The sequence below is a fragment of the Megalobrama amblycephala genome, linkage group LG24 (genome assembly GCF_018812025.1).
Source record: "Megalobrama amblycephala isolate DHTTF-2021 linkage group LG24, ASM1881202v1, whole genome shotgun sequence".
Taxonomy (NCBI): Eukaryota; Metazoa; Chordata; class Actinopteri; order Cypriniformes; family Xenocyprididae; genus Megalobrama; species Megalobrama amblycephala.
This window is the reverse complement of record NC_063067.1, coordinates 35,093,901-35,158,983: the sequence shown is the minus strand read 5'-3', so window position 1 is coordinate 35,158,983 and position 65,083 is coordinate 35,093,901. Positions and strand designations below refer to the sequence as shown.

The window sequence follows — 65,083 nt, the reverse complement described above, 5'->3', positions numbered from 1 at the left end:
AAAAGTATTTTAGATTACCAAAGTGATTACTTAGAATTTTAATGTCATTTAAACATTAATGTAAACTGTGGCAGGCAATTAATGTAAACAGAAATTGGTGATTCTCCGACTCTGACAGTCTGCAAAAGCATCCTAAGCTATAGTTCTGCTTAAAAGTTTCTTACCCCTTGCAGAATATGTAACATTTTAATCATTTTAACAAAATAAGAAGGATCATAAAAATTTCATACACAATGGTAATTCAAAGTGCTTTACATAAAGAAGAAGAATAAAAATAGAACATAAGGAATAGAAATAACAGTAAAAACAGAGAATTTTGCTATCTGGATGGATGAGCTAGGAAGTCTTAGGGAGTATTTTTTGTTGTTGTTGTTGTTGTTGTCCTTCAGAGTGGATCTAAATGGATCAATCCATCAGAGCAGATCTGAATGGATCTTCCTCACACGACAGGACTGCTACCTGTTAAGGCACTTCAAACTGATAAACAAAGTTTCAATCTCCCCTTTTGCCAAGACACCTCAAACTGCACCACACAGCCCTAATCCCCCTTCCGGAGATATCTTATCTATGCAACGCAGTTCACATTTCCCCTTTAGAAATTTCCCCCCTTGGAAAGTGTCCTGACTGTAATCCAGAGATATCTTAACCACTACAGCTCAAATTTCCCCATGGTTTGTCCCCTTATTCAAATTTACCAAATTTTAACCTAATCACAAATGCTTTCTTCCTAATTCTCCCAGCTCTTTCAACCAGACAGCAATATTTAAAATGCATTAAAAGTCAGAATAACAAGATGATACATAAAAGATATAAAATACATTAAAAATGAAATTAAAACAGGAAAAGGAATTAAAAGAATAAAAAGATAATAAGTATAAAATAAAATGCAAACAGTTCGGATAGCACAGTGCTCAATCAGCAAATGCATAGATAAAAAGATGTGTTTTGAGTCTGGATTTGAATGTGGCTACTGTTGGAGCACACCTGATCTCTTCTGGAAGCTGGTTCCAGCTGCGGCTGGCATAACAGCTAAAAGCAGACTCTCCTTGCTTTGAGTGAACCCTTGGTATTTCTAAATGACTTGATCCTGATGATCTGAGTGATCTGTTAGGCTTATATTCTATGAGCATATCTGCAATGTATTGAGGTCCTAGGCCATTGAGTGATTTATAAACAAGTATGAGTACTTTAAAATCAATTCTAAATGCAACTGGAAGCCAGTGCAAGGACCTGAGGACTGGTGTGATGTGTTCATGTTGTCTGGTTCTGCTCTAAGATCTAATTCTTGCAATATTTTTGAGATGACAATATGCTGATTTAGTTACTGTCTTTACATGGCTACTGAAACTCAGGTCTGACTCCAAAATCACACCAAGATTCCTGACTTGATTTTTAGTTGTTTGACCCCTAGAGTGAAGGTACATGTTCACTTTGAGAACTTCATCTTTGTTTCCAAACGCAATGACTTCAGTTTTGTCTTTGTTTAACTGAAGGAAGTTTTGGCACATCCAGTTTTTAATTTCATCAATGCACTGGCACAGGGAGTCAATGGGGCTGTAGTCGTTAGGTGATAGGGCGAGGTAAATCTGTGTGTCATCTGCATAGCTGTGATATGCAATTTGGTTCTTTCTCATTATTTGGCTCAGTGGCAGCATATATAGGTTGAACAGGAGGGGTGCAAGTATTGAACCTTGAGGGACTCCGCATGTCATGGATGTCCACTCAGACTTATGGTCACTGATACTCACATAATAACCTCTCCCTTCTAAGTATGACCTGAACCATTTAAGGACCATCCCAGAAAGCCCAACCCAGTTTTCCAGCCTGTCAAGAAGTATGTTGTGATCGACAGTGTCAAATGCAGCACTGAGATCGAGAAGAACCAGTACTGATAATTTGCCAGTATCTGTGTTTAGGCTAATATCATTTATTATCTTTATGAGCGCTGTCTCTGTGCTGTGATGCGGTCGGCAACCAGATTGAAAGTTGTCAAAATATCCATTCAAGCTTAAGAACTTGTTCAGCTGATTGAAAACAACTTTTCAATGATCTTGCCTATGAAAGGAAGATTTGAGATTGGTCTGTAGTTGCTCAATATGGCGTTATCCAGATTGCTCTTTTTCAGGAGGGGCTTAACAACTGCAGTTTTCAGGGATTTTGGAAAAGTCCCAGAGAGAAGTGAGGAGTTTACCACTTCTAGGAGATCTGCTTCTAAACAGTTAAACACGCGTTTGAAAAAAGATGTTGGAAGTGTGTCAAGGGCGCAGGTTGATGTTTTAAGGTGCTGTGCTGTTTCTTCCAAAATGTTACCATCAATTGCTTCGAAAACAGACATAATAGCTGCTTTCTGATGTTGTGATCTGATCTGTTTTACAACAGTGCAGCTCAAGGATGTGCTGATCGCCTTTCTGATATTATTAATTTTCTCAGAGAAGAAGGAAGCAAACTCACAGCATTTGCTGTCTGAGAGCATTTCACTGGGAATCTGACTGTGGGGTTTGTTAGTCTCTCTACAGTAGCAAAAAGAGTGTTGTTTAAATTGCTGTTTATGATTTTTGAGAAGGAGGTCTGTCTAGCTTTGCCTAGTTCCACATTAAAAGCATGAAGGATATCTTTATAGATGTTATAGTGGATTACAAGTTTTGTCTTTCGCAACATGCGCTCAGCTTTTCTGCATTGTCTTTTCATATTTTGCACTGCTGTTGAGTTTCTCCGTGGTGCTTTTTGTCTGCCACTCTTCTTCCTGACTTTCACAGGAGCAATGTTATCAATAACGTTCTGTACTTTTGAGTTAAAAGAATCAAGGAGAAAATCAACAGAGTCTGCAGATATGCTTGGTGTTAAAGATATAGCCTTCATAAACAGTGCACTAGTATTCTCATTTAAGCATCGCTTTTTGACCTAGATAGATCTAACTTCAACAGTCGGAGAGATCAATATATCAAAGAAAATACAGAAATGATCAGATAGCGCTACATCCTTAATGACAATGGATGAAATGTTTAGACCCTTACAGATAATTAAATCTAGAGTGTGTCCACAATTGTGTGTAGGTCCATGTACGTATTCAAAACTGTTAGGATTTCTTTTGCCATATTGGATTCTGCATTTTCTATGTGGATGTTAAAGTCCCCAGTAATAGCAAAACAGTCAAACTCAGAGGAAATTGCTGATAACAGTTCTGTAAAGTCCTCCACAAAGGCTGGAGAGTATTTTGGAGGCCTGTAAATAACTATAAGTAGAATGCGAGGAGCACCTTTTAACACAATACCCAGGTACTCAAAAGACAAGTAATCCCCAAATGACACTTGCTTGCATTGATAGACATCTTTAAATAGAGCAGCAACACCTCCACCTCTCCTAACAGCTCTGCAGACACTCATAAAAGTAAGGTTAGGAGGGCAAAAAGTTAGCACTGCAGCTGTCTTCAAGCCATGTTTCATTTAGAAGCATAAAATCTAGGTTGTTTGTGGTTATTAAGTCATTGACTAGAAGTGATTTGTTTTTAAGTGAGCGGATGTTTAAAAGTGCTAACTTAACAGTCTTACTTTCTGTCTCTACAGTAATCTTAGTATGACATGCAATAGCAGCAGATTAAATGGAGGAGACAACCACACTACACATGAACGTTACCAGACAACACTGGATTGAAAACACAGGGCTTATATACATTGACAAACGAGGTGGGTGATTGAACACAGCTGGAGGTGATAATGAGGTGATCAGTAACTATGGGAACAAACTAGTGGCGGGAAATGGCACAACACAAGTCCAAAACAGAGTGCACATGTAACAATTTCCCCTAACATATGTTTACATACACTCCACAAGACAAAATATCTGAATTTATAAAAATTGCCACATTCAAAAATTTACATACTCTTGAACTGTAACTGTCCTGTCATTACTGGATGACCCACGACTGTTTTCTAGTGATGGGCAGATCGAGGCTTCATGAAACACTGAAGCAGTTGAATCAAATGTGCCGTAATGATTCGAGGCTTCGAAACAATCTGACACTCGTCTCCACGGTGACCCCTAGTGGTCAGAACAGTGCAAATGCAACAAAACTCAGGCCAAACATGCATTAAAAATACCCTTTAACAAATGTATTGCAAAAGTTATATTTAAAGTAAAATCAATTAAATGGAATTAACTAATCATCTAATAAGATTAAATATAGAGTGTCTGTATAATATGTGTTCTTTTATCAATTTTCAATGCGTGTTTCTCTGTTCCATGGCTCAAGCTAAACAGGCCAAAACGAGATTACTAACTACCATTATTAATTTTAATTATTCTAATGTATAATTAAAGCATCTACAAATGTATAAAACTGATCGGAGATCAGGTAAATCCATAGGGTAAAGCCCTAGACACTTGTTCAACAGTTCTCAGTGAATCTGCATGATTCATGGGTTCACTTTATCATCGCCCTCTACTGGTGAACCATTGAAATTTCAAACTGTTTTGAAATGTTTCGAAACAGTAATGACGTAATGAAGCCTCGTTTACTAAAATCACATGACTTTAGCACTTTGATACACGCTCCGAATCACTGATTTGAAACAAAAGATTCATGAAACTTCGGAGCTTCATGAAGCAGTGTTTCGAAATCGGCCATCACTACTGTTTTCATGTTTTGCAGTAGTAGTTTGTGAGTCCCTTGTAATTGTAAAAAAGGTAATTGTGACTTTTTATCTCACAATTCTGACTTTTTTTCTCAAAATTGTGAGATAAACTCACAACTGCAAGTTATAAAGTCAGAATTGCATGATTTAAAACTTGCAATTCCTACTTATTTCTCACAATTGTGAGTTTAAATCTCATAATTATGACTTCTTTTCTTGCAATTCAGACATTTTTCTGAAAAATTACGAGTTTACCTCACAATTATGACTTTCTCAAAATTGATTTTATATATCAGAATTCTGACTTTTCTCAATATTGTGAGTTTATATCTCACAATTCTGACTTTACAGCTCGCGATTGCAACTTTATAACACACAATTCTGAGAAAAAAGTCAGAATTGTGAGATAAAAATTTTTATGTTACTTATTTATTAGTATTCCAAAGTATTCTAAAGTATTTAGATTAAGTTACAAATCTTGGGTAATCTAACGAAATACGTTACAAATTACTTTTTAAAGCATGTATTTTGTAATCTGTAGTGAAATAAATTTTACAAGTAACCTACCCAGCCCTGCTTATGAGCAATATAGCACTGTATTATAATTAGATTATAAATACCTACCTTACATCCAGTGTCCATATTTGGTGTCATTTCATTAAATTCATGCATCACATTAGTTGCCCATATAAACTCATTAAAGCATTTCAAGTCGAATTTGCATGCTTACTGCAAATCTCTCTGGCCGCTTCCTCTGAGATGCTCATTTCCACTTTCCCTTCATGAAGCTGGAAGAGTCACAAGCTCATTGCCCTTACAGAATGTGTAATTAAGCACATGTGCATATAAAGATATGATGATGTCTTTCTGTTTGGGCAGAGTTGGGAAATGCCGGGGGGTGTGAATTATTGGCTACTCGCGCCTCTTAATTTGCACTGGCCCGCGTTCCCGATAGCAATGAATCTTAGCTGTTAAGAGCTTCTCTACGTGGTGCAATCATTCATAACCTTTTTTTTATGACATTTTAATGAACCAATATGTACAATATATATTTCCAGTTTTCATGCATGGCAGCTAGTCATTGACATGTTTTTATCAGCATTCACATTTCCCCCTCAAATATAACATCTACACTTCCTCTTTTCCTCTTCCTCTTAATTTCTGTCATTAATTACTCTCTCTCTCATTACTTGTCTTCTTCTACACCTGTAAGACCTTATTTCATCTTCACAACACAAATTAGGATATTTTTGATGAAATCCAGTACTAAAGACATTTTTAAAACCGTCATGTGACTACAGTGGTTCAACCTTAATTTTACAAAGTGGCGAGAATACTTTTTGTGTGCAAAAACAAAACAAAAATCCCTGCAGTCACATGACTGCTTTAATGATGTCTTTAGTACCTTTCTGGACCTTGAAAGTGTTGATTATATTGCTGTCTATGGACGAGTCATATACCTCTCGGATTTCATCAAAAATATCTTAATTTGTGTTCTGAAGATTATGACTGAATTTTCATTTTTGGGTGAACTAACCTTTTAATATGTCTACTTGTTCATTTATTTATTCATAGATGTATTGTAATATTACAGTCATTATTAAGTTTAGATGTAATTTTGCAGTTGTCATGTAGTGTGTATCTGTCTCCTTGCAATGCATAATGAAAGTTGTTTGAAGATTATAAAATTGCATTTTATAATGACCTCAGTATTTTATAATATAATATAATATAATATAATATAATATAATATAATATAATATAATATAATATAATATAATTGCTATCAAGGGTAATAACATGCAGTATGTTTGCGGTCAGTTTGACACTCCCTTGGGACCGCCGTGGTCTCAGGATGCTTCACTGTTGGCATGACACTCATCATGGTAGCTTTCACCTTTTATTTCCCTGGACTATTCATTTTCCAGATGTCTCAAACAGTCGGATGGGGGCTTCATCAGTAAAAAAAAACTTCTTTCAGTCTTCTGTTGTCCAATCCTTGCTGTACTTGCAGAATTCTAGTCTGTCCTTGATGTTTTTCTTGGAGAAAAGTGGCTTCTTTGCTGCCCTTCTTCACCAAGCCACTGTCCAAAAGTCTTGACCTCACTGTGCCTACAGATGCACACCTGCTGCCAATATTGAGCTCTGCACATGGTTCAGGATTGACTCTTCAGGATGTGACCGTCCTGCCGCTTGCTGGACACTCTGGGATGTTCTGAAGGCTTCTTCATTGCAGTTGAATTTCTCAACTTGAAGTTCTTGATGATCCAGTAAATGGTTCTTTCAGATGCTTTGCATCAAAATGGCCTCACATGCAAAGAAATTGCTGCAAAGCGATGATGGGTACATGTCTTTCTTTAGAGGTAACCATTGAAGACGCAAGAACACAATGACTGGAAGCACTTTTTCCTCCTGACTAGAACTTGTTTGCACTTTCCCATGTGCTGATGTGATTAGTGAAATTATGCTGGCTGGTCACCTTTTACCAGGACCTCAAACAGGTCCTTTTTGTTTGTTTGTTTGTTTGTTTGTTTGTTTTTGCCAATGAAGCGTTTTGCAAATACTGTATGTAAAATGCATCTGCTCAACACCACAACTGAAGCAACAAACTTTTAACTAGCAGTTAATCTAATGAGGGTTTCTGAGACTACAACCCACTGCAGAGAACCACCAAACCTTTACCTTATCATTCAAGTGGGGTGGGCAGGGACATTATAAATTGCTGTTTTTGAAAGGTAATGTACCTCTTTGTGGTTGAGAGACAACAGAAGAGAAAACACTAAGAATCTCATTCTGAGCAGAATGTCTCAAAATTAGGATTCTCCTCATCTATGTTTTCATGAGAATTATAACGACCCCCCACCAGTTTTCTTGTTTTTATTAATTATGTAGTTGCAGGGAGTATCATTACAGTGGTGAAATTGTCTGTAAATGTGCCAGTGTAAACTATGAACAATAATAAGGTTTCATGGGATGCAAATGTCAGAGAAAAAGTTTGATGTGTCTTTGAATGGGAGAAATGTTTTCCCTGGCTCAGTCTGTGCCCTAGGCAGCATAAACAAAGAAAAATACACTTAAAACAACTATTTTTATTTCATACAATTTTAACTAAAACAGTTTTACTTGTCCAAGGTAAAAGATTAATAGATGCTTTGAACGTGTTTCGATACCTATGCATTAACTAATGTTAACAAATTAAAACTAATTGTAAAGTTTTTTCCACAAAACCTTGTGAAACAACAATGATGATTGAAGTATCTTTCACATGTGAAAAATAGGATAAAAACTAATGAACTGGTCTTAGAGCATCCTTGAATTCTCCTGATTGTGATTGTCAATTTGAACAGTTTAGAAAGTCAGAGGTTTATTTTTATCATGTTGTGAGGGATCTCAGAAGTGATTGAACAGCCCAATTATGTTTTACTGCTTCTCAGTGTTGCTCCAGACTTTGGGATCCAATCACCTCAACAATCACATCCATCACAGAGCTTAGACAGCCTCCAGACTGGGCAGCGCCTGAGGACAGTCTGATAAGGTCAAACACATTAGCCATTTGTTTGCGTGTTTGTGTGATTTGGGATAGACACCAGTGAATTGCAAAGTGTCGGCATGTCTCATGTTTTGCGTATCTGTAATGCCTCTGTAATTTATTTTAAAATGATTATTTTTTACCCAGAAATGTATCATGAATAATACACTGAGATTTATTACTTGTTTTAATGAAATTGAATCACAAGAGAAGCAAAATTCCATTTTTATTCAATTATTTGCACAACAAACTCATTATATTTTAGTGGATTGCCAGAAATCCATTATTAAACATTACAAGCTTGATAAACAATTAAAGTGTGATGCAGAAGAAAAGCCTTTTGGACAATTTATTATTTAGAATTGTTCTCCCAAATGAATAAAAATGTGACATTCAGTCTTGATTTAGGAAATAATAACAAGACAAATCAACATCAATACATATACACTATTCAAACCCAGAATTAACTGCAGTACTAGCATATTTAATTTCCCCCCACAGAATGTCACGTATACCACAAACAGAGTAAACATCAACTGTGGAATTTAGATTGTATTGATTCAGATGAGTTTTGAATGCATTGATTGATGACACTATGAGCATGAAGGCACAGTCTAAACTGTGATTGGATTACTACTGATCTAAAACACTGTAAAGTCAGTTTAGCGCCATAAAAATTTGTTATAGCGTAGCCTTGTTTCAGGCTCACATATAGAGAAAGATATCGATTTGAAGGCAACAATAATAAAATTACAATAGAAAAGTCATAACAACAAATGTCTAGATCATCTAAAACAAAACTAGTTAGACATACCAGACCACATGGCTGTTATTTCTCAGGATACCCCAGAGAGCCATCAAGTAAACATTTTAACCTTTCTTACTGAGTTGGCCTTGTTTTCTCAACAGCCTCAGCAGGTGGTCTGTCATGACGTTCACTTTCTCCTTTTATTCTTTATATGTTGCTCGCTCTGCCCTTACAGCCCTGGCCATCATACCCACATGTTATGCACTTTTTTTGCATTCAACATACAGGTCTACAACTCCGCTCAAGTGCTCAGCTTCTTCCCTGCTGTGAATATCCACCCTGTTCTCTAGAATTCGCTCACGGTGGTTTATATAGATGAATTTCAACCAGACTGTACCAAGATGTGGTCCATATATATTCACATCAAGAATCCAGTAATATAAGGAGCCTAACAAAAGTTTTATTTTACATGGACACCTGTGTTGAGATCACATGACCAGCTGAATATGACTTATTTTATCTTGGAAACAGCCCTGTTATTGGACACTTTCACTTGTGAAATAAATGAACAGTGACTGCAAATAGGCTAACGGCATCAGCAACTGAAAATGACTACTTTTGCTATAAGTTCAGCACAATGTTGGCCATTCACAAGCTAGAAACATGAAACAAATGGTCTACCCTTCCTCATTTCCACCTTCATATTTATATTATAATCTTCTTTTTTGTGTGTGATTGTTGTATCTACATCAGTTTATGGAAAATCAGCTACCTACGCTGCACCATGAACTAGAGAGCTCCCTCATCTTACTCATCCTCACTTCTAAGGCACAAGAAAAAAAGCAGTGCAGACTATCGCATTTTCATTTTTTTCCCCCTCTGGCTTTCCTTTAGCTTTATCACACTCCATTATCCACATCGTCACAGGCCTTCTATCTACTATTCTAGCCCACTCATCTCTCTCTAAATGGTTCCCTGTGACTGATGGGTGTGTTTGATGTAAAGCTCAGCTGTACACTGTCCACAAGTTTCTGGCCAAAGTTTTTAAGAGATGAGCTCTAATACTTCTACTTCTCTTTCTTTCAGCAGCCATATTCTCAACCCAGGCTTATTGGAAAAACATGGTACCCACTGCAAAGCCAAATGGGTGGAGCTTGATCTAGTCCAATTAACCTAATTAAGTTTAGGGATAGAGTTAATGTTACATGGTCTAAGGTCCAGATAGGGGCAGCTGGATGACAAGCTCCACCATTGGCTCTGCAGTGGGCAACCTCTCACATTTCTGTAAAATGATATTATGTTGCTTCTCATTTTGTGGCCCTTTCCAAGTGAAATGTCCAGTGAGTGGCACTAAAATCATGTACAGTTTTCTTAGATACAGATGAACATGAATGTGGCAGCATTTTATTACATTGATTATTGTATGAATTGTGGCAGTTTAATTATTTTCAACTGGAAACATCAAATGTCCTATTAGTGGTGCTGAAAGGTTCTCTCTCTTTTGAAAATAATGTACTACCTAATCCAGGTACTTCGGTACCAAGTCGATACTTCAACTTTAAAAAGTAATGATACCAGGCTTTCTGCAGGGACAATTCGGTACCCGCTTGTTGACAGCTACTTTCAACCACTCCCGTGCGTATTTATGTGAGCACTCAAAGGTTTCTATTTACAACATGTTTTTGCACTGTTGAGCACTGTAGCCAAACAGAAATGTTAGTTGCGATAATGAACACAATGGCCAATCAGAGGCATAAATAAGAGATTCATTGTGCAGTATAGGCAGCATTTTTGATTATAACGGTTTCACTCAGACAGTGAGCTTATGCTGTTGCTGAACTGAAATGAAACCAGCTTCAATGATTATAAAGGGAGCGCAGCCCAAAAGTTTTATTTTTTAATGCTGCTGCACACTGCAAAGTTTCAGGAGTAACAGCTGTAAAAGCGGAACTGAATTTGAAATTTCAGTGTTTGACACTGTGATAACCATAGCAATGGACGATACAAAAAAAAAATCTGATGTCAAACTAGATCTGTGCATTAAGTCTTGCAGTGCAAGTGCAATAGACCTGCCACTTGTTCTGTTACCTACAATGTGTTTCTTTGTTTTTCATTTTATTACTAACTTTTCATTTGATTTTTAATGCAATGTTTACTCAACTGAACAATATTTGGAAGCTGTCAAATAATTTATAATTGACTTATTTCATTTATTTAATCTTTTTATTTTTAAATAGTAAAAGATAAAACCTACCTGTGGGAACGTTTTCGCGAGTCGCAAAATACATACCAATACATATGTATCACTGCAGTTTCAATGTGAAATGTCCAATGAGTGGCGTTAATTTTTTTTTTTGTTTTTTTGCCGGAACAGATAAACATGAATATGGTACATTTTTATGACATTAGTTTTTATACCAATCACCGCAGTTCTGATTTGAAATTTGCACTCCATTGTGTTTTAAAATAACGTCCCACCAACACTACACCTAAACCTACCCGATAGTGTTAACAAAAGCAAATATGACATAAGCATCTGTTATCGTACTGTGTCAGCTTGTTTAGATCTCTCTTTGAGCTCTTTTATCGTGACTCGCCTTTCACGGGATTCGTACCCAGAGATTCCTCTTCTTAAAGGGTTAATTCACCCAAAAACAACCACGGCGAAGTAAAAGTGCATTACCAACGCCGACAGATGAAAGGATTCAATGGAATCAATTCAATGGAAAGGATTCCAGAAGAGAAGACAATGCTGAATAAAGTCGTATTTTTTGTTATTTTTGGACCAAAATGTGTTTTCAATGCTTCAAAAACTTCTAACTAACCCACTGATGTCACATGGACTACTTTGATAATGTTTTTATTACCTTTCTGGACATGGACAGTATACCGTACAAACATTTTCAATGGAGGGACAGAAAGCTCTCAGACTAAAGCTAAAATATCTTAAACTGTGTTCTGAAGATGAACTGAGGTCTTACGGGTGTGTAATGACATGAGGGTGAGTAATTAATGACATCATTTTCATTTTTGGGTGAACTAACCCTTTAAGTACAACTCTGTATCAGCTGAGCTACCGAACAAGCTTGTTATGTCAGAAAAGCGAAAAACATATGGAGCTGGTTAAGCGATGCAAAGTCCAAAATATATTAGTTTACAAATCGTGCACTTTAGTCAAAAAGCGTTTTGAAGTCATAACATAATATTGTGCAAGGAGACGTAAAAACGAGTCTTTATTAATCCATAATCTGACCCTGTAATCGCAGCTGTATGAAAACGATCAAAAGCGCTTGCCGTTTTACTGCCTCTAGTGTTCGTTTCTGTTGGAAACTGCAGTGATACGTACGCATTGGTACATATTTTGGTTACTTGCGGAAATTTTCCCACAGGTACATCTTTCCTATGAGACCGGGTTGGTTTTTGCTATGGTACCGAAACTGGTATCAAAAACCATGAAATTTTTCTGTCATTTGTACCGACTACTGAAATTTGGGTACCAAGACAACACAACACTGAACTTAACAAAAGCAAATATGAGACAAAAAATGATTTTGCTGAAACATACATGCCATTTTAGTTTGCTTTTTCGAGACTTTGAGCTCTTTTATCATGACTTGTGGTCACATTGCAAGTGCAGTGCTGTACCAGGTGAGCTACAGGGCAATTTTGCTATGGCAGAAAAGCCATACATATATTATGTGATGAAATGTAAAGATGTATTAGTTTTTTGAGGTTATAACATAGTATTGTGCAAGGAACTAAACATAAAGTCTTTATTAATTGACAATCTGGCCTTGTAACAATAATTTGTGTAAAAAGGAATAAAGGTTATTGGTGTTTTACTGCTACCAGTGTTCATTTCTGCTGGAAACTGCAGTGAATTGTATGTATAGGTACGCTTTAACACGTTTTTCCAATTAGCCCATGTTGCATATTCTGTCATTGAAGACTCTCCTCTCTCTCTCTCTCTCTCTCTCTCTCTCTTTGCAAACTGCAGATCAAGGCAGTGAAGCTACTTTAGAATGAGAGAATCAATTATACCCGTCATCCTGTGGTATAGAGCATTCTTCTTCGGTTTTCACACAAGAGCACTGCTTTCTTTGTACGTAGACTGTTGCTAAGGCTACGGGATGGTGACAATGTCTCGGTGTGTTGCGAGCAAGAGTCACTTCTTTGACAATGTAGCAGCCTCCACTTTGAATATCCCTGTTGAGTGCCAGTGAATAAAATAAAATTCAAAGTGGTGTATGTCCTTGTGTTCAGTTATTCCAGTGTTGGTAAATTACATCAGATGGATATAAAGACTCTGTGTACACAACAGCAACTGTCTGCAGTCTGTTCCCTTCATAATATTTTTTTTCTCTTTTCACTCATTTAGCTGCACAACATCGTTATATTTCATATTTTGAATATATTATATATATATAATATATATATAATGTGTGTGTGTGTATGTATGTGTGTGCATGTGTGTGTGTGCATTTGTATTTACACTGTTTTGGCTCATTATTCATCGTTTTTGGTGTATATTTTGTGCTACATTTCCTCCCATAAACAGTAAGTGTCTCTGGTGCCAGTTCTGCAATGCACAAAAGCTCCATATGGCAATTCAGTAGCACGAATATAATAAATTCTTGTAATAATAACTCAATATGAAAACATGCTTCGCTTCAGTGGTTTCTCCTTGGCTGGGTGAAATAGAGGAATGGAATGACTGAATCTTGACAGTGTTCAGTAAATGGTTTCTTTGATGACATTGGTGGAGAAGGTCTGGTTGCTGCAGATGCTGATAGAGTGTCTGGTAAGAACGCGCTTCTGCTTATTATGGCGGCACGGCAGGATTAGGTAGCGAAGCGTGGAAAAAAAAATTTGGCGGTAGTTTGCAGAGACGAGGTTGTAGAGAATGGGGTTGATGGCCGAGCTGACGTAGAAGAGCACGTTGGTGACCATGTAGAAGTAGTGGTAGAAATCGAAGAGAGCACTGTGGAAGAGAAAAAATATATACTGAGAGAGATGTTGGGGCAGCATATAAAACATTTTAATCTGAACCAGAATCAGAATTTCATGAATAAAAATGTTACCAAATAAATATATTATTGCAACCTATTTTAAAGGATTGGTTCATTTTCAAATAAAATTTTCCTGATAATTTACTCACCCCCATGTCATCCAAGATGTTCATGTCTTTCTTTCAACTTACGGAACGAATGCGGTGCCAGTTCAGTTTTTTCCGTAAGTAGAATAGGGAAGGTGTAGGACATACAGCGTAAGCTTTTTGGAGAATACGAAAGTGCGGATTTGACGGAAGGCGATCATTTGTTTATATAAAGCATATACATTTACATGTTTTTTTTTTTTTAAAATGACCGATGGTTTCTCTAGATTAGACTCTTATTCCTCGTCTGGGATCATGTAGAGCTCTTTGAAGCTGCACTGAAACTGACATTTGGACCTTCAACCCGTTGAACCCCAGTGAAGTCCACTATATGGAGAAAAATCCTGGAATGATTTCATCAAAAACCTTCATTTCTTTTCGGCTGAAGAAAGAAAGACATGAACATCTAGGATGACATGAGGGTGAGTAAATTATCAGGAATTTTTTTTTTGAAAGTGAACTAATCCTTTAAGGTGATAGTTTACCAAATAATGATAATTCTGTTACCATTTCAGTTTGTACTCTTTTTGAAGCCTGAAAGCTCCAGTCCCCATTCATAACAACTACATGGGGAAAAAAAGTGCATTTTATGTATCTATGTAGTCTGATTACTGATAAATATAGGGTCTTTTTACATCACTGATGGTGATGAAGATGATCTTTATTCAACCAATCTTTTGGACCTTTATATAAAGTAACACACATCATGCTATATGGTGTGTATGAGTAATTGCAAATTATTTGTAGATTCAGTTTGCTGCTCAGACCTCAAAAAGAAATCAAAGTACTAAGCTTTACATCTCCATACATTACTGCAAAGCTTTGATTAAACTGGAAGCACTTTATAGATGGCTCCACATGTTTAATTCATGTTTAATTCATATCTATTTTAGCTTTCCTTCAAAAACATGCTTTTTCTTTCTTTTTCAATTTCCCCACACCATCAGAAATCTATATTTACAGTAATGTATTTTTAAAGAAATTAATACTCTTCTGAATAAATACTTTTATTCAGCAAGGATGCATTAAATTGATCAAAAGTTACAGCAAAGAAATTTATAATGTTACAAAAGATTTCTATTTCAAATAAATGCTGTTCTTTTGAACTTTTTATTCCTAAAAAAAAAAACAATGTCACAGTTAACACAAAATATTAAGCAACTATTTTCAGCATTGATAATAATAATAATAATAATAATAATAAATGTTTTTTTGAGCATCAAATCATCATATCAGAATGATTTCTGAAGGATCATGTGACACTGAAAAATATATTAAAATGCAAAACAGTTATTTTAAATTGTAATAATATTTATGTGTTTTTGATCAAATAAATGCAGCCTTTATGAGCATGTGTGGACATTTAGAGAGAATGAGCATGTTTATAACATAAATACATAACATCAATTTTTATGTATTTGCCATATGGCTGATTTAATTTTAAATCTGCTGGACTTTGATGCACTATATTCAATGATTTGTTGTTCTGAAAGAGAGAGCATTTTTGTATGAGAGAGAAAGAGGGACAGTTTTGCATAGTGATTTGAGTGGGTGTAATATTAATGTCAAATGCTTCAAATGAAGGCGGTGTTTGACCCACCCCGGTGCAATCTCATGAATAATTGTATATCCCTTGGGTTCATGTCTCGTCATCACATAAAAAAAAAAAAAGGAAATTGGGTTTTGACTACACTGGGCAGACGTCATATTCATAATCCATTATCCCTGTGATATTTGATCACATCAGGATTATATCCACAGAAGGCAGAACCAATATGAATCTATCAGCTCAGCAAGAGTATTGGCATTCAATGCAACAATCCTTGCAAACTATTTACAAACTATACAAACTATACAAACTATTTCTTCATTGGAAGTGCTCATTGTTGCAGCCTGGGAACTTGTAAACAAAACTGTCCCTGGAAATTTATTAAAAACCTGTGCTCCCGGAAATTGTGCCAAGTCAGCCAATCAGATTAGAGCTTGCTGTTTTCAAAAAGCTCTTACAATTTTTGTGTGCAGTATACATCAGGTATATAATAACTGTCTGTGGATTTTCTTTTTGAGCCTGTAACAATGCCTTATGCATATTGGTAGCATACCATAAACTTGAATGCCTTAACATCTGCCTATTCATATGCAAACAAAATGCACAACTTATATTTCTGAAACCTGCAGAGGAAAGAAAAAAATACACCAAACACCCATCTGCTTATCTGAGACAAATGGACTAAACCATCAGCAAAAATACTTAAGCGACTGTTGCCCCACTGCCCTGTAGCTCTCTAAACACACATTTTGCACCTTTATTTAAAATGTAATGCTTTTGATGACAATTTCAGTCCTCATGCTACACTGCTCAACTGTATTTAAAATCCATTTAATCTTTCAGCTTGAATACCTTTAAAGTATGAATAATTCATATGCAATGTATCTTTAAAGAAGTTAATTTTGGTCATCTGGGTGAAGCTTCTAATGTTCTCCCTAAGGCAACACTGTTTATGAGCCCTGCATGATAAAAAGCTAAACAGCACTGAGAAGAATCATTAATCTGAAAGACAGATTCCTTTCTTTCCTTTTCACTATTTTAATGAATGATGAATGAATTCAGTGGCTGTATAGGCATTTGAGGATATTATACAGCAACCAGGGCATTTATGCAGCAGTTTAATCAATCATATTTAAATGTATACATGCAAGAATCACTTGTCCTGAGTCTCCTCTCAGATTAAATGAAAAGACCTTCAATCGATAAAAGTAAAATGTCAGACTGGCATTACGAGTCTGGTATTAATCCATATTGTCCATATTTGTATTTTGACAATGATCATGTTGATTCACTTGATAACTACTCAATCGTAAAGTCCTTTTTTTGTCACCATATAGCTTCTTCATCAAAACCTTAATGCTGCCTTTCCATAATATCTGCCTTTCATATGTTCACTCCTCATCTTTTGATTCTTTCTGCTTTACTAAAACATCAAACATACTACAACATCAAGTACTGCCTCAGCTCACCGGCACATATTAAAGGACTTGCACTAAAAAAACAACAACCTTGCACCTAAAATGTACAGATACATGTCATGCCTAACCACTTGGAAACACAATATCAACCACATAACAACAAGCTAAAAACCACCCTGAACATCCTGGCAACTGCATAACAACACACAACTACCCCTCAGAACAACATTGCAACCGCATATCAACACACTAAAAACAACAAAGAACACCACAGCAAAAGACACAAATCCACTTAGAACACCACACAACAACACATTAAAACCACATCACCCTAACTGATGCGTAGCAACACAAAACACCATAGAAATTGCATAAAAACACACTAAAAACTGCCCTGAAAACTCAACTGACAATGACCACTCCGAAGACCATCACAACTATAGATATGTGTACGTAGATTCCACATTCCGCACCAGACACGTCGAAGCATCCACCATCTCGAAATCACTAACACTAACAAATCAACTAATTTTCATAGAAAATATCACAGCATTGAGCAGCCTATGACTGTAAAGACCACAAGCTATAAATTCCAGACAAAATGGAATAACCTTTAAGAGTTGAGAATGTGCTGCTTTGAGTTTTACAGTTTTTCACAATTGGATTCAATTTCTTGAAACCTTCACCCATTTTTTCACAACATTAAACACAAAACCAAATCTTCAAACTACATTTGCAAAACCCCTGACTCTACTGGCAAAATCAGCCTGTGATCGCAACCACATATCAAGACAACAACCACTTAGCAACTGCATAGCAACACACTGTAGCTTTTATGGGCAAGTACCACTCATATTTCTAAATCTAATTGTAATTACTGTCAAAACAAATGCCTTTTTGAGCAAGGATTCAAACGTTAGGCTTTTCTGGATATTGGGGTGATCTGTGCATCGAATCATAAAAATGTCCCATCACTCATCAGCATATGGTTGAGGAAGTTCACGCAAGCTATGCATGACAACCACAACATAAATCTGTGTGCAGTCAGCCACTGATAAAAATCACATGTACAAGCTCACCTGTTCAGAATAGTTTGCACCGTGTATGTGCTGCTCTGTATGAATTATAAGCTGAGTTCAAGAGTATATGGCATAGATTTATCGATCCACCCCCTAAATCATAGAAGAAAACTCCCAGAAATCACCACCACCAGATGCATCATGATTTATGTGCAGTGCTGTTGGTGGGCGCTGCCCAGAACAAAGAATTGATTTATGGAGCTATAGTGTGCGGTGAGCTAGCTACAGGCTATAACGCTTCATTTTTTGTGCCTTTCTATGTCATTTATAAGCTTCTTTGTATGTTATTAATAAGCAGCTTGTGGACTTCAGCAACAAAAAACAGAGGAATTTGATATTAGTCGGGAATTACAGTTACACTTTTTGTGCATCTATAGAGTGCAACAGTTGGGTTCCAGAAGTTAAAACTCTGTTCATTTTCTCCATAGGGAAATGGTAACTTATAAACCTTTAAAGACAGCCTTATTGTGAGCTGTTAATCAATAGTATTTGCTTCTCTTGAAGCCCTCAGCCTGCATTATTTCAACTTAGCTTTAAAATATATGCCCATTCTTCCTTGCAGAATTGCTCAAGTTCCGTGGTGAGCAGCAATGGACTGCTCTCTTCACGTCCATCCACAAATTTTATATTGGATGTAAGTCAGGGCTCTGACTTGGCCACTCAAGGAGATTCATCTTCCTTAAGCCATTGCATTGTTCTTTTGGCTGTATGTGTTTTGGACGTTTTCCTCAAGGTTTTCCTCAAGAATTTGGATGTACTTGGCAGGGGCGGAGCCAGACATTGTAAACATTCGGGGCTTAGCCCAAATCTATATTTGTCCAAAGACAATTTAATTTTCTATTAACAGCTTTACTGACATGAAAGGAGCTTTTGTTGTTGTATTCTTGTTCAGAAAATGTACTTTATGTGACACTGTAATTTGTAAAACGTTGTTGGATGTATCTCCTCTAAGGGGGTCCGGGGGCATGCACCCCCGGAAGAAAATTTTGTACATTTTAAGGTTAAATGCATCAATCTGGTGCACTCTGGAAACTCAAAATTAAGAGCTTCAACCCATGAACAGTGTGCAAATTCAACAAAGAAACAGCATTGACTTGTACCTGGACATTAAAAAGGGTTCAAACATCTTTTTTACAATACTTTTGTACTCATTTCTTTTTAAAAGATAAATCCTTGAGCTTTTATTTTGATTACCAGATCACCAGCTGATAGCGTGCGCAAATGTGCGCACTTCTCTTTAAAACACGCAGCACAGACAGACTGTAGGCTATATATAGGCCAACTTAATCACTGTCAGCAACTCATGATTTCGGAGGTTTACATAGGCTAATGTCCAGTTTCATATTTGCTCAGTGACAGTCATTACATTCGGGGCTTGACTCAAAACATTCGGGGCTGAAGCCCCGGCAAAATCGGCTGGCGCCGCCCCTGGTACTTGGCAGCATGCATTTTCTCTTCAATCCTGACCAATCGCCCAGTCCTCGCTGAAGAGAAATACCCCCACGACATAATGCTGCCACCACCATGCTTCACTGCAGGTATGGTGTGTTGTGGGTGTTGTGCTGTGTTTGCTTTTCGCCAAATATAGCGCTTGGAGTTCAGTCCAAAAAGGTCAATTTTGGTCTCATCAGACCATAGCACCTTCTGCCAGATGGCATCAGTCTTCCATGTTTGTTTTTGCATAGCGCAAACAAGACTGAGTGTGGCACTTTTTCAGGAAAAAAAAGCTTCTTCCTTGCCATCCTGCCATACAGGCCAGCTTTGTGTAAAGCTTGTGAGGTAGTTGTCACATGCACAGACCGACCAGTCCCAGCCATGAAGCCTTGTAAGTCCTTGAAAGTTGTCTTTGGTCTCTTGGTAGCTTTTCTGCTCAATGTCCTCCTGGCTCGGTCATCAAGTTTGGACGGATGGCCTGATCTTGGCAATGTATTGGTGGGGCCATACACTTTCCACTTCTTAACGCTGCTCTGAACAGTGCTCAGAGGGATAGCTGAAGCCTTTGAAATGTTTTTGTAGCCTTCTACTAACTTGTGCCTTCCTACAACTTTATCTCTGAGGCCTTTTGAAAGCACTTTCCCAACCATGGTGAATTCTTTGCAGTACCGTGCACTACTAACAGTGCAATCTTCAAGAAACCGCTGATTTTATTCCAAAGTAAGCAAAACCACTACAGTTGATTTCAAGTGGGGCAGTTAGCCTGGTGTTCAATCTAGAAGTTGATTGGTTGCCAAGTATAATGGTATACTTTAAGGGGCTGATCACTTTACCAAACCAGGTATTTCAATAACCATTCCTTCAAGGGATTGTAATTCTTTCCCTCACTAAAGCTGTTAAGTACCCAAGTAACTTGGTATTTTAAGTACCTTTGTATTTTTGTCTGATTTTCAAATACTTTTTTTGCAAACTTTTTGCAAGTTTGTAATGTTATGATTCACCTCATAGCTGGTTGACTTGGTTCATTGCTTTTAACTCTATAGCTAAAACTTGTTTGAAATCCCTATGGGAAAAAATACTTCCGGAACCAACGCCACTGAAAAAGTGGGCAGGCACTCTATACTCTCAGTATGTGTGTCACGGTTGCAAACACGGAGACAAGAGACAGATCCAAATGCAGGTAAGTTTTAATGGGTAATCCACAATCGAGAGTCCAAAAACAGGCAAGGGTCAAAATCCAGAAAAGCAGTCCACACAAAACAAGCAAAAACAGGGAACAAGAAACACACACGAAAACCAGGAATGTGAACTGAAAACTCCATGACTAGAACAGAAACCAACAGGGTATAAATAGACAGACACTGATAACATAATACAAGACAGCTGTGTGTAATGAAGTGATCATGAGATAATGAGTCCGGCAGTGCGTTATGGGTAATGAAGTCCAAGGGGTGAAAACAAGAGTCCAGGATGGAGTGCCCTCTAGTGGCTGATGGGGCACTCACACTAGTGATCATGACAATGTGTGCATTGTCCAATAAGAGAGTGCAAATCAAAGATTTGAAAGAATGTTTTATATTTGAAGTTTCATTTGATTTTTATTGTATTATGATTTTTTAAAAACTGAAACTCACTGTGTCCATTCAGTGACATAGCAGTACATTAGTCTTCGAGCATGGTACGGCAACCAGCACACCACAAAAGCAATGACCACGGCACCTGTGGAGAATAAAATAAAAGAGAAATAATAGGTAAAACAGACATAATAAGTAGCACTTTCACCTTTGTGCAGTAAATGAACAGTTTTTAAGAGCACTGCTGGTGGATTCAGCATGTAATAGTCACATTTGGTAGAAACAGATGACTAATTTGTTTCCTGACAGAAATGATTTTTGTATCTGCCATTTTTTTCTTATCTGTCTCACTCTATTCTTTTACCAATACCATTTCAATTTATCCACCCCTTCAGGTCTGATCCGAGTCGAGCAGTAATCTCTGTTGTATCTTTGTATGTAACTCGGAATATAATATACGATGCCACATTGTGCAGCTTTTGGATGTAATTTTCAGGCAATGAGCCACAAGAGAAGCGATGTAAGTCTTCACTGCTTTACTAGTGATAAGAGGAGAAAAGAATGGGAAGAATGTGGACGAATAAAACTTCCTAAAGAACCGCGTCTTTGTTCTCTTCACTTTAGCCCTTTGAGGCTTTTTATCCTGTGTTTTGGTGCAACGGTAATCTAGTAACACACACAGGTCTTAATATCCGCGGGGTTCCTTTTAAAACCCGATCAGCCTTTTCAATTTGAGCCAGAGTGCAAAATTAGTGAGGATGAAAACATCGAAGACGTGCAATGTCTCTGTGGCTATTCGAAATACTGTTGTATGATTGACGTGTTAAAATCATCTGATCATCTGAATGCATTACACACAGTTAAACATGCTGAGAAGATGCTGCTGTTTATGCGATCACAGATATCTCGTTCATCACAGCGCATGCAAGCTTTGAGGCAGTCTGTCTCAATCCAGATGTGTTATAGGCTTATTATCGTCAGTCTCCACGACAGGAGTGGCATTTGGTTAAAGCACACACTTATATCCATCGCCAACTGTAGCTCTTTCAGTAACTGTGGTCTTCTAAAAGCCTCAAAGTCATCAGGGCTAAAGTGAAGAGAACAAAGACGTGGTTCTTTAGGAAGTTTCCTTCTTCACAACTTCCCATTCTTTCCTCCTCTTATCACTAGTAAAGCAGTGAAGACTTACATCGCTTCTCTTGTGGCTCATTGCCTGAAAATTACAACCAAAAGCGTTGTATATTATATTCAGAGTTGTGTTGCATTAAAAATAGCCATAGAGTAATGTAAGTAGCTGACAGAGTGCAACCATTTGACGTCATCGACATAGAACGCACACAAAATGGCGCCGCCCATTGTCCAAAATGGTCCAAATATGTCATGGATTTTTTAAATAATGTAAATCTTTCATGGGTTTTCTACTACATATTTCAGTAAGAGACATCATTTACGTTATATTAAGCCATGCAAGTCTTAACACCAGGGGTTCCCTTTAAGATGGCTTCAACATTATGGACCTTATTCATGAAACACAAGCAGAATTAAAGGTGCCCTAGATTATGTTTTTAAAAGATGTAATATAAGTCTAAGGTGTCCCCTGAATGTGTCTGTGAAGTTTCAGCTCAAAATACCCCATAGATTTTTTTTAATTAATTTTTTTTAACTGCCTATTTTGGGGCATCATTATAAACGCGCCGATTTTATGCTGCGGCCCCTTTAAATCCCATGCTCTCCGCCCACAGAGCTCACGCTTGCCTTAAACAGTGCCTTAAAGTTCACACAGCTAATATAACCCTCAAAATGGATCTTTACAAAGTGTTCGTCATGCATGCGTCGGATTATGTGAGTATTGTATACTGTTATATTGTTTACTTCTGATTTTGAATGAGTTTGATAGTGCTCCGTGGCTAAAGCTAACATTACACACTGTTGGAGAGATTTATAAAGAATGAAGTTGTGTTTATGAATTATACAGACTGCAAGTGTTTAAAAATGAAAATAGCGACGGCTCTTGTCTCCGTGAATACAGTAAGATACGATGGTAACTTTAACCTCATTTAACAGTACATTAGCAACATGCTAACGAAACATTTAGAAAGACAGTTTACAAATATCACTAAAAATATCATGTAATCATGGATCATGTCAGTTATTATTGCTCCATCTGCCATTTTTCGCTGTTGTTCTTGCTTGCTTACCTAGTCTGTGCACAGATCCAGACGTTAATACTGGCTTGTCTAATGCCTTTTATAATGTTGGAAACGTGGGCTGGCATATGCAAATATTGGGGGCGTACATATTAATGATCCTGACTGTTACGTAACAGTCGGTGTTATGTTGAGATTCGCCTGTTCTTCGGAGGTCTTTTAAACAAATGAAATCTATATAAGAAGGAGGAAACAATGGAGTTTGAGACTCACTGTATGTCATTTCCATGTACTGAACTCTTGTTATTTAACTATGCCAAGATAAATTCAATTTTTCATTCGAGGGCACCTTTAATGTAAATTGTATGTACAACCATTCATATGCAAGTGGTCACACTGTCACACAGTTGAAAGTGACAATTTACACATTGATGGCTTCATGATCTGTTTGCATAGCAATTTGTTTTGTCTAACTGCAGTAAAGCTGTTTCGAAAAGGGAATGAAATGTGGAATCATTTTTTAATCTGCCCATTGACACGAACCTTCTGAATGAACCAATTCTCTACAATGAACCATTGAGGACAAACTGACTCTCTAGAATGTTTCTGATTTAACACTGCGACATATGAGCACAGTCACGTTACTGAAAATTTAAGTTATTAGCGTCAGCATCAAACTTTTACTGGAATTTTGTCCTTATCAACATAAATACTGTAAAGATTTTATTCTATTTTTTGGTGTGCAGAAAAATAGCAAATCATTCGTTGTGACAGTATTTACCAGAACTATGGAGAATATTGGCTTTGTAGGTGATTTCAAATCAGTTTCACTAGTCAAGCACCAATTCACCTCAAACAAATCCAATCAGCTCCATGTATTGTTTATCTCTCTGTGCCAAAACCGAGAAGTGCTAAAACATAGCCACTTAATTTTTTCTGGATCAATCTAGTCACCCATTTGTCACACAGATGGTGATTTAAATGGCTGTGCGTGTATAAGTGTGTGTTTGTCTGAAGGAGAGAGATTTATGGAGGTATTCCTCTTCCCTTTGAAATGTCAGCACAAATGCTGACTCATATAACCTCCGCTTTTGTGAATTATATCAACAAGAGACCTTCTGTTTTGATCTGCTTTTCCTGAAGGATTAAATCTCGCCCATGGTATTCTAGTTACCCACATCGAATTTGTATTTCTTTATATGAGGTTAGAAGCAATTAAAAGATAAAGCCCCAGAGAGGGAAGCTGGAGACAGATAAATGTTGGTCTCAGTTTGTTTCTTTTGAAAATGGAAATCTGTCTCAGTTATCAGGGGTTTCCCCAGCAGCAGTCACTTTAGAGTGTAAGTGTTCAGTAACATGAAAATACTGAACAGTAAAATAATTGCAAAAGCAAAAATTGCTTATCAGAGGTCTCTGCCCCCAGTGCTGACATTAGAATAAAAGCTTTTTCCTTTGATAACATAACATCATTGTAAATGTTCCTCTTCTCGATTCAGCAATGCCGACTGCTTTAGACATTTTCACTGCGGTTAATTCAAATCCTTCAGTGTCACTATAAATGATCTTGTTTTCTTTGATGAATTTCATTTTCTCCTCATTCCACCTGTCTATCTCCTCATCTTATCACTAATGGAGCAGTAAATGAGTACGTCACCCTATATCTGAAATGTTAATGTGTCAGGACAATGTTGGCACACAGCCATGGATGAGTTTTTTGAAATTCAGTCATGGACACACATTTGTCTGATTAGCTTTGAAATGAAAAGCTGAATGAAGTCATTTGGATACTTACAGGTGTGATATATATATGTGTGTTTTTCAATAGTCTTTATTCTCAAAGTCTAGCTGATCCCACTCCTCCCAATAGCTTTGGATTTATAAAGAAACATAAGTACAGATCAGCGACAGACCTCACAGAAGAGGATTATGTTTCTACACAGCAGCAAAAACACTGACAGCACTGTCGACATAAATAAATGTGTACAGCATACAAACACGTTGCCTACACAATAATGCTGTATTTTCAGTGTGTCTCGGGAGCTGAGTGAAGAAATAAATAAGCTTTTCTATTCCATGTCTTTGTACCAGTATGTGTAGTTTTCATTTGAAATCAGTAGATGCATAAAAACATTCACAAATGGCAAAAATCTTGCCCAGTGCCATGCTTTGATAAGACCTAATTAGTTCTATTATTTTTGGTTGTGAATATGGTAATTAGGCAGTGCTATTGAGTATTTTGTCCATTAAATTGTGCCCCCAACCCACCTTCGTTGTTAGTTTCATTTAGTAGATTAAGACTCATTAACTAAATGCAAAAAGTTGAATTATTCATGGAGCTTGTGTAAAGCATATTTGTGAGAGAAATGGCAAATGATACAAAATGGTGTGTAATATCTTGTGCAAAGTAATTATTAGCGTCTGAAAAGGACCAGAGATGGTACTTCCTCTTTTCAGTCAGAGTGACACTTCCTGCCTCAGTTCCTGCACAGGGTCAAGATGAGCATCTAATCGCATTGCAAGCCAATGAGAATAGATCTTCCTCTCTCTTTCTCTCTCTCTTACCATATCTACTGTCTGTCTGGCTTACTTGTTGTTTGCCTTTGTCTCTCCTAAATGCTGTCCTACAGTCAGATCCCATCCTTAAGGACATTTGTATTTCTTAAATACAAGTCACTGAGATGATATGGCAAGAGATATGCCCTCAACGGTGAAATGTCCTTGAAAAGTATTGGAAAAAATGCTATGGTGGCTTAACAACATTAAACATAACTTGACATCAAGAAGAATGAGCCGAAACCAAGCAACTTTATATGTGAAACATACTTCTTCATGGTTACTCATACTTCTATGTTACAATTTACTGACAGTTTTTTAACTTTTATATATATATATTTAGTATTATTACATGCTTTTGACATTTTTATTAGTTTTTTTTTTTTTATGTATAGCTTTAATTAATTTTTATTTGAGTTTTACTAATTTTAGTTCTACAACCTCAACTTATTTATTTCAGTTAGTTGCCAAGACAACATTTCTAATTTTCTTTTTTTTATAAAGTTTTTGTTATCTAATATTTTATTGTATTTCATTTTATTTCAGCTTTTTTTTTTTTTTTTTTTTTTTTTATTTTTTAATAGATTTAGTTTCAGTTAACAATAACAACACTGATGAGCACATACTTTTTGTTGACTACACTAATATGCAGTTTTGTAATGAAGATGCTGTGGTTCTGTGGCCCTTTCTCTCTTTTATTATAGAATGCAGAACATCACCATAACTTTGAATAACTTGACTTCTCTGGATGTCTCACTAAGTGCCTACTTTGGATCCAGTTCAAGAATGAAAGTGAGTAATTCTGTTTCTGAATTTCCCTCCATACGAATTCATATTAATTTGATGTAGAAGTGAGTGGAGCCGACATTAGATAAATTGAGAAGAATGGATAAAAGTGCTGCCAACACTCTCTGACCCTGTACGAATCTGCCGGGTCCTCTGCAGTTTGCCTTAATTAGAGTCTTTTAGTCAGCAATTTGCATGCTCTTACATCAACTATGGATCACCTCACCCACTCACGCTGTCACAGTGACAGATGAAGTGTTTTAGGGGCAAATTACTTGATTCCTAGCAAACTCTGCTAGATCTATCAGTGCATGATCGGAAATGGTGAGGTCAGAAGGTGAACAACCTATGGTATGTGGAAATGACTGTTTAAAGTTAGGTCAAGTGTGAGAGAACATGCATTTCAGTGGGAAAACAAACTCTTAAATGCATGGATCCACAGACAGTATTTCATAACTGAGCTTTTACACAGAGGTGCGATTCATTTGTTGTTTTTTGAGGGGGCACTAATGGCAGGATGACATGAACACCTGCTTATATATTTATTTATTTACAATCACTTATAATAGTGATACGCCATGCATTACGTAATCACGTTGGAAAGGTCACATGGTAGGGTGAAAAACTCTACTTTGAAGACTATACATTTAATTGACGCTAATAACTTTAGTCTTTTTGTGTTGCAGTGTAACTGCATTTTGCATTAAATACTGCATTTCATTTTCATGTAATCCCCTTAGTTCATTAAATGGTTCAGGTTACACTTGGTGCCCTTAAGGTGCTTCTGACACATTAACATTCACATCACATTCATATCAAAACACTCTCTTATGATGCAGTAAATTAAATGAACAATGGGTTTTACAAATGATTGTCTCCCCCATGGTGCTGAAAGCTGGTGTGAGAGCAGTCAACAGTCTTACACCACCGGTACACTGACCCTTTAATGGAAGCTGCAGTCAACTGGCAAAACAAACTCTACATTCTTCCCTAGAGTACATATCTCAACTGCACCTCTAATGGAAAAATACATGTTCTTCCTGTTTATTATAAGTCCAAAGTGACTTGAATGGCTTTGTAAATTAAATTAAATAGCTCTGGCAGTACATATTTTAGCTCCCGTCTATCAAATCATCCCCTTGTTAGACCAATACAAAACATTTTCTAAATCCAAACTCAAATAAAAATCACAGAAAGTGCTGTGGGGGTAAACATAATTTTCACTGCATATACAGTATGTTTTCATTTGTCTGTAAAATGAAAGAATAAGAAGTATGTAGAGAAAATAGAGCTGTTTATAGAAGCAAATAAGGCAGTACACAGAGCCTGTGCAGTGTATTCTGAGCTTTATAATAGATGTTGTTTGTGATAAACACGTATGTTACTCAGACTTGTCCCTGTATTTGCTATCAGGATATAAATAAATGTTTTTCATTGTGAAGAGTTTATGGCCATATTCACCTATAGAGAGACGGCATTGGGTTAAATGAGAGAACTAAGCTCTTATTAACATTCTGTTCATTGATCAATACACTCAGTGGGACTCTGCACTTACTGTATCATGATAATAAGGTCACACACACACACACACACACACACACACACACACACACACACACACACACACACACACAAATATTCTCTTACAAAATAAAATCAGAGGGCAAGTGTTTGTTAAAGGGTTAGTTCACCCAAAAATGAAAATTCTGTCATTAATTACTCACCCTCATGTTGTTCCACACCTGTAAGACCTTCGTTCATCTTCAGAACACAAATTAAGATATTTTTGATGAAATCCGATGGCTCAGTGAGGCCTCTATTGACAGCAAGATCATTAACACTTTCAATGCCTAGAAAGATACTAAAGACACATTTAAAACAGTTCATGTTACTACAGTGGTTCAACCTTAATGTTATGAAGAGATGAGAATACTTGAACCACTGTAGTCACATGAACTGTTTTAAATGTGTCTTTAGTATCTTTCTAGGCATTGAAAGTGTTAATGATCTTGCTGTCAATAGAGGCCTCACTGAGCCATCGGATTTCATCAAAAATATCTTAATTTGTGTTCTGAAGATGAACGAAGGTCTTACGGGTGTGGAACGACATGAGGTTGGGTGAACAAACCCTTCAATGCTTTTGATAGCATCTCTATAATAGGGGTAAATTAAAGCTGTTGCTCATAGACAGAGAAGACTGTTTGTCCTGTAGGTGTGTGTGTTTTTGTGGTAATCTGTGGAGGTTTCCAGTTGAACTGAATGCCAGACTCCCACCAAAATCCCCACCACTAATACATAGACTGACATTTATCTCCAGGGTGGCGATGCACAATGCACAATGCACAATGTGGAAGCAAAGATATCTTTATTTATATATACAGTGGGTACGGAAAGTATTCAGACCCCCTTAAATTTTTCACTCTTTGTTATATTGCAGCCATTTGCTAAAATCATTTAAGTTCATGTTTTTCCTCATTAATGTACACACAGCACCCCATATTGACAGAAAAACACAGAATTGTTGACATTTTTGCAGATTTATTAAAAAAGAAAAACTGAAATATCACATGGTCCTAAGTATTCAGACCCTTTGCTGTGACACTCATATATTTAACTCAGGTGCTGTCCATTTCTTCTGATCATCCTTGAGATGGTTCTACACCTTCATTTGAGTCCAGCTGTGTTTGATTATACTGATTGGACTTGATTAGGAAAGCCACACACCTGTCTATATAAGACCTTACAGCTCACAGTGCATGTCAGAGCAAACGAGAGTCATGAGGTCAAAGGAACTGCCTGAAGAGCTCAGAGACAGAATTGTGGCAAGGCACAGATCTGGCCAAGGTTACAAAAAAATTTCTGCTGCACTGAAGGTTCCTAAGAGCACAGTGGCCTCCATAATCCTTAAATGGAAGACGTTTGGGACGACCAGAACCCTTCCTAGAGCTGGCCGTCCGGCCAAACTGAGCTATCAGGGGAGAAGAGCCTTGGTGAGAGAGGTAAAGAAGAACCCAAAGATCACTGTGGCTGAGCTCCAGAGATGCAGTCGGGAGATGGGAGAAAGTTGTAGAAAGTCAATCATCACTGCAGACCTCCACCAGTCGGGGCTTTATGGCAGAGCGGCCCGACGGAAGCCTCTCCTCAGTGCAAGACACATGAAAGCCCGCATGGAGTTTGCCAAGATGGTGAGAAATAAGATTCTCTGGTCTGATGAGACAAAGATAGAACTTTTTGGCCTTAATTCTAAGCGGTAGGTGTGGAGAAAACCAGGCACTGCTCATCACCTGTCCAATACAGTCCCAACAGTGAAGCATGGTGGTGGCAGCATCATGCTGTGGGGGTGTTTTTCAGCTGCAGGGACAGGACGACTGGTTGCAATCGAGGGAAAGATGAATGCGGCCAAGTACAGGGATATCCTGGACGAAAACCTTCTCCAGAGTGCTCAGGACCTCAGACTGGGCCGAAGGTTTACCTTCCAACAAGACAATGACCCTAAGCACACAGCTAAAATAACGAAGGAGTGGCTTCACAACAACTCCGTGACTGTTCTTGAATGGCCCAGCCAGAGCCCTGACTTAAACCCAATTGAGCATCTCTGGAGAGACCTAAAAATGGCTGTCCACCAACGTTTACCATCCAACCTGACAGAACTGGAGAGGATCTGCAAGGAGGAATGGCAGAGGATCCCCAAATCCAGGTGTGAAAAACTTGGATCTTTCCCCAAAAGACTCATGGCTGTATTAGATCAAAAGGCTGCTTCTACTAAATACTGAGCAAAGGGTCTGAATACTTAGGACCATGTGATATTTCAGTTTTTCTTTTTTAATAAATCTACAAAAATGTCAACAATTCTGTGTTTTTCTGTCAATATGGGGTGCTGTGTGTACATTAATGAGGAAAAAAATGAACTTAAATGATTTTAGCAAATGGCTATATTTGCTAAATAGCCGCAATATAACAAAGAGCGATAAATTTAAGGGGGTCTGAATACTTTCCATATGCACTGTATATATATATTATATATATATATATATAATTTTTTTTTTTTTTTTTTTTTTTGCACCCTCAGATTCCAGATTTTCAAATAGTTGTATCTCAGACAAATATTGTCTTATCCTAACAAACTATACATCAATGTAAAGCTTATTCAGCTTTCAGGTGGTCAATTAATCCCTTATGACTGGTTTTGTGGTCCAGGGTCACATATGCTGATTTTGTGCTCAAGAACTTTCTTATAATCAATGTCTAAAAAAGTTGTGCTGCTTAACATTTTTGTGGAAACAGTGATACTTTTTTTTTTTTTTTCACAGGATTCTTTGATGAATAGAAAGTTAAAAAGAAAAGTATTTATTTGAAATAGAAATCTTTTGTAACATTATAACATCTTTACTGCAACTTTTAATCAATTGATTGTATCCTTACTGAATTAAACTATTAAAAAAACGTACTGACCCCAAATGTTTGGTAGTGTAGGATCACTTTTAAACTACTTAAAAGTGCAGACAGTCACGCACTGGCTAGAAATTATAAACCACAAAAGATGCTTGACACAGAAGAACGATGAAAACACATTTAATAAACACCAGGAATGTTACAGAGAGAGAAAAAAACAGCACAAAACTTCAACACAGTACAGACAAAGATGGAGGGTTCAAAAACACAAGATAAGTACCAGGTGAAACACTAATCAATGAAACAATGAATAACTATGGAAACTAATTAAACAGAAACTAAACAAACAGGAACTGAATACAGGCAAAACAAGACAAAAGAATATCAAAATAAGAGTCCTTGAAAACAGAGACATAGGCTGCATCCGAAATTGCATTCTTACTATATAGTAGGTGAAAAACAGTGTGTGACAAAAGAAGTATGTCCAAATTCACAGTACTTATAAAAGAGTAGGCAAAAAGTACCCCGATGACCTACAGTGAGATTCTGAAGTGTGCATACGGTACACATTATACTATTCCACAGGAGAGAGGATTTGTGAATGGCAGTGAAGCAACGCAACTGACTCTGGTATGTCACATGATAAAGACAACATGGGAAATGTAGTACGTCCGGATTACATTCATACTTTATAGAACATACTTTTTTTAGCAGTATGAAGTAATTACTAATTCAAAATAAGTACCTACTCAAGTGAGTATGCGATTTCGGATGCAGCCACTGGGAATCGTGACAGTACCACTGTTGGAAGTCCACCGCCTCAAAAGATGATCTTATTCAATATATTCAGTGTTTGACTCTTCTATACTACTGATTGTAAGCATACATTGTATATTAATTGATGTTATTATATTTTACACTTGAAAAAAACATAAGGGTACTCACGCAGCACCATGACTCCATGGCGCATTGATTGGGCACGGTTGGGTTCAACAGCGACGCTAAGCATAGTAGCATTGCCTCCGATGATACAGATGCGATTGTCCTGGGCAGACTCCCGAAACATGCGCAGCAGCTGACTGGCTATGACTCCATTTAATGCAGAGATCAGTGCCATGGGAACCACAAAGGACAGAAAGGCATTCACCTTGAGGAGTTATAGGGAACAAAGGAAAAAGTGAGAATTTTATGATGCTTTTTTGTTTGATGCAATGACTCTCTCTTTTTTGCTGTCACATTGTTTACAGCATGCAGTTTTCTGGTTTATTTTGAGACATGTGTAGACCCTGAAGAACTGCACAATTTTATCTCCATTTGACAGGACCTGCCAGGGAAATGTGTATGATAAATGTCAGGAAGTCAGTTGGATTGAATTTTAATTGTGTGTGTGGCAAATGCATTTATCCAAAGCAACACTGAATTTTTTATTGCATTCAAGGTATTCAGTACATTTTATCATTTCAAGCATTTCCTGGGAGTCGAACTTTAGAATAATTATTACTGCAAGGTATGTGGGTCTCCTAGGTTTTCTTGAGCTGTCACATTCCTAGATCTGTCCTTAAACTAGTCTTTTGTTCCTTTCCAATTTTTTTGCTGTTGCCAAAGGAAATTAATCTCATGCGATCTGACATCTGCACTGCAAGATTAAGCCAAGACTATTGAAATACTTCTCAGCACTAATTTAGAAGAACTTAGTGTTGGTTTAGGCAGTCATGTTAAATTGGTGTTGAACAGATGACTGGAGTTTAAGAGTCCCGCACGGTGCCTTCCAGACTGAGAAACATAAAAGAGATCTGAATGAACAGATCAAAAACCCACTGAAGGGAAATAAGATGAGAATATTTAGAGTCTTTAATGAGGAAGGTCAAAGATGTTACAAGTGAACATGGAAAAAAATGCTCTTTTTTGCTTGTTACTGCAAGGTTGAACCAGAGATATTAATTAAAACCGGTAAAAAGGGTTAAAGAGGACTTTTTAAAAAATCCCATTGCTTTAGGAGTTCACTGGTGAGAGGATTTGGGTGCTAACATAACTGAATGTAACATAGGAACAAAATATAATATTTATTTATGTATTTTGCAGCTGCCTAACCATGACTGGTTACAGACTGGTTGCTGGTTCTACGTTCTTCACAGGTATAAAGCGAGACGAGACCAGTGTAATGCAATTATCATGACAATGGATAACGTAATAGTTAGGACACATACAATATATTCAAATCACCTTTATTAATTTTAATAAATAAGTTATGTCCACATCCTGTCACACAATGAAGAAGAAGACTGAAGAACGCAGATACAAAATAGAAACACAAGGTTTAATTCAACAAACTGGCAGAAGCGTAACAGTGTGTAACACACAAACAATAACTGACAAAGGACTGAACAGAACAGGGAGTATAAACACAGTAAATGAGGGAACTAAACAGGAACAGCTGGATGAAGATTAACTAATCGGACACAAGAGCAACTAATGAGAACTAATGCAGACATGACAGAAAGTGAACTGAACAGAACATACATGTGACACATCCGAAGATGCCTACTAATATATGCGAAAAGCGAAGAGTATATGTCTGATTCATATGCTGCATCCATACCTCATCATCTTTAAACACTTTTATATAAGCATTTTTTATTTTTGTTCTAATACATTGTGTGGCTTTAAGAACCTTAATGGGATAATTATTTATGTATTATGTAACTGCATGCTGCGTCACTAATCATGTTTGTAAGATCTACTCACACTGAGCAAAAATGAGAATGCAGAGAAGAATCCTTTGTGTGTTTATGAAGACAACTCAAACACAAGCAAAATTAAGATTTTGGTCTGCATTAAGGAACCTATGGGCATATTGGCAAACAAATGTAATTTCTTTAGGGATTCTTTGGCTTAGTTCAGTAAGATGCAAAGGCCAGACTCGCCATAATTGATGGTTTGAAGAACTTTCAAAAACATGCAAATCAAAAATTAACCTATTATTCTGTCGTGGCAAGAAGACAAAAAGCACAAAAGTCACAAAAAGCATAGACGGAATGTTATGCTGTGATTTCACAGACTTCTTCTTTAAACTCACCTGCAAAGACCCTATCTCCATGGGAACTACAGAGGCTATTTAAAAGAGTTCAGACACCTTATTCAATGGACAATTGTGTTTTGAGACAATTCAAATTTATAATGGGGTATAATGGGATAATACTGGACTTATTTGCAATTGCACCTACAGGTGTATGTGCAGACGTTTCTCATAGAAGGATATTATGTGCTTGATGTTGTGATTCATGCATAATTATTAATAAAATATTCCCTCACTGTTGCCTGAGGTCAGTCTGCTCTGCATATGAATTCAAGCTGTGTCGAAGGATGCCCAGGAAAATGACATTCTAGTATTATTTCTCCATCAAAGCTTTCCATCAGGTATGTCTCACTTAGGCAACAGTGCACATGCACCCACGAATACGCAAACAAATCATGTGGCAAATCAAATTCCACTCAAGTGTTTGCTTGTCAAGGACCCTGTTCTCAGGTTCCTGCAGTCCTGTGTGGATTATCTACACCTTACTACATCTGTGTTTCATCTGGACACTGAAGCAGAGGTACAGCATGATCTTGGCTGTCTTAATGTTCCAGACATAAGAGTGTTTTATAAAAAACATATTTAGAAAAATAAAATAATTAGGGCTATAGATCAATAGAAAAAAAGAATCAAATTTCTAATTCAGGTCAGTTTTTTTCTGAGCAACTGCAATTTTTTAAAAAAGATTTCAATGCACTGTAAAGTGCTGGGGAAGTACAAAAAACCACTTCAAATTTTATTTCCAATACAGTTGGAATTAGTAATTTTTTATAGACTTGTTTTTGGCATTTTGCTGTCAATGGGACAGTATAGAGTAGACAGGAAGTGAAGTGGGGGGAATCGGGAAAGGTCCTCGAGCCTGAAGTGCAACCACACTACATGAGAGTTATACCCACATCGGGTATGACAGAACTTTAATGAAAAAAGAATGAAAATTTTGGTTACCTTACCATACATATATTTAACAGGGACAACAGAAACAATTTACAATACTATATATATATATATATATAATGAATTAGTAAGTAATAGTGCTCAGTTGAATGTGGAAGTTCACTATTAGCTAATCAATAACTAAAATTTTTCATACCTCCCAGAGAACTACTAAGAACTACAGGTTCACAATTAATGTGAATAATGCATAAATAATTCTAAAGTGAAGGTCATGGTAACCCACTAGTAATGACTGAAGTATAATCAAATCCTTCAGAAGAAATTACTAATTATTTGGATCACTACTCTAAAGTGAAAAGCTGTTTGTTTGTTTTGTGAATGTTTTTCCTCCCTTGTTTGTTAGATGGTAATTTCACATTTATTATACTGGCAGTTTTTGTGTCCAGTGTGAGACCACCTGAGCAGAGCTCATAATTAATGTTTCTCTTTATTCAGCAAAGCACCTTTAAAACTGCTGCAAATGCATTTTGAGGTGCTAAATAGATCAGCTGCCTGTTTTATTTGTTTGATTTTTGTTTTTTCCATCAAAAGATTTCTAAGCTACTTCACTCAACACAGCTACTGATCCCAACAGGCAACAACATCAAACTAAAAACCTCACAGATGGAAATACAACAGAGAGAGAGAGAGAGAGAGAGAGAGAGAGAGAGGTTCTTATGAAACAGATGATAAACAGACTAATGGAGCATCACGCACAGTAGTGTGTGTTAATAAAACACAGTTGTAGCACTGTAATAATAGTTATTCAAATGAGCTCTTTGTGCCTTGTACACATTTGTTTAAGTCGAGCCCTGCACCGTTTGATTTAACCAATTAATGACCCTTAGAAGCTCTAATGAGGTAATTAGCTAAATCTTGGGCCGTGTTGTGTAGCCGCAACCTGCAAGTGTGGCCCTTAAGAGTTATGAGCGATGCTAATTCATATTTGTTCACTTCAAATAGCAGCAAATGTCCAGTGTGTGTGTTAAAGCTGAGGCTGGATTAGTGCGGTTTCTATGGTTACTGTAAGCACACTGTGTGTTTGTGTGTTTGTTTGTATAGTCTTCTGTCTCTTTTGCAATGTTCTTCCCATAATCCTCATTTTCTCACTTCTCAAATACACAGTGTCACAAATGAGCCAGAGTTTCTGTATTTAAAAATAGGTTGGTTTTAGGATTTATTGTTCAACATGTTTACAGTCTTCTGACATGTCGCTGGTTTTATTGGATTGAACAGTACATTGCTTCAAAGAAAACTGTCTTTGTAATTTTGCATCATAATAATAACTCGTCTACTCCTCTGAAGTGACTTTAGCTGCTGTCATTCAGGCTGTGCAGGCTATTTTTTGTCAACATTCATGGCATCATATCTTAACGAGAGTTTTAAAATTGAAACACGTCTCAAGCACACTGCACATTCCGCTTCACGTCGAGAGCTACCGCTGTCCGTTATTTGGGTCTTACTGCATCTGGATAGACCAAAGTCAGCACAGTTTCCTCTCATTTATTTAGTGCTGAGCAAAACAAAATGCTGAGCCTCAATTTAAACAAGCTTTCACTTTGTGGCAGAATTAACAATATTTACCAGACTATATGCAAGGAATAATTGACGATGGGCTGTTGAATTATTAGAAAATATTGCACACCCGAGGTAGTAATACAGCCACGAGACGAAGCAGTGTGTGCATTATTTTCTAATAATTCAACAGAATTATTCCACTTATACTACTTATACTATGGTCATAGTACTTGTTTTTTGTTGTGCACCTGTATACATCACCAAAGGACTGTCTATTTTTAGCACTGTAATTAAATTTCACCTTGCATGAAAGTGTTGTTGTGGAGTGATTATCCCATCATTTTTTTAATTTTTCACGAACACTCGTTATATCCCTAAGTGAGCTGGTGCTGCTGCTTTGCTACACGTACATAATAAAATGTAATTTTGTGGTAAAACATGGAAATGATTTTTGGTTTTTATCCTATTGTTTACTATATTTATTTGCTTGGTCAGTGTCCTTGTGGGTTTTGGTTCTTTTGCTGCTGTAAGGACCTTTGAAATAACTGAAATCATTTATGGACAGTCAAGAACTACTTTAGCCGGGTGTTTACCTGAAAATAATTGCACACCTTAGAACTTTCGCCAGCCAATCGGATGCAAGCATTCAACAACCTGTAGTATAAAGTAAAAATAATCAAAAATGTGACTTGCAACACTATATCTGGATAATAGACCAGTTCTTTTAATTGTGACAAAAATGACGAGACATGAAAAGGACAAGCTGATAAATCACAGTCAGAGCTTTAAAAACATTCAGGGCTAGTGCCACCCATGATGGAAGGTAAGAAAAAGATTAAACTTGTCAGCACTCCATCTTTCTATCTTATTTACTGACTGAAAGTTATCATCTTGAAAGTTATCATTCCCCCTCTTTCTTTTGGCCTCAATTCCATCTCTCCATCTCTCTTCTCCTCAAAGTCTTGGCTGAGGTTTCTTTTATCTGCCAGATATCTCTCAGTGTGTCAGTACCTGCTGCCCTGATGTCTGTGAAGGTGTCTGGAGTAAAGAGTTGATTGCTTTGAAGTACTCTGTGTAATTCACACTTTGGACAGATGTTGGACAGAAGTAACAGCATACCTTGCCACTGAAGGCCACTGAGAATGAACTCAAAATGCAACTGACATTTTACAGGTTCACATGAATTGTTTCACTTTTGCTCCCACCACAGCTTCAGTCCTCTTCTCAAGCACACAGGCTGCCAAACTCTCTGGCTGTGTTTTCTGACCACTGCTGGTGGCAGACAGTAAATATCCCTGGCAGATCTATATAAGGGACACAGATGCTTCACAACATGTAATTATAGCTTCATGAATGAACAGTTGGGCAGAGGAAACAGTTATTTACAAAGAGTTTTTTTTTTTTTTTTTTTTTTCTATTTGTGTTTTTGAAATGCTCTACATTCATTTATACAGGTTTTTTTCCCATTAAACTTTTCCTAGCATACATGTCACCGTCCTGACCTTCACTTGCCTGGAATCCACATATCAAATCCTTCCAAAAACTGTCCCAAAGCACCCGTCCTACACACAAACAGTGCGTTGCTCTCTCTCAGCGGCAGATATACCCGTCAGTACACTGAGAACAGAGACATCACGTCATCTCTATCTTTGCTGATTCCAGTTCTCACTGACATGTGTCATCTTACATTTATTTCCATTTGTGCTTAAGAGCAAATATATATTTTTAGGTGGGCAGCCTGGGCAAGTTTTGATGATTTTTGTTGAGACAATTGCATAAGACAATTGAATTTATTATCTGTCTCAAATAAATAATAAATATTAATAAATAATATTTAAATAATAAATGAATATTATTTAAAAATCTGTTTTAAAGTGGATGCTTTCTTACATCCACCAGTGAGCAAGACAAAGGGAGCAGTGGCAAGGGAGACTGTCGAAGCATGTTCCCTGTTGAAAATCCAGCATCCAGGTATGTTTTGCACGCTGGTTGCTGGTTTGCTGATTACCAGCATGAGAAGCGATAGTTGACTAGCCAAACCAACTCAGTTTTGTTTGAGAACAGCATATATTGATCCACCAGCTCTACCAGCACAATAATTGTCATTAATTACCTTGTTTGTGTTGCTAAAATGAGTGACTGTTTCTCTAGATGAGACTCTTATTCCTCGTCTGGGATCATGTAGAGCTCTTTGAAGCTGCACTGAAACTGACATTTGGACCTTCAACCCGTTGAACCCCAGTGAAGTCCACTATATGGAGAAAAATCCTGGAATGTTTTCATCAAAAACCTTCATTTCTTTTCCACTGAAGAAAGAAAGACATGAACATCTTGGATGGCATGGGGGTGAGTAAATTATCAGGAAAATTTAATTTGAAGGTGAACTAATCCTTTAAGTTGTGTTCGCACTGCCTGTCTACATGCCTTTTAGAATTTATCAGTAAACGTTGTTTGGAATATTATTCTTCTGCCTTCGTCTTCTTGCCTGCATACAACCGTGACAATACTAGCATAAACCAGCCTGGACCAACATGCTGCTCTATGATGGATATTTCAGCTTAGTTGGAAGAACAAAGAGATTAAATGCATTTTCATAACACTACATTTGGTTTTTATTTCTTACTGTTAAACACTAGGGCTCTCAATAGAATAATGACTTCTGGCCAGCGTTTAGAAAGCTGAAAAAAATAATACAATAATATGTAAATTCAATAAATGTTTTAAAAATGATACATATTTAATTAATGTTAAGTTAATGCATTGACTTTGACAGACCTAAAATAATATACACTTCCGGCCAAAAGTTTGGAATCATTAATATTGATATTGATATTTGATATTTGATCAAAAACGTAAACAAATAATAATAATAATAATAATAATAATGATAATAATATTATTACAAGAACTGTTTTCTATTTTAATATATTTTTTAAAGTGTAATTTATTCCTGTGATCAAAGCTGAATTTTCAGCATCATTACTCCAGTCTTCAGTGTCACATGATCCTTCAGAAATCATTCTGATATGATGATTTGCTGCTCAAGAAACATGTATTATTATAATCAAAATTGAAAAAAGGTTTTGCTGCTTAATATTTTTGTGGAAACAGTGATACATTTTTTTTTTTTTTTTTTTTTAATTTCCAATAAATTTGCTTGTGCAAAGTGTTTCAGCAGAGCTCCGCTCAGTATTATCTATACTGAATTTCATCTCCCTCTCTGCAGTAAAATATATTTGTGACTTTCATGTGTTTGTTGCAGGTGTCCTGTTCTGTTGGATCCAGAAAGCTGTGCTTTATGAATGTTGTTGTACTGTTGAATGAAGGGGTGAAATGTCAAAACCTGAAAACATCGGCTCAACCGTCCTTCTCTCCCTGTCTTAAACACCTGCCAGAACACAGCGCCAGTCCAATCTCAGCTATCAGCCACTTATCCTCACCAACATCACTGCCTGCTGCTATATATATATATGCTGGTCTCATTTTATTTGTATATTTGTATCCACGTACTTTCAAGTGCAGTACTGGATTATTTTCAGGTGCAGACTGCAATAGAAAGATCAGGATAACAAACAGAAGGGAATGAACCATTAGAAAGGCACCAGTATAGATGCTCATATTCAAGAAACCATTCCCAAACAGAAAGATGCAGTAACATACATATTTATGTCAGTTTACACTTTATGTGGCAAGGTTATACCGCATCTCAAAAAGCAATAAAAGACCATTTATTTTTTCTTTCTGCAATCATTTTGTGTCCCACAGAGCACTAGAATTTCAGGTATTGCTCTAGCGATATATGATACTGGATTTTATGTGATATTGTGAAACCATCTGTATATGAAAGAGGACATCTTGGGGTTTTCTGTGGTAACCAATTTACCAAGACTGAAACATGATAAACAGTTTGTCCTGTAGCAAACAGCTGCTATTGCAACTATCATTCTTTTGACTGGAAGATCTCAGGATGACACACACACACACACACACACACACACACACATACACACACACACACACACACACACAGCAACGACAGATGGAATTGGATGGTCAGAACTAATTCATCCTGTATTAATTTGCTCTTTATTCGCTGTGTTATGAGTTTTAATTATACACAGGCCTTTCAAGGACTGAATGCTGTAATATTATGCCATATAAAATCAAGGATCATTTTAATATACTATTTTGCTTCTCATGCTACTCCAGTCTCACTGTTGTTGTTTTTTTGTTTGTTTGTTTTCAAATGTAGGAAGATGGTAAGATGAGTGTTTAAAGCAGGAGACCTCCTGTCCCTGTAAAAGGATTGTGTTCCAGACTAAATTAGATCCACTGGTGTAATAGAAAAGAATAAGGCAGGCACAAGGTTTAGGTCTGCAAGGACAATTTCCCAAGAATCAAAGCATAATGTCTCCATTTCCAGGCAATTAAGATTTACTTTAGGGAACTGTAAGTGCATTCCATTTTCGTGAGCAAATCCTGCCACTTGTTACTCAAACTAACATACAGAAAATGCGATAAGAGTCATATTGGTTGTGGTAGACTTATCCTATTTTAAAGAAACAGAGTAGTTAAATTCATTTGAATCACTTATTTATTTTGACGGTCATGACCATCAGTGCTCACAGCAGAAGCAATATGGTCCCTGCTGCTCCTCATTTTAATGTGTTTGAATAATCAAGACATCAACATTTAATTTGCAATTCCAAAAGAATCAAAGGGGCATAATACATATTAATTAATTTACCGCTGCTCTTGCGGTTTAGAATAAAAAACACTGTTTTCATTTCAACTTGAGTTAATCCACTGCATTATCCACAGCATGTTTGGACTTGCTGACATTTTGTCAACTTGGAGTCAAATTGTATGTTTCACTGCTTGTTTGGACATTTTATTTTCCCTCACACACATTTATGGTGGATCGTGCACATGATCCATAGCATCATTTTAGGCAATCCTGTTTACTCAGGTATGGTTGTTGTGTTTTGTCTGTAGTATGCACATTGTGTGTCATATATATATATTATACACACACGTAAACACAAACTCAACCACTCACAAAGCAAAGTACAAAAACCACATTAATAGCAATTAGTTATTAATTTACAATGCTTTCTAAACTACACTTTCATGCATATGTTTATGTATATTCTAATCATATCACTAATAATGTAGAGGATGTTAATGCATTTAATGGTTACACTTTATTTTGAAGATCCACTTTCGACATTCTAACATGTCAATTAAATCTCATTAGAGTATTAGAAGACTGTAGTAGGGTCGTTCTACAGAAATGTCCACATTTGGTATGGTAAGATGTCTTAAAATGTATTTATTTTTCTAACATGTAAACTTAGACCACGCTATTAGATTACTGTTACGTGTTGGTGCTGTAGAGACGAGGGGTATTCGGAAATCCACAAAATAAGGGTTTTAATCAACGAAGGAGCAAGAATAACACACATATGAACAACATTAGAACTGACAAGGAGTGCAAGGAGTGAGTCCAACGTAAAGGGAGTGCTGACGAAGACATCAGGTGCAGGGAATCCAAGGAAATGGCGGGAAGGCTGATGAGGGAAGTGAGTTCAGGTGTGCAGACAAAGAGGATCGTGGGAACTGGAGTCCAGGAAGGCGTGGTTGTAACAGTTACCCTCTGACTTTATGAATACACATAAATGACAGCTTAATGATTAAAAAAAAAAAATAATACAATTTGTGCATTTATTTAAAGACCACATGTACTATTTTTGTCACTGGTGTTACCTTACTTCTTTGGCAATATTAAAGGTTTTTATGAAATATTATTTCTCATTTTTTCAGCACATGCAGTCAGAGTTACAGGAAAATAATGATTTAAATGAAAAAAAGAGAAGCACCCTCTTGATAAATGTGACATTGATAACACTGTAGTCGATAGGATTATCACCTGGGACATGATGCTAAAAACTACACCTTGTGTTTGAGTGACTGACATGGCTATATTTTTGTGATATTTAAACAGATTAAGGTCCTCATAAGGTGAATCTGCAGCTTTGAAGAAATTTTCAGCCACATTTTGAAAACCTGAACCGTTGGACCACTTGTATTTACGACACAAGACTTCTGTAAGTAATGCTGTTTTTAAAGGGTGCAATGCTTTTGTCCTTTTTGTCATTGATTGTGTTAAACTGTCAAATAAAAGAAACTGACTCAATTGTTGGAAAGGTGTCATTTATGTTTTAAAAGGTTTTCCCAAAACTTTGAAATGTTCAGTAATTTGTTGACGTACCATTGAAGTGTAGCTGAAATATTAATGTTGTTCAGAACATTATTTTATGTTGACATTTTCGTTGTTTTCAAAGTTTCAACAAAAGTGATTTAGAATCAACGTCACATTAACATTGATCAAACGATATTGCTAATGATTATTTTTGTTCATTTCAATATTGATTCAATAGCAGTGATGTAGAATCAATCATAGTGTAATGTTGATTCAATAGCGTTATTATTGATTTTCTGTTTACCGTTGTTTCAACATTAAATGCGGGTGCAAACATGATAGTGAACTAATATCACTTCATAATGTTGATTCAATGATATTATCATTGATTTATTGTTGAAATCTCATCATAGTTTCAACATTAACTGAGTGATACTGAAGCAACATCCCTTTGTAACGTTAATTCAATGCAATTAACGTTGACGCATCAACACTGACTCAACATTGTTTCAATGATTACATGCTATCATAAACAACATTTTAAAAATGTCTGTAAAATATGCTGTCTGTAAAGTCGCTGCTTCTCAGCTGCACTCAATTTATGAATAGCTTTGAATAAAGTTTATCTATAAATGGGAGTCACCTTTACCTTTTTATGGGTAACACCAGTAAAGATCAGTAACACCAGTGACTCTATTTATAGGAGTCATTCCAGGAAACCGGTACAATTTGGACTTATACATTTTTAGATTTTTTACCAAAATGTATTACTTTTCTGAACACCACAACATTAATGACATATTTAACTTCCAGAAAAACATATTTTCACATCTCATGCATCAAATCCCTATTATTATTGGTCATTATTTTAAGTTATGGACACTATGGGAGCTCTCTGAATATTATTATAAATTGTATTTGTGATAAAATCAACATTTTCCTATTAATCAGATGTCCCTCACACTAATTCAGTAATTGTGAATATAAAAGTTACATAAAATCTCACACCTTTGCTGAAATGGACACTTTTTGTGATGGAAACTTCATAATTTCTGATCAAAGGCTTAACTTCAGAATTTGAACTGAAATCAGTTTTCTTATGATTGCTCTGAACATTTCAGACAGAGTTCAACTAACTTTAAATTACTTTTTCATAAACTTAACAAAAATAATAATAATAAAAATGTAGGTGTGATGGGGTTGTGATATTTTTTCCCAAATTGGCCACTGCTCTAAATCTAGTGATTAAATGGAGAGCACATGACATGCATGATATTAAGAAATCATGAATAATGTAGAAATAACAAAGACCATTTTCACAAGTAATAGTTTTCTGTCTTTAATTGATGTAACAGGGTTGAGTCGTTAAGCTCGACAAACACAATTTGGTAACTTGCCTGTGTCTGCTCACAATGTTGTTCAGAAGACTTCTATGATGTCACTTCCTATTAATGATGTCACACAAGTATCAGTGCATTATGGTTTGTGTAACAGGGCTGAGAGGTTACTGAGGTACGGAACTAAATGATGTGATTTTAATGAATAATCATGAAAACACTACCAGCAAAAGAGCTCAGATGGATATTTATGGGAATAGCAAAATGAATGGACTTTTTTCTCATTTTACTATTTATTTCCCAAGAACACTTTCATAGAAGGCCTTGAGGGACGTGACAAAATAGGTGGTGCCAACTGAAAAAAACTAAATAATTTCTAATATGAAGATAAAATGTATGTCAGGTTTTTAACCCTTAAATGCCTACCTCGGGTCTTTAGTGACCCGGGACATCATTCACTACCCTCCTCCTCGTTCAGTTTTTGACCTTCTTGGTATTCCTCAATCAATTCATTATAAAGAATATAACAAGAAAAAAATAATAAAATTATAAAACAATGCCTATTTTTGTATTAATTTTTTGTAAAAATTGTATAGGGTCGCTAACGACCTGAGGTGTGTATCAGTGTACCTGTATTTTTTCTGCACAACAATAATTGAATCTTAGATGACGGAATAAGTGCAATTCACCTTTATTCCACAAGGTGGCAATGTCTGATACACAATGCTGAAGTGACGACTCATTCAGACAGAAAATGAAATAATAAGAAAAATATGAAATGGCTCAGCGATTTACTGCAGAGCAAGTACTGAACGCAATCAAATACGACTGTAACTGTTACAGGATGAATCTGGTGAAGCTGTTAGCGATCAAAATATTGATTTTGAAGATGTTGAAAATTAAATAGTTTTGAGAATACGTTTGAGATCGCGAATGGGCTCATATTCGTGACCTCAAATATAAAACTAGCCTATTATTGGCTGAATTTACTGGGAAATGAGCTCTGACGAGGACAGTGATGCTGGCATAAAACATCTGCTCAAACTGAGCCCTTTCAAGCTCCAAAAGGTAACAAAATATGCTTTATTTTATTCTTCTGTAATTGTTACTCTAATATCAGAGGAGTTTTATATTATCGCGACAGGTAGAGATCCTTCCGTGTTAGATGTAGATCCGGGTCGATAAAGACCCGAATATGTAAGAATGATTGGCGAAACAGTCATGTATTTAAGGGTTAAACATTATTAAAGGAGAGATTTCAATTAATACAAAAAGCTTTTACAAATTTATTTTGGTGACCCAATAGATAAAATACATTGAAAAAGGTCAGAGCGACTCAAATCGTACAGGTTTCGTGAAATGACTCATAGATAAACTTTATTCAAAACTATTCATTTAGTTCTTTTGCATAAAATAGCACTAAGATTTTGTGATTCTAACTTTTATTTCTCATTGTTAATCCTCCTTTGGGCAGGTATATGGATAAACTGAGTGCAGCTGAGAAGCAGCAACTTTACAGACAGCGTATTTTACAGACATTTTTAAAATGGCTGCTGCAAGGTATCTAACCAATCAATCATGGTATACTCACTAAATTAAGTAGTTTAATCCATTTGTATTCTAGTTTTTTAAAATTCCCTAACAATAAAGTAGGTCATACCAGAGAGTTCAACTAAAAGATTCATATAAATGATGAGATAAATGAGAACATTTCTGATAACTGAAAAGAGACAGTGGACTTTATATGGGTCTTTCTTCATTGATCTTCAGGAAAAGGGAGTCAAGTGATGTCATCAGTGTGATTGACACAACTCCAGGGGACCACTACTCTCATTATATATTTTATAATAATTATTCCACATTTTGTTTTGTGTTTATGTCATTTACATAATATATTTGATACATACATTATTGTATTTGAAATGGTAGAAAAACCTGTTTCTGAGCTCAAAATAAAGCACTTTCCCTCTGTACATGACTGTGGGGACGTGTGTTTGGAATTCTTATAATTAATTAAAAAACAAATATTGCCACATTAATTGCTCAAGAAGGTGTAATTGTTAAAATAGCATATTGTTTCATTTTAAAATATAAAGAAATTGTAATTCTAAAGTGTTTTTCAAGTGTAATATTTCAGTAAAGGCTAGGGACAGAAAAAATGGATGTTTCTGTAGAATGACCCAGTAGTATATTTATATATGTCTCACACACAGATATATAATGCATGTATTATGTAAACAAACTTTTATGTTAGATGATCCACTTTAGACATTCTGCTAATTATAAGTAACTTTGCAACTACATGTCAACTAAATCTCATTAAGTGTTTGTGGTAGACTGTTAGAGTAAGGGTAGGTGTTAGGGTTCGGGTTAGTAGAATACATTGACATGTAGTTGCAAAGTTACTTATAGTCAGTAGAATATCTGTTGAGGAGCATCAAAATAAAGTTCAGCAGATATTAAACAGACAGTACTAGTACTCCAATACTCTAATGAGAGTTATTTTACATGCAAAGTTGCCTATAGAGTGTCTAAAGTGGACTATTGAACTAAAGTGATATAATGCTTTGTACAGTAAACTGCCTTGATACCTGTCTGAAAGCAACATATAAATCTATCATCATCTTTTTTTTTAGTATTAGTCATGATGCTGCTGGTCACATGCTCTTGCCCGTGAGGGAACATTTACCCGTTCCCTAAAGAATTAAACATTTTTTTTTATACATATATGAATTGGGTCTTCATCTCATGTGAGCCCTCATTAATCAAAAGTATTTTATTTTTTTTATTAGTAAAAGCATTTCTGAGGGCACACTTTTTTACAACGTTGAACTGCCGTTACTACTTAAAATCAGCCAAATATTTCACGTGGAAATTCGTGTTGGATGTTGACAATTTTCGTTTAAAAATGATTAGCAATTAACCAGCGACGCTACTCAACAGGTTGTTGCTTATGATAAGACACTTACGCTCCTAGTAGCGACTCATGCATAAGACTAAACAAATACAAGACAAAACAAACTATAAGCAAAGCATATAAGCACATACAGCTGTGCGCGCTCACCTGTAGAACGGTTTTAGCAGTTATCGAGGACACGATGGTGGTGCATATGAATTCATCCTGCGTCAGTCGCTGTCCCATGGTGAAAAGCATCGGAGTGGCCAGGAGAAAAGACGCGACCCACATGGCGCTGATGAGTTTCTTGGTGCGGCTCCGCGACATGATGCTCTTCGCCTTGAACGGGTGGCAGATGGCCATGAAGCGCTCCACGCTCAGGCTGGCGATATTGAACGCCGTGGCATACGAGCAGCCGTCCCGCAGAAAGTAGTACCCTTTACAAACAGCCTCCCCAAAAGCCCACGGGTGATGAACCCAGATGAAGTTGTATAACTCGATGGGCATGCAGAGGATCAAGATGAGCAGGTCGGATATGGCCAGACTCGCCAGGTGATAGTGCACCGTACTCTGGAGGTTTTGAAGAGATTTTTTCGTGAGAAGTGTGTACAGGGTAATCGAGTTCCCCAAACACCCAATTACAAACAACAGCACATAAATCACAGTGACGAGAACTTTAGAATAGATGTCTGTATTCACGTCCAAATCCTCTTCGGAGACGAGCTCCGTTTCATTGTCCAGGATCTGCTGGGACCGGTTCGCCGAAGAGAGAAGTTTCTGCGTTAAGATGCGCAAGTCTATGAAGTTGCGCCCTGATAGCGTAGTATTAACCTCCATGGTAGTCGTCAAATATCAACACATAATAACGAATGACAAATTAATAGCGCGTTCCTTGTAAAGTGTTTCACATTTGTACATTTGGTGAAAGCTAGTGAAATACTGGCCACTGCTCTGAACTTGCTCTCTCAGGTCTGTGAACGCGAGACGCCCAGACGCTTTTATATGATGAGGAGGCGTGCGAGCGCAAACCTTGAGCAATGACGCAGTGCCATGTAGCCATTGGTGTATTTTTACTGTGAGGCTGAGCTACCTTGAACATATAAGAGTCTCAGTTCTGAGTGCTTTATTGAAATGTCCTGAATTCAAGCATAAACCAACTTGCAACAATAATTCCTGTGATTTCTACTCCGCTTTACGAGTTTTCAGTGTTTTCTTCATCAGTAACTGAATTATAAATAGTCAAAAAATGCAATATTCTGTACTCATCACTGCTGGTGGTCATTTTTTTTTTATACTTTACTACTTTATTCTGTGATAGTGACCAGTTCCCCACACATTATAGCTTATTATATCTATTTAAAAAGAAATATACTGTAAGGAAATTAAATGTTGAACTGAGTTTGAAAATTATGAGTTTATTATTGAAATTATTTTGGTAACAGGGGTGCACTAATATGCATTAATTCATGCTTAAAGGATTAGTTCACTTAATGAAAATTAGCCCAAGCTTTACTCAAGCGATCCTCTGTGTGTATGACTTTCTTCTTTCTGATGAACACAATCTGAGAAATATTAATAAATATCCTGATGCATCCGAGCTTTATAATGGCAGTAAGCGTTACCAAACGAGTATGAGCTGAAGAAAGTGTCTCCATCTACATCCATCCATCATAAACATAATTCACATGGCTATTAAAGGCCTTCTGAAGCAAAGTGATGCATTTGCTTAAAAAACAAATCTGTATTTAATAAGTTGAGTAAAATATGTAGCTTCCGCCAGATCGCCTTCTGTATTCAACTTACGAAGAAAGTGTAAACTGGTGTCGCGTCAATTAAGCTTTTTCCGTAAGTTGAATATGGAAGGCATAGGGCGTAGCGTAAGCTTTGTGAACTGCAAGAGTTTTACACTTTCTTCATAAGTTGAATACAGAAGGCGGTCTGGCGGAAGCTAGATATTTTACTTTATAACAAACGCATCGCTTCTCTTCAGAAGGACTTTATTAACCCCCGGAGCCGTGTGGAGTATGTTTATGATGGATGGAGACACTTTCTTCAGCTCATACTCGTTGGTCCCGTTCACTGCCATTATAAAGCTTGGATGCATCAGGATATTTATTAATATTCTCTGATTGTGTTCATCAGAAAGAAGAAAGTCATACACACCTAGGATGGCTTGAGGGTGAGTAAAGCTTGGGGTAATTTTCATTTGAAAGTGAACTAATCTAACTAATGACGATTAACTAATTGTTAAATAAAATGTCATTATGGTTTTGACATCGACACTTCAATTTCCAACCATCTACAGCCGTGATTCCACTGTACCAGATGAACTGCTGCATTCAGAACCTTGTTGTTCATGGCACAGGAATATGTCAGCATAAGCTTGAGGTCAAGGATTCAAAGGCAGAACACAGAGAACATACGAGAACAAGACCGGATAAAGAGAACAAGACCGGATAAAGAGAACAAGACCGGATAAAGACAACAGAACCCATTATAATCACTGATAGTGATGCTACTCCGGATGCGAACACAACACAACAAAACGCTATTTCTGTTATGAAAGACAAATGGACTTGCAGTAGTCATGTCCAGTGCAAACTGGTGTTGCAGCATGACTCGATAATGGTCACATCCAGTTTAAACACAGTGTAACAGAGTTCAGAGGTTCAGATTCTAGTGTGTGCAGCCCATCATACCCGTCAGATTGTAGTATACACATATAGATTGTGTTCTGGGTGGCTAATTTTACCATTGTGTGGGCTTTTCTCATAACACCATGACTGGTGTGTTTGGTAAGTCTAGATGACATCTGAATACTATTTGGATATACATAATGAAGGCATATTAATTTATTAATCTGACATTATTCTGTCAGCAAGTGCTAGCGTAATTCATGACCCACACATATGAACAGTGAAAATGTTCAGGTGCCATTTAAAGATACAATAACTGTCTATCATTGTGAAATGACGCTTAATGAAGATGTTTTTATGGAATCAGGAGGATAGATGGTGATGTGTGGGACATCTGACTCTTCTCAGTGTTGTCTTTTCTCTTTCGTCAGCTCTATCTCTTGTCTCCAGAGTAATGGTCTCTGGATGTCCTTTGATTAATAAATCTCTTCACCACCTGCCCCTAATTCTGTCTGTCACAAGGAGGATGAAGATGAGCCCCTTCCTAATCCTGCATCTTCATTAGATGACGTTATGTAAATCATGATTTTATGTATACCCTTTTTTCACAATGCTATAGTGCATCACAGCAGTTTATTGGAAATGATTTGAATTGAATGCTTCACTTATCTTAGAACATTTGAGTTGAAGCTAAGTGATGTTCTGAGGAATGCACATTAATATTACAAAATAACAAAACTGAAAATAGCATCATAAATCAATGTAATCTATCTTTTCCCAGTTGTATATATAATGTAACACTCAGGCTACACAAATAAGGTTTATCCTTTTCCCTCCTAAAAGTGTGTTTGAATGAGTGCAGACACAATAAATAACCACAAAAAAATGAAGAATAAATACCAACCCAGCATGTTACACAGGAAGACGTTATGCCTGAGAATAAACGGAGAAATAATCACGAGATGATGAGATGTTTCTCAGTGATGGCATTTACTCATATGAGCATGCACCTCTCGCGACCTCGACACCGTTCACCCGTATGGAGAAACTCTCGCCCTACAGTGTGAGAAAGCGAGACAGGATCTACTGCAAACATTGCTTTCAAAGAACTTATGTTAGGCTACTATAGATAGAGAATTGATCTAAAATCGATCTCAGACTAACGGATCTATTATAAACATTACAAAATAAAACAATGAAATGATGAATTGACTATTTCCCCATTCCATTTTCATCTCTTTTAACCACAAACAGTGTTAAAATTAAAGTTACTTTGTATATTGAACAAAACTATGACTGTATTAACTGTCCCAATGTCTGCTGAATAGTGATGAATACCATGAATACTATCCATTATAAAGTCCCGCACCGTCGGCTGAAGTTAGTCCTCGTCTGCTTTTTTTTCGGCCGATTCGATATGTTGAATCGGCGTCGGAGCTCATCTGATCATTCTGATTGGCTGTTCAGCTACTGCCACCTGCGGGTTCGGAAAGGCATTTCATCTCACGCAGGCGCAGAACTTACGTGCTGCTTGGCCATTGGCTGTCAAGCGTCGGTTTTGCTACGGTTTCCCTGTTGAACGACATGTTTCCTGGAAACGGTGTGCAACAGGTTTGAGATGTTTTCTCTTGTTTGGTGGGTGTGTCAGAAATGTTAGCCCAATCAGCATCAACATGCATATAAACCACGCGGTATAGACCCTTTTCACATGACGTCACACAGCTTCCGTTAGGACTCGAAGCAGTGTATCCTCACTTCCGTCAGCATAGTGGAATACTAGCGCGACTCGAATGAAGTGCACTCAATATTTGTACATATGCCACAAATGTGGTTAAAGGATGACTGTAGTCGCCCAATTTCATGTAAATTCAAGGTGAGGTATTTGGCAGCCGCAGATCTCAAACAAACTTACCGATCGGTGCGATTTGCTGCTTAAAGTCGGAGGAGTTGAATACGTACTGAAGCCATACATGCACTTTGCTGTCTTTATTGCAGATGAAGCTGTTTATATATATTTGTGAAATAAACGCATGTTTCCAACATTTACGTGCAGTAAAAAACTATTAATTCAAACCTTAATGCACTACTTATTTCAGTGCCTACTACAGGCCGTACAATGAAGATCAACATAAGCTTATTCTTTTTAAATATCAAAGTCTATTTTTATACTTTTATTTCGATAAATATGGCATACATAATAATACAAATTGTGTTTAATATAATACTATTTCTACATGAAGACTGTTAATGTTGTAAAAACTGACTCATGTACATGGCATTTTTACCATAGTAAAAAAAACATTGTCATTCGTCTCTTTATTGCAGAACAAGACCGTCGCATACAAAAATATATATAGAGGATTTACAACAGTACTCATTGTTATAGCAGCAAATGAACAAAATCAAATTATTTCTCCAGGGAATAACATTAAATGAACACATAGGCTACTTCCGTTTTGTATTTTCAATACACTTCTTACAAATTATACAATCTTAATATATTGCAGCAGTTCAGTTTAAACTGGTATGATGTAAAATTATCTCAAATCTTCACACCATTAATTCTTCGGAGTATTATATGTGGACGTGTTACTTCCAGATGTCCATTATTTGTAAATAAATCTCACAAGAACAATATCCATTATCATATAGCCTACCAATTTCTAAAAATAAAGATTTTTTTTAAAGACAATATTCTTGTTATTCCAAATAGGCTAACAGATTTGTGTGGACACACAATCGTTGTGATAAAACTCAATTCAATGACAACATTGCTAAAGTTTCTGCTCGTGGAAACCCTAAGCAAGGCAGTTACAGAAAGGAAATAATAAATATCATTACCAGAAGAAGCCGACTGTGTAAATCCTTGACATAAACCGTTCGCATTTAAAGTTATTAAAGCATTTTCCCGAGAAGTCGCCGGCGCGAAGGTAAGACGGAACAACTGATACACTGCTTTGCGGATAGGCGGAAGTTAACTGACGTCATTGTGAAAAGGGTCTATTAAAGAAACAGCTCGTAAATGTAATAAACATCTAAATAAATTCACAAGAGCAAGTATATTGTTTGCACATGTTTATTTACATTAATGGCAAAATAACTTAAATAATAAGAGCACAAGTATAGATCTGGAACTTCTTTAAGTCTGTCTAAATATCATTTAGTAATTGCAATGTCATCTGGTCCATATCCTTTCCCTAGGAAGGTGTGCTAGACACTGATTAATGTAACATAAAAATACTATACTTTTATATTTTGCTGTTGTATTGTGGTGTGATACTTTCATAAACATAAAGACAAAAGTTGGATCACAATAATTAGGAACCACAGTTTCCACAAATCCCTTCACTCTTTTGAGATGTAACATCTGTAACATCGAGTGTATTTTGCAATATTAAACACGTATACTTCATCAGGCTCCAAAAATTCTTCAAAAAGAACACAAAGAATGGCCTTCTCAGCTGCCATAGTTGCATCTCTTGAGTCATCAGAACAGGGTGTTCAACCAGAGATTGTAGGGTAGACCAGGTACAGTTGGTACACTTTTTGCTTTCACCGTTACCACACCAAAACTATGGGACTGAAAAGAAGTGAAAAGAAGTGATATTTCATATGACATTTCCTTTACTTGTCTACTAAAATATTATTAATTATTAACATCCATAAGTAGGTCATATTTTTCACAATTAGCTCATAAACACAAGAAGCTTTTTTGTTCCAACTGTACCCATGTCGGGAACAGTCAAGTACAGTTGAGACACCCATCCGGAATGCTGTAAAGCTGCCTAACCAATTCACTACGAATGTAAAATACCTTTAAAAATGAGAATTTAACAGTTTTTTTTTTCATTTAGTATTTTATTTGATTATTTTGTTTAGTTAAAAGTAGTCAATTTGTAAAACATTGTGCAGTAATGGCAAACAGTGATACAATATTTAATTTCAGTTCATAATTTTAATATTAACAGTTGAAAGGTTGAGTAACAGTAAAAAACATTGAACAATTGCAAACAGCAATAATAAAACAGATGAAATCTATTAATTTTAATAGATTAATAGATCTTAATAGATCTTACATTGTGCAACTAAACTGCATGTGCCGCAATAGGATTCTACTGTGTCTCAACTGTACCCCGCTGACCACCTCGAACATTTCTCTAGATTTTACGATGACCTTGTATGACACAAAGTCATGCAATATGTCAGTGTTTAGAGCACAGAATAAGGTTTACGAAAATGTAAGTTAACTTTAACAGTCATGTAATGATGAGAAGCTATTCAATGTGGACCGTGTTTTTTTTACAGTGTGTTCAGGGGACAGGCAGCTAGTGGATAGTGAGGAGATGTTTGCTGTATGTGACAAAAAATATTTTGGCCTAAAAACGCGTGACATCACTTAGAGCACCTTTAAAGTTGTTAATGTTTATATTCAGTCATTACTATGCAAAAGTCTTACATGTGTTGACCATGTAATGTGCTAATGTTTCTCAAGTGCTGAATATTACCTTATAGAATCGTATCGTATCCTTTAATGTTTAACCTATTAATCGTCACCTTATGTGGATTAGAATAAATAAATAAATAAAGATACCTTTCAAAAAGATTAAATTAACTTTCTTCTGGAGGAGGTAGAGCTAAACAAAAATGTAATTTTCAGATGAATTCTTTAAGCTATATATATATATATATATATATATATATACACATACAGGGTTGGGCAAAAATACATCAAAATGTATTTTAAAATAAAATACAAAATATCTTAATTTTAAATGTATCAAAAGCAGCCACACCATGTATCAAAATAAACTACTGTATTTTTGTATTTTAAAAATACTAAAAAATACTTTTTCAAGGGAGTATGAAATTTCTTCGCAAACCTTCCATCAATTGGCCTATTTGATCGATCCTTTCACCATTACACTGACTTAGTTGATTAAGTAAACAATGTGTGATAGCTTTTTTCTGCCTGAGTCATGCAATAAATCTCACATATGCAACCAGTTAAAGGCACAATATGTACAGTAGGATTTTTGGATTAAAATATCCCAAAAAAAAACAACAAAACAAAACAAAAAAAAAACACTAGAACAATGTTATATACAGTCAAACCAAAATTTATTCAAACACCTTGAATATTTCATTCATTAATACAGTTTATTCACTATATGACAAGATCGCAGAGTTAAACTGTGTCAGAAAAAACATTCTCTCGTGTCAGATAACATTTAAACAAAACATGGTCAGGTTAAAGTGTCTAAATAATTTTTGGTTCCAAATTTGTATCACATTCACTGGTAGTCCACTGTATAAAGAATTTTTGGGTAATATGTCACAGTTTACTTTATTTTGCTATCCTCACTTACATAAATTATCTACAGTGTCCTGCACCCACTAGTAAAAATATATCAAAAATGTCTGAATCATTTTTGGTTTGACTGTATTTTGTTGACTTGTGTACTTACATTATCCCAAATGTTTCCAAGAATGTTTAAATCCAGAAAAAATAATAAATTTTAACCAGGACACGGGCTGCAACAAGTGTCTCATAGAAGCCGCCAAGCAAATGCAGAGTAGCATTATAACAACTTTCAACACACAAATGTATCTAATATAATAAACAGCGCTGCTTTACACATATGCTAAACCGAAAAAAAGCGGAAGCGGCAACTGTGGCATAATAAAAGTCCCACTGCTCTCGAGGCATGTGTCGCTTGGAGCAGCATTTAATAGACAGAGCCGTAGTTCACTGACAAGATACGCAATATCGCGTTCATTATCGCAGATGAATCGCCTTTGATAATGAACGCGATATTGCGTGGTTTGTCAGTGATCTACGGCTCTGTCTATTAAATGCCGCTCCATTTGAAAGCCGGTGATGGCGATTTAGCAATAATCAGGGAACCGACTTTACTGACGAAATGCGCATGACAATTGCATGCGATATATCGTGCAGCCCTAGTGTGTAGCATTTATAATTTCACAAAGATAAAGTCAGACCGTTCTGTTTTTGCTTTAAATCTTGAAATGAAATCTAATTAAAATAAAAAACAACTGTTCATGCAAAGTGCGTAGCATCTTTATTTGGATTGTGATTAAAAAGCAGTGGTTCCCAGTTTGAAATTGCTATGTATTTTTGTTTATTATAATAATATTAAGAATATCTGCAACCAGTATGAGAATCGGCCAATTGCTTGTAAAAATAAATAAATAAATAAATAAATAAATAAATCAGAATCTACATTGGCCACGAAAAATAAATACAACCTGGGCTGTCTTTTTCTATCAAGTAGATCTTAGTTGCGTCCCAAATGACGCACTATACACTATACACGTATACACTATGCACTCATCCATGTAGTGCGTGAATTGTATAAGGTTATTTTGTCATTTAACAACGGTGTCCGATCCTCCCTTCCACTCCACTACGTAATTAAAGCTGCGACAGTCGAGTGCACGAAGTGTCCAACATTCCACACTTCGTTTTTTCCGTTAATTTAGTGCATCATCCGGGTATTTAAAGTGCACTTTTTCTTTTTGGAATTTTCTGTGTGAACGCACTACTCGCACTATTTATACTTAAAAACGTCATAGAATAGTGCATAAGTACGCAAATTGGGACGCACCTCTTGTCTTTCAAAAAGGTTGAGGTCAGGGATCTTGGGCTTAAGAAGGTTGGTGACCACTGACTTAGAGCTTTACGATTACTCCAGAGCACTCGTAGATCTACGATCATTTTCAAGTGCTACTAAAGTTACGATGCTTTTGGGAAACAGACCTTAATATTAAGATCACTTGTACGATCGATTTTACGATCAACTTAGGCTTACGATGCTTTTGGGAAACGCTACCCTGAACGGTTAATATGCATGTAGTTTTATTGATTCATACGTAGTAAATGCAGAGACGAGAAGGAATCACATCAGCGTTCTTCTCTTAATTTTCTTGGTTCTTTCCAGGAATACTACATGATCGCATTCAACAATCCAAAATCATGTTGAGCATTGCTCCAGAACGCTGGTAAGTCCGCTTCTTTTATCGGAAATGTAAAATCAGCTGATCCTGATGACGTCACTGGGATTCCCTGGCACGTTGCGGCGGAACTTTCGCGAGACATCGTTCATAAGGGGATAACTGACACACGGACATATCGAGGCAACAATACAGAGAACGGGGCGATCATTAAAATAAATGATTAATGCATGAGTGTTAATCAGACAACAGTATAAATGTCACCCCGTATGTGGCATTGCTACAATAAGAATAGAACTTTTAAAATTATGGACATAATTGAGTTTAATTCACCAAACAGTTGATGGTCCCTATTGATCAACTGTTTGATCATCAACATTCTTCAAAATATCTTCTTTTGTGTTCATCAGAAGAAAGAACTTGGGGGTGAGTAAATGATGACAGAATTTTAATTTTTGGGTGAACTGTCCTTTTAATCTGGATTTAGCTTTTTTGGTTGTATTTGTAGCCATCAGTTCTGACAGTGCTAATATTTACATTCTGGCGTCATTTTCTGACAGAATTTTCATTTTTGGGTGGACTATCCATTTAAGACTTAGAAACAGCCTTTCTGAAAGATGATATGCTAAATTTTGTTATTATTTCATTACGGCTTTCCATAAAAAGGGTTGGCTCACTCCTTCCTCTCCCTATCCTCTTTGATAATAACTTTTGTTTCCCACAATCATAAATCATGCAGAAGCAAACAGATGAAGAAAAAACAAACCAAACCGAAAATATTTTAAAAATAGATGAGATAATAAAAACAGATAATGAAAGAAGAAACAAACAAACAAACAAAGATACCATTCATTTTAACATGTTAGTTAATGTCCCATTCATTTCATCCATCATGTCCCAGGAGACTGTCTTTAGCCCTTTCAGTTCACTAAATCTGAATCCAGATGCTTTAGGCAGTTTATAGCTACACTTTGTGGTTTGGCTCTGTTCCGTGTAGATTAATTACCATTTGGATGTAAATGTGACCCCCTTTCTCATGTTAATTAGATTTCACAGTGATCAAGTTTGTAATAATTCTCAATGGCCCACTCCTGATAACCATTTTATAATTTATGGACATTATTAAAATTAGAGTAACCCAGCAATCACTTTCTGTATAGAACAAGGGTCTTTTACACAGCAGAAACTTTGCCTGCTGTTCTTGTTAATATGGCTTTGCTCCTTCACTGCTTTTACATATGATTTTTAAAAACCTCATCTTATTATGAATTAAATAGGACACTCTACTCAACTTCACATAAGTACAGCGTTCCTCTTGGCATGGATTGGAAAACATAGGTGTGAAACATAATTAGCCACAAATCAAGAAGTCTACAAAAGTTTTTTTTCTCAAATTAAAAATTGCTTAAAGGATTAGTTCACTTCTGAATGAAATTTTCATGATAATTTACTCACCCCCATGTCATCCAAAATGTCTATGTATTTCTTTCTTCAGTCGAAAAGAAATTAAGGTTTTTGATGAAAACATTCCAGGATTATTCTCCTTAAAGTGTGGTTTTGGCGGAAGCACTTGGAAGGTGATCATTTGTGTTTATAAAGCATATTCATTTGTATTTTTTTTTTAGAAAATGACAGATCGTTTCGCTACATAAGACCCTTATTCCTCATCTGGTATCATTTAAAGCCCTTTGAAGCTGCACTGAAACTGTAATTTTGACTTTCAACAGTGGAGTCCACTATAAGGAGAATAATCCTGGAATGTTTTCATCGAAAACCTTAATTTCTTTTCGACTGAAGAAAGAAAGACATGAACATCTTGGATGACATGGGGGTGAGTAAATTATCAGGAAATTTTAATTTTAATGTGGACTAATCCTTTGAGTAAAGTGTTCTCACAGTAGGTCCCATCATTAAGATTCAAATCTCAAATCTCTTCAAAACATGAGATTGTTGACTGCTTGAACATTTGTCACTGTGTCTCCAGCATGTCCTTTTATGGGTTATAACTGAGTTGAAAGGATGGTTCCCAATGGGATCTCTGTAATTTCCTCCTGAAGTGGCGTGCACCATTGCAATGTTTTCTGAGACTAATGTGGCATTCAGGCATATTGGATCCTATTACTGATCTGTGAATAAGAGTGTTATGGAGTGTATGACCATTCTCATGCTCTATAGTGTTTACCTGCTCCTAACCTTATAATTTTGTAGCAAGGTACATCCTGATGGCTTTCTCTATATATATAAAAGTCCATTTCATGCTTTCAAAAACCATTTCAAAAACTGAGCACTGCACTGGAAAGGCATCAGCAAAAATATATGTGCCATTTATTTGTGCAGGACCATTAGTAGCTCAACAGCACTGTGCAAGAATTTGTTCTCATCCTTAAAGTGTTTTTTTTTTCCTCTCTGACCAGCGAAGTACAACATGCTTCTGCTTGATAAAAATAATTTGAGAGGTCTTGACAAAGAAATGCACAAATGAGTGGAAAGAACATGAATTCAGTGAAATACAGACGTCTCCAACTCTGACTGTAGAGGTTTAATATATTTCTTATTGGGATATACCTGTATCTGCACATGCTGTGGTGCTTTTCTGTGCCTGTAGTGGATTTCATAAATGTCATTGTGCAGTGCATAGCAATTGTTTAAAAGATTAAATACATGTGGGGATTGTGTTTATAAATGGCCTTTGTCACTTGGTGAGTTTGGGTTTTCTCTTGTTTCTCTACTGGACCAGTGAGCCTTGACCTCCTGGTTTGTACTAAATGTTACTGCTGAAAATATATCTGATTTAAGAGATGCAGCATTTCAAGGGTCATTGAGATAAAAACAAGCCTGTTTCTGTGGGTCATTCATCCACATGCAGCTATGAAAGTAATTGCCATATGATAAGAAATATTTAAGCACTTCTTTTGTGCTATAAATATCTTGTTCTCTTTTAAGCAGTCTTTGAACAGGAAATTAACAAGAAATTTGTTATCAGGGAAGGTCGAATTATCTGCCATTTGTGAATGATGAATTTCTACATGGATACAGAATTTTCATTGCCAAAAATCCCATTGATTCACCACCGAGTCTCACAACCACTCACAAAGCAAAGTACAAAAAATACATTAATAGCAAGTAGTTATTAATTTACAATGTACATATGTGATATTCTACAACCTGAATTCCAGAAGTGTTGGGATGTTTTTTTTTTTTTAATTTGAATAAAATGAAAACTAAAAGACTTTCAAATCACATGAGCCACTATTTTATTCACAATAGAACATAGATAACTTAAAAAATGTTTAAACAGAGGAATTTTACACTTTTATCCACTAAATGAGCTCATTTCAAGTTTGATGCCTGCTACAGGTCTCAAAATAGTTGGGACGGGGGCATGTTTACCATGGTGTTGCATCTCCTCTTTTTTTCACAACAGTGTGAAGACGTCTGGGCATTGAGGTTATGAGTTTCTTGAGTTTTGGTGTTCAAATTTGGTCCCATTCTTGCCTGATATAGGTTTCCACTCTTCTACGACGAAGCCATGCTGTTGTAATAGCGGCAGTATGTGGTTTTGCATTGTCCTGCTGAAATACACAAGACCTTCCCTGAAATCATCTGGAGGGGAGCATATGTTGCTATAAAACCTTTTTTATACCTTTCAGCATTCATAATGCCTTCCAAAACATGCAAGCCAAAACATCAAAACATACCATCAGAGATGCTGGCTTTTGAACTGAACGCTGATAACACGCTGGAAGGTCTCCCTCCTCTTTAGCCCGGAGGACACGGCATCCGTGATTTCCAACAAGAATGAAAGTCTTTAGTTTTCATTTTATTCAAATTTAAAAAACGTCCCAACATTTACGGAATTCGGGTTGTAATCGTATCACTATGAATGTAGAGGATCTTAATACATTTAATGGTTACACTTTATTTCAATGGTCCACTTTAGACATTCTTCTAACTATATGTAACTACATCAACTAACTTTCGGAGTATTGGTAGACTGTTGGTAAACTGTTGGGTTAGGGTTCGGTGTTAGGGTAGTTAGTAGACTGTTGACATGTAGTGCATAGTTACTAGTAGAATGTTGGGTGACCATCAAAATAAAGTGTAAGCAGATATTGGTAGTTGATATGTAGCTGCAAAGTTAGTTGTAGTTAGAAGAATGTCTAAAGTGGACCATAGAAATAAGGTGTTACCCATTTTATACTTGGAAGAGTCCCTCAAAATAAGCTTAGACATCAAGCCCAGATCATGTAGTACAGATGAAAATAATGAAAATATGATTTCTTGTCAAATTAATTTAATTATTTAGAAATTTAATTTTCCAAATGAATAAATAGGCAGTGTCTGTGGCTACAGTGAGTCATTAGAACTTGAGTTGAGTCACCCTTTTGAATCAGAATGATCAACACTGGCTTTATCATCTGTTTTCATGGTCACGTGTTAAAGGCTACAACATAAAGGACTATAAATATAAACACTTGTGTCTGCCTCTCTTGGTTGTTCTCTGTCCCATCCTCTGAATGAATGAATAGACATTAGCAGAGGTTTGCCTTAGCTCTTTGCCTCCCTTTGTCTGAATGTTTCCACAATGGCATTTGGTATTTCCTCCCCCGGAGTCGTTTACGGGTGGCATGAATAATTCATTTTGGTTACATTTGGTGGATTGTGTATTTCTTTTTCATTTGCCCACACAACTGAACTGTTGATATGTGAGATGCACCTCTGCATTACCTGTTAAATTACTTGAATCAAAACCAGACTGAAGACCATACAGGAGACAATAGAGAGGTGGTGGTTTAGATGTGAAAAGCCAACAGTCCACCACTCTGGGATATATAGCACTTTAAGCTGAACACTTGCTCTATGAGTACTTTGTGTATTAGTGATATGTATTCACTTGGTGAAATGTTTCATCTCTATTAAGCATTACTATTTCTTCTTTTCCAAGATCATTAGATTTCATGCTGCATCTTATTCATCATTTTTGACATTTAAAGGGCACATCACTTCTGGAAACAGTAGGTCTACCCTTCAATTACGCTGCAGGTGACAAGAAAAAGGAGAAATGCTGCAGGTTCGCAGGTGTTGGTGTTGACGTCTGTCTCCAACACGCCTTTTCGTCATTGTTCGGTGGAAAAAAATAAGGCAGCTGTGATTATATCGTGAAAGGAGAATTCAGTTTAGAGTACTATAGTTTGGCCTTTAAGATAAATTACATTTCTGATAAGGTTACCTGCGTTTCCATGATGCAACATATAAAATGACCGACCACAGTTAATTTTGTTTTTATGCCATAAGTTGAATACTAATTGTCAAAAAATAATTGTTTATGTGCAATGCATAAAGGATTTAATAATTCATATTTAATGAATATAATAGTTGATTAGCAGCAAAAGCCTGGCAATTTCACCTCAAAAATGCGTCTTAGTGTGAACTGCTTTAATTTGGAGCAGGAAATACAGGGAGGATGAATTCATTATGTTAAATATATTGCTTATCCAGAATAAAACCTGATCCTGAGCAGGTTGGTCATGTAGCATAAGTTAACATGGCAATGGCCATATCTAAAAACCAATTCATTTTCTTGAACCTTAAAAAAAAAAAAAAACAGATTTGCTCAAACTAAAATCAAACTTGTCTTGGTAGCCAGTGAAACTGGCTTTGTGAAATAGGTCAAGGATGTATTTGTGTCTTGAAAACAGTGTAGAGAATGTAGGGATCTCGATACACACACAAAAAATAAATAAAATAATAATAATATATACTGTGAGTGTATATATATATATATATATATATATACACTCACATATATATATGTTTTGGGACGCCTGCCTTTACATGCACATGAACTTTAATGACATCCCGTTCTTAATCCATAGGGAAGGCTTTCCACAAGGTTTAGGAGTGTGTTTATGGGAACTTTTGACCATTCTTCTAGAAGCGCATTTGTGAGGTCAGGCAGTGATGTTGGCGAGAAGGCCTGGCTCACAGTCTCCGCTCTAATTCATCCCAAAGGTGTTCTGTCGGGTTGAGGTCTGGACTCTGTGCAGGCCAGTCAAGTTCCTCCACACCAAACTCACTCATCCATGTCTTTATGGACCTTGCTTTGTGCACTGGAGCGCAGTCATGTTGAAACAGGAAGGGGCCATCCCCAAACTATTCCCACAAAGTTGGGAGCATGAAATTGTCCAAAATGTCTTGGTATGCTGAAGCATTAAGAGTTCCTTTCACTGGAACTAAGGGTCAAGCCCAACCCCTGAAAAACAACCCCACACCATAATCCCCCTCCACCACACTTGGCACAATGCAGTCAGGCAAGTACCGTTCTCCTGGGAACCGCCAAACCCAGACTCGTCCATCGGATTGCCAGACAGAGAAGCGTGATTGGTCACTCCAGAGAACACGTCTCCACTGCTCTAGAGTCCAGTGACGGCGTGCTTTACACCACTGCATCCGACGCTTTGCGTTGCACTTGGTGATGTAAGGCTTGGATGCAGCTGCTCGGCCATGGAAACTCATTCCATGAAGCTCTCTACACACTGTTCTTGAGCTAATCTGAAGGCCACAGGAAGTTTGGTGGTCTGTAGCTATTGACTCTGCAGAAAGTTGGCCGAGTTGCTGTTGTTCCCAATTTCTTCCACTTTGTTATGATACCACTAACAGTTGACCGTGGAATATTTAGTAGTGAGGAAATTTCATGAATGGACTTATTGCACAGGTGGAAACCTATCACGGTACCACGCTTGAATTCACTGAACTCCTGAGAGCGACCCATTCTTTCACAAATGTTTGTAGAAGCAGTCTGCATGCCTACGTGCTTGATTTTATACACCTGTGGCCATGGAAGTGATTGAACACCTGAATTCAATGATTTGGAGGGGTGTCCTAATACTTTTGGCAATATAGTGTGTGTGTGTGTAGTCTTATTTTTGTAATTAATTAATTAATTAATTAATAGGTCCAACAATTATTGTTGCAATTATATTTTTCCACCAGCATCTTGATGCAGTAGATGCTATAGATAAGAATCTCATTTGCTAACTGCAGCTTCAGGACACTTCGCTTCCCTTCCCTTCTAGTATGGTATAGTGCACCTGTTCATAAATCAGAAACAAACAGCCTCTTTCTATTGAGCTGTGACATAACCATTACTGTCTTCAAGATAATATCAGATCTGCAACTGGCTTTTGTGTGGACTGATAAAATCCAAGTCATTAAATTGATAAAACATATGTAACTTCTGGCCATAAATCATTTGAATGAATTAGAAAACTCATTAGACAGATGAATCACAAAACATGTAGCCCTACCGCTGTTGTTAGAAGCAAGCGATAATCTATTTTAGTGTAGGAAGTATTTGTGGCAGCATCCTTCAGCCAGCTGTATGCAATTTGGAATGATATACAGAAATAAAAAATAAAAAAACTACTCTCTGATAGAAATCACACAAATAAACAGATTGTTTATTTAGCAAAGTGGGGAACTTTCTTCCTAACAATTATTGTGCATGCTGACAGCACAAGATCCATATATGGGAAGCCGGAAACTGAGAACATGAATTTGAAGCAATTTTTACACAACATCCTAAGAGTATGCCAGAGGATAAAGAGTCCAAAAAAAGGGGTAAGAGAGTAAACTACTGTCAGGACCACTGTCATCAAAGATGATTGACAATTAACATACAGTTTGGGTTGACGGTATGGTTCTGTTCTGGGCAAGAACTCCCTGCCCATCTGTGCAGCCTAGCATGGATGAGAGCAGGGAGAGCAGCAATAACCTCCTTAGGCTAAACAGAATAGAACCAACATAAATTTATTGCAGAAATCATTAATGTTCAATAATGTAATGTACAACAAATTTAGAGAATTAGTCTGATTCAAAGGGGAATAGAAGGCAAAGTCCTGACTGGAAGAGAGGAGGAGCTGGGGATGGAGGAGGGTAATTAGCTCCAGAGTAAGCTGCTGATAATACTGATGAACCTCATATATGGATGCTGTGGTAGGCGTGGAACAGCTGAGAGTCAGCTGATGCGAGCTTGACTGACGTGACCTGCCAGAACTAACACTATGCTTGATTTCGGTAAAAGGTTTTCATTTGCTGAAGTGAGCTGGGAACTTAAAATGGCTTGGAAACAGCTGGTGACAGGTAAAATAACATGCTTATGCCAAAGCACCTGGGTAAGCATGAAATTGCGAATTTTGATCAGGTGTCAGTGTTTCTATTGTTCATCAGCTGGAAAAAGTTCTTAAAGTGATTTTAATGAAATCGTCCCTCTGTTTCGTAGAGGCAAGGTCAGAAATTTTAAAGTGGGTGGACCTGCATTCCTACTCTTAAATTACATCATTTTACAATACATTACAGTTAAAATTAGTTAAAAGTGATTTATTGTCAGCCAACCATTTCACGAAAACAACAAAATGCATTTATAAACAAAATAACCGATGAGAGCAGAATAAGAACAATAAATGCAGGCAATCATAGGCAGAGCGTGTGGCTGGGCAAAGCCTTCCCCTGGCCATGG

The 65,083-nt window shown here is 36.6% G+C and overlaps 1 protein-coding gene across 2 annotated transcripts; it reads right to left on the bottom strand.

Moving 5' to 3' along the window:
* Nucleotides 1–11,854: 11,854 nt before the first annotated feature.
* Nucleotides 11,855–48,425, bottom strand: ntsr1 (neurotensin receptor 1 (high affinity)). 2 transcript variants are annotated; one of them, XM_048178923.1, is made up of 5 exons: nt 47,657–48,425; nt 47,126–47,527; nt 31,941–32,142; nt 21,178–21,262; nt 11,855–13,889 (listed from the first exon to the last, which is right to left on the bottom strand). In XM_048178923.1, the coding sequence occupies exons 1-5, from the start codon at nt 47,792–47,794 to the stop codon at nt 13,640–13,642; spliced, it is 1,077 nt and encodes a 358-aa protein (XP_048034880.1). In that variant the 5' UTR covers nt 47,795–48,425; the 3' UTR covers nt 11,855–13,639. The 2 variants fall into 2 exon arrangements, with proteins under 2 accessions (XP_048034880.1, XP_048034879.1); XM_048178922.1 differs by having other exon boundaries at nt 47,126–48,425.
* Between the last annotated feature and the right edge of the window lie 16,658 nt (nt 48,426–65,083).

Coding starts and splice junctions, on each gene's coding strand:
- ntsr1 (XM_048178922.1), bottom strand. CDS start 47,794: ATGGAGGTTAATACTACGCTATCAGGGCGCAACTTCATAGACTTGCGC. Junction 32,143..47,125: donor CTGCTAAAACCGTTCTACAG/GTGAGCGCGCAC, acceptor TAACTCCTCAAG/GTGAATGCCTTTCTGTCCTT. Junction 21,263..31,940: donor CCATGGAGTCATGGTGCTGC/GTGAGTACCCTT, acceptor TATTCTCCACAG/GTGCCGTGGTCATTGCTTTT.